This window comes from Toxorhynchites rutilus, chromosome 3, assembly GCF_029784135.1.
Source record: "Toxorhynchites rutilus septentrionalis strain SRP chromosome 3, ASM2978413v1, whole genome shotgun sequence".
In the NCBI taxonomy this organism is placed as follows: Eukaryota; Metazoa; Arthropoda; class Insecta; order Diptera; family Culicidae; genus Toxorhynchites; species Toxorhynchites rutilus.
This window is the reverse complement of record NC_073746.1, coordinates 30,439,418-30,511,506: the sequence shown is the minus strand read 5'-3', so window position 1 is coordinate 30,511,506 and position 72,089 is coordinate 30,439,418. Positions and strand designations below refer to the sequence as shown.

Genomic DNA, 72,089 nt, shown 5'->3' with positions numbered 1-72,089 from the left:
AACTGTATGTAAAATCAATGTTAGATGCAATATACATCCCTGCCAATGATTGGTACATTTTACTAAGCGGTATCGGTAATTTTGACGATTGTCATTGCTGGAAACCGTGAAAGAAATGTAAACAGAACATTATTAACCTAATTGTCTAGCTGATAATTGAGTTGAGCAGAACTACTTTTCGATATTGTTTCTCCACAGAAAAAGGTTGAATTTACCCAGACAGGTGAGTGACGTTCTTGAAAATTAATTCAATTTATGTTCTTTAATCAACATTGATACATATTGGACAGCCAAATAATGATCCATGCTCATCTGTTGCGGGAGAAAGTGAAGACATTACTTCAATAATGAGGAATCTGGGTAATTCGAGACACTAAAACGAGCCTAGTTGAGCTCTAATTCCACCGCTATATTGTCGGATTTGGTCAAGGGCAACTTCATGAACTATTTTCCGACGATTGTGATCGGTGGTTCGATCAATTGGATGTTTTCGAAATCGTCAAAACGAAGGTTCCGTTTCCACTGACGCTGCGCTTCAACTCAATTTTGAAAAGGGGCATAGAACTGGCTCTTTGATGTAGTCTATCGTAGCTGTTTGTAGTAACCATTCTGTATTTGTAGCCGAGAATCAAACTCAATCGATGCAGGATCAGATGTTGGACGCTGCAATGGCCATGCCTCGAGTTAATGTGCATTGTAATGTGGTTTATACCGCATTTAGATAGTTCAACAAATGACTAAAATTGCATACAATAGTTCAAAAATTACTGTTATACTGGCTGGTTTTACATTTGTTTACTAATGTTATCGCCTAATATGTACGAATAAAGCGCACATACAACGTCCCGTCACTGTGAAGTCAACGTGAAGGAATGAAATGTCAAATATTCTCCCATGGAAATCGTATGGTAACATTCACATACATCATCACCGGAAATTGTGACGTCGGCAGAATTAGTCCAAGAGAATATTTGACGGGACGATGACGGTGATGTTGTATGTGTAGCGCACTTAATTCATATCGCAAAAATCAACTAATCATTGGTAATATTTACCCAAAAATCGTCATATATACCAATTTTTCCTAAGAGTGTATAGTTCATTGGTCGAAAATACGGAATAATTAAAAAACCAAATGGTATCACTGGTAGTCCGCTAAACTGTCATCTCAAACAAAAACAAATGGACCATATAACTGGTGAGTAAGGAAACTGTTATCGCTTTTTCTTTCATTAATTATTTCATTTTCTTTCAGACTATGATGTGAAAACATCTGGCTTTTCTATAGCCATCAATAGAAACTAGCCGGAAGGTGATTTCCCCCATTACCAGTCGCCAAACAACAAGAACAACAGTGCAGATTTTCACCGTTGTCACAGGAGCCAACAACATCTGCAATTCCAATCAGCAGTATCCTCCAAACCCATGCCGGGGACAGCAACAAAAGCGGCAACAGCAGAATCGAATCCTCGGGCACAAATGTGTATCAAGAAAATAAAAACTATCAACGCAGGAGGTATTTATCAACGAGCTCAGCTGGACTCGAATCGTCAATCCGGAAACCTCGGATTTAAAAATTTCGCTGTATTGTGGTTATTTGTATATCACAAACACATATTGTTTTGTAATACGTATTTTTCGAGTAATAAAATGACTAAAATTGATTATGTATTTTCCTTTTAATATTTCATTTCATTTTAATAACAAACCAATACAAACAAGCAGCAAGCAGTGCTGGAAGCAGCGCTGCAAGCAGGTCGACGACTTGCACATGTTGGCGAAAAAGTGGCGTCAAGTTGTTCGATGAATGCATATGAAAGGTCGATAACTCGATTGCAAGGAGGCAGCATTTGAGGTCGATTGTTGACATTTCATCGACCCGATCTTGGCAGGCAAAACGGAATGTGGGTATATATGAGGGGCTTAGAATGCAAGGGGTGTAAGTGATTTGATCGATTACTCTTCATCAACTTTTTATTTCGTGAATAACTCAGCGCACAAAACGTTCCAATCTGATTAGCTATAAGCCGGGTTCAGACGGTGCGAGTAAGCATACGAGTCGGTCTAGTCAGTTACTGCAGTGCAGCTACTCACACCGTGTGAACACATCATGCCAGTTATTGTCATGTGTGATCCGGCGTGCGAGCTACTTCAAAGTTTTTTGAATTTACTCGCACTTGCATGCTTCACAACGTCAAAAACAGAATTTAGCGTTCGAATCAGTGATGCCAAATGTAATGAAATGTCTCTATTTTTAAGATATTTGAAAATATGTGAAGATATTTATAGACTTGAAAATTATTGGAAAAACAAATAAAACCCTCATAGTTTCTAAACGAAATAATTGTTATTTCGTTTTGCACGCTGGCGGGGCACGCTTTCTTTTTGAGATAGTTTTCTTGAGAATCTCTAATATAGAATCATTATCAGATCACAACTTACAAAAAAAAGTATTGTTCTAAGAAACAGAATACATATTCGATTTAAAAAAGTACATTTTCATTCATTATTAAAATTTTTGAAGCGTATTTATTGCACCTGCAAATCGACTATCATTTTCATTTCACAAAATAAATAAAATTAAAAAAAAAAATCTTTTAGACTACCATTTATAACATCACATCCTTTCGGAATTATCTGAGCTATGGATGTTTTCGAGATTCTAAAAAATATCGACAACAATCCCAACGATATTCCAAAACAAAGGCACATCAATGTCATTTCTAATTTAACTCTTGCAGGTACAGCATCCCTCATGACTGTATCTTGGCGTTGTATTCGTGGAGCAATTAAATCCAACAGTTTTTTCACTTGTTCAGGTGTTATTATCAACACTGCTCTGTAATCTCGGGGATCCTCATCGTAGAGTTCCTTCAATATTGTATTTGTTGCTCCTTTTCTTTGCATCTAATTCCTGGCCCGAATCCTTTTCTCTTTCTGCTTTTTCGGATAGTACCTTCAGTTCAAAGAAATTCAGCACAAAGTATGTATTTTTAAACACGATCAGCGTTTGTTTTGCTATAAAATTGTGTGATGATACATTCAACTGAAAACCTAAGATGAAAACTGCCAATAAAGAAGTCGATTTTGGACCAATCATTTGACAAATTCGGACCTGATTGCTGTTTCTGACTATTTGATGGACATTTGAAAAGTCGCCTGGCATCCCTGGTAAACCCGTGCCGTAGTATCTAGTTTCTCGCCAGCAGCTCACACTGTGTGAACGGACAAGGCGAGTCAACCAATTGTCAAGCGAGTCCACCGGGTCAGTAGCTGCTCATTGTCAAGTCAGCTACTAGCAACGTATAAATGGGCCTATAGAAACTTGGGATTCGTTCGCTCACTTGCAAGCTTATCGGACGCATTCTTCAGTCGATCCGAAAGAGGTGTTTTTTCACATCGATTCTATTGTGTTTTTTTCATCCGGCGCGCTTGCAAGCGTGGTGAATCTTAACCAAATAAGTGGTGTACGATCGAGACACTGAGGATCCATTCAACAGATCACATACGTCACACCGCAGCGGCAAGTAGAAGTTTATTTCTTTTTTTTTCTCCTTTCTATCATTTCTTCCACTTTCTGTGCATAACAAATACCATTGTTTCGCTGGGTGTTTACGTAATCATCAAGCATTGGCATTAGGGTTCATATATATATTGCACTTGAACATTTGTTGGAACTTTTTTCATTTATGAATTTAATTTAATAAAAATTAGTTTGAATAACTATAATTTTCTACTGTAACTAAAATAGAAGTTTATCTTATTATATTAATTTTTTAATTTTTTTTATTACCAATAAATTCTGTTCATATCGAACAGTTGACGAAATTTATTACTATGGCTGAAGGCGGGGAGGATCCCGCAACGACGCCAACGTATATCTCTGATACGGAACCCCCTGAAGAACCGGAAGGTGAAGTAGAAATTGGAATAGAAAACGTAATTTCTGATGATGAGGAGGATGAAGAAAAACTGGATTTTCGTCAAAAAGTATACCCTGAGGGCTCCAAAGGCCCATTCATTGTGTACTTTAGGCGAAAATCCAAACCCCTCAATGTTATTCGCATATCTAAAGAGCTGACAAAAAACTTCTCAGATGTTACCGAGATTACTCGGATGGGGCCAGACAAATTACGAGTTGTCGTCTCCAGCCGGACCCAAGCAAATGATATAACCCGTTGCGATCTCTTTGCGATTGAGTATCGCGTATACGTGCCCTGTCGTAACGTAGAAATCGACGGCGTAATCACCGAAAAGGGTTTGACCCGAAATGATATACTCAAGGATGGAGTCGGTCGCTTCAAGAACTCTTCGCTTAAAACTGTGAAGATTCTTGCATGCGACCAACTGAAATCCGTATCTATTATAAATAATAAGAGAGTTCTCAGTTCGACAAATTCTTTTCGAGTAACCTTTGAGGGCTCCGCCCTTCCAAACTTCGTTTCGATAGATGCGCTTCGTTTACCTGTTCGATTGTTTGTACCCCGGGTAATGAGTTGCTACAACTGCAAGCAACTTGGTCACACGGCCGTCTACTGTTGCAACAAAAAGCGTTGCGCAGATTGTGGAGAGAGTCATGATGGGACTTCTTGCGCAAAAGAGCGCAAGTGTCTTCATTGCGACGGGGCCCCCCATGATCTTTCTCAATGCCCGGTGTACATACAAAAAGGGGAAAAAATCAAGCGTTCCTTAAAGGAATTTTCAAAACGAACTTATGCAGAAATGCTTAAGAATTCCGTGCCAACGACGCAGGACAATCCTTACTCTTCCTGCAGAACGACGAGCCTGTCGCTGACGCTCCCAATGCGGGAAGTTCTGGTACATCGCAGGGTGCCATCAGGAAAAGGAAAATTACTACTTTTCCATCACTCCCCAGTAAGAAGTCCGAAATTTCCAAGTTGGATTGAAACTTCGAACCGAACGTGCTGAAAATAGACCGAAGCAAGTACCTCCTGGTTTACACGGTTCTTCTACTAACCAGGGGTCCTCAGCACGTTCCGGAACAACACCCAATACGTCTGTTCCTTTTTCGCGGTCAAAGCAACAATCACAACCTGGCCTGTTTGCGCTTTCTGACCTGGTGGATAACATTTTGAATGCTTTGAATATTAATGACTCTCTTAAAAGCATAGTATTATGTTTGCTTCCGGTAGTGAGAACATTCTTGAAAGAAAAATGTGCCTTTTTAGCAGCGTTCATTTCCCTCGATGCCTGATTCAGTGCAAGAGGTCAAGGAATTGACCACTGTAATACAGTGGAATTGTGCTCCCTTGGCCGAGTGGTTAGCGTCATAACTAACATGCCGGGTGTTCGGATTCGATTCCCGTTTTGGTCGGGGGAATTTTTCGTCAAAGAAATTTCCTCCGACTGGCACTGTGATCACGCGTATTCTAGAGCTTGCCACTCAGAATGCATTCAAGGCGTGTTATTTGGCATAGAAATCTCAACTAATTACTAATAAAAATGACGCAAGTAATACTACGTTGAGACGGCGAAGTTCCTCTAGGAACGTTAGTGCCATTGAAGAAGAAGAATACAGTGGAATTGCAGAAGCATCATCCCTAAACTAGATCAATTTAAATTTTTAGTTCATAACTCTAACTGTGATGTATTTTCCCTGTGTGAAACATTGCTTTCTTCAGCCGACGAGCTGAATTTCCACGATTTCAACATTATTCGCCTCGATCGAAATGACTCGTTTGGTGGCGTACTATTGGGGATTAAAAAATGTCACTCCTTCTATAGAGTCACTCTCCCATCGATGATAGGCATTAAAGTTGTTGCTTGCCAGACACAAATCAATGGCAAAGAACTCTGCATTGCTTCGATATATATCCCTCCCAGAACTACGGTAGGCCGCCATCAGTTCTTTGATACTATCGAGGCAATGCCGGAGCCGCGGTTAATCTTAGGTGATTTCAACTCCCATGGAACAGCATGGGGATCACTTTACGATGACAACCGTGCCACTTTGATTTATGATCTGTGCGACAACTTCAAATTGACAGTTTTGAATACTGGGGAAGCAACCAGAATAGCCAATCCTCCTGCACGGGCAAGCATGCTAGACATATCTTTATGCTCTTCTTCGTTATCCCTGGATTGCATGTGGAAGGTAATCCAAGATCCCCACGGTAGTGATCACCTACCAATAATTTTATCGATCGCTAATGAATCAAACTCTCGTGAGTCAGTCAATATTTCGTATGACCTCACGAAGAATATTGACTGGAGAACATTTGCGGAAATAATATCTGAAGCAATTGTTTCAATGCATGAACTTCCTCCACTCGAAGAGTATAACTTTATATCGAGTTTGATTTACGAGAGCGCACTTCAAGCTCAAAAGAAACGTGTACCGGCTACCACTTTCCGACGTCGTCCTCCATCACTTTGGTGGGACAAGGAATGTTCAAAGGTCTACCTTGAAAAATCATCCGCTTTCAAAAAATTCAGGAAAACTGGATTAGTGGAATGGTTTCTAAAGTACCAAGCTCTAGAAGCCAATCTAAAAGGTTTGATTAAAGCAAAAAAGCGTGGATATTGGCGGAAGTTCGTCAATGGTTTGTCAAGGGAGACCGCTATGAGCACTCTTTGGAATACGGTTAGGAAAATGCGTGGCTGGAACCATACAAACGAAAGTGAGGAATACTCTGGCCGTTGGATTTTTAACTTTGCAAGGAAGGTTTGCCCCGACACCGTTCCTGCACAAAACGTCGTACGCGACATCCCACTTCAAAGCAATTATGAGAATTTTTCGATGGTGGAATTCTCAATTGCCCTTCTCTCATGTAACAATTCAGCTCCGGGGTCGGACAAGATTAAATTCAACTTGTTGAAGAATCTTCCCGACTTGGCAAAACAGCGTTTGCTGAACTTGTTCAACAAGTTTCTGGAGCTGAATATTGTCCCGCATGACTGGAGACAAGTGAGAGTGATAGCCATACGAAAACCCAACAAGCCGGCTTGCGATCACAACTCGTATAGGCCGATTTCAATGTTATCCTGTATTCGTAAATTGTTAGAGAAAATGATTCTACTTCGTTTGGACAAGTGGGTCGAAACGAACAATTTGCTGTTTGGCTTCCGCCGAGGTAAAGGGACAAATGATTGTCTCGCGCTGCTATCTTCTGAAATCCAAATCGCATTTGCTCGCAAAGAACAAATGACTTCCTTTTTTCTCGATATCAAAGGGGCATTTGATTCAGTTTCCATGGAAATTCTCTCAGAGAAGCTTCATAATCGTGGACTTTCACCAATTCTCAACAATTTCCTGTACAATTTACTGTCAGAAAAGCACATGAATTTCTCTCATGGCAACTCAAAATCTTCTCGTTACAGTTTTATGGGCCTACCGCAAGGCTCCTGCCTAAGCTCCCTCTTGTACAGTTTTTACGTCAATGATATGGATGATTGTCTAACTAGAGACTGCACGCTGAGACAACTTGCAGACGATGGAGTTATTTCCATCACGGGTACTAATCCCGTCGTTCTGCAAAAGTCGTTGCAAGATACCCTGAACAATCTGTTCACGTAGGCCCTCAAGCTGGGTATCGAATTCTCTACGGAGAAAACTGAAATGGTCGTTTTTTCTAGGAAGCACGAACCCGCTCAATTCCAGCTTCACCTATCCGGCAAAACGATCCAACACTCTATGTTTTTCAAATACCTGGGTGTATATTTTGATTCTAAGTGTACCTGGGGGAGACACATTGCGTATTTGAAATAGAAATGCCAGCAAAGAATCAATTTTCTCCAAACAATAACCGGAACATGGTGGGGTGCCCATCCAGGAGACCTCATTCAGTTATACAAAACAACGATATTATCAGTGTTAGAATATGGCAGTTTTTGCTTCCGATCAGCTGCCAGGATTCATATTCTCAAGCTGGAGAGAATACAATATCGTTGCTTGCATATAGCAATGGGGTGTTTGCATTCGACACATACGATGAGTCTCGAAGTTTTGGCAGGAGTACCCCCGCTTACTCTTCGGTTCACAGAAATATCCTACATATTTCTCATCCGTTGCAAGATCAATTGGTGATTGATAACTTCGAAAATCTACTCCAACTGACTCCTCAGTCAAGTTTTATGTCTTTATACCATGAGTACCTTACCCACGACGTGCACCCTTCACCAGGCATCTCCAACCAAGTTTGCTTCCCATACTTCTGCAATTCCTCTGTCATTTTTGATCTGTCCATGCGACAAAAAATCCATGGAATCCCAGATCACTTACGCTCCGATTCTATTCCGATTCTATGGGAAAGTTGGATCTGATAAAATGTTCTTTACTGACGGTTCATTCATAAACGGGTCCACTGGCTTCGGCATCTTCAATGAAAATTCCAGTGCCTCTTTCAAACTCAAAGATCCTTGTTCCGTGTATGTCGACTCCCGGCCCCGTCAGGCCACATGTGCCTTAATAAAATATATATTTTGGGAAAAAAAAAGAAACTGATAATTGAGTTTCTGACCTATCGTCCACATTGTGAAATGAGCTGGGAATGTGTTTGCGGTTTGGTTATAATCAAAAGAGAAAGTCGATAGAGGAAAATCGATCAAGTCACTTACACCCTTTGTATTCTAAGCCACTCATATGTGATCGTCCGGGAAGAAAGGGGGCTTAGGCCGAGGACATAGTGAATGCGATGCGGGCTCGCTTGCGAGAAAGCTCTTTTGTTTACGAATGCAGAAATCAAATGCAAACCGCCAGGACCTAAGGCGGCGGTGACACTGGATGCAGAAAAGTGGTCGTACGAATTGTATGCAATAGTGAAAGGAAACAACCACATTGAGTTGTATTGGTGTGGTTACATTGCTTCCCCCTCGCTTCGTTCGAATTCGTCAGCTTCTATCGAACAAAATTGTTTGTGTCTATTCGAACAATCAAATTTTCGTGCGTACTCCTATCCAAAGTAACCTTAGCCTAACATAGTAATGCGAACGCGAAACTGTGTGTGGAGAAATATATATATATATATATATATATATATATATATATATATATATATATAGAAATATCTTCACAACCTAACTCATCGAACAAAACTTAAAATTGAGTTGTTGAGAGAGAAAGTAACCAAATGCCACTGAAAAAATGTTTCATTTGCTGTACCTTCAATTTAGATTTTCGACTGAAGCTTTTTTGAGAAAAAATCAATTTATTATCAAATTGAATATCTTACAATTCAACTGTTTACAGAATGAAGATGTGTTATCATATCTGGCATCCTTGTGCTGGGTTGTTTACATGTGGAATGAAGTGGAATGAAACAACAGAAAACGAAAATATCTGTTTTCAAATTTTCGTGTTGGATGAAATCTCTTCTGTGGTATGTTGTCACAGTAGTGAAATAGTTTGAGCACAAGAATAAGAATCTTCGAAAAACGAAATTATAAAATGTTTTGTTACTTTTTTAATAAACTCTTCGAATTGACCTTGTACAAAAAACTCTCACGAGTTGAACTTTAAACTTAGGGACCTCGGATGCGTCTCAATCGATTCTTGAGGGTTTTCTGGTCCCAAATCGCGAAAAAACTCAAAATCGAAAAATTTATCCTAGGCCCCCTTTTTTCCCGGACGATTACATATGATGCACTTCTTCGAGTTATAACGGGTATTTCAATAGGGACGCTACAAAAGTAGACCGATAGGAACAGCAAACGACGCCATATTTTTTCCCGCTCTCTTGACATTTCTCTTCAGTAAGGTTTGCGATTTCATAATGGAAAGATATACGATCCGAATTTTGCGAAAAGATCTTGGTCTGCATGCTTACAAGTTCAAATCAACGCAAGAACTGAAGTTGTTTGACCACCAGAAGCGTCGTATGTTCGTGAATTGGGCTTTGCAACAACTTGAAAATGAACCGGATTTTCATCGAAAAATCATCTTCATCAATGAGGCTCATTTCTGGCTGAATGGTTTCGTCAAGAAGCAAAATATGCGTTATTGGTCAGGAAGTAATCCACACGTACTCCATGAGTCACCATTTTATCCTGAAAAAAACACGGTTTGGTGCGGTTTATGGTCCGGTGGTGTCGTTAGGCCGTACTTCTTTCGTGATTATCAAGACCGGCACGTTACTGTGAATGGGAATCGCTACTGCTCAATGATAACCGAATATTTTTGGCCCGAATTGGATGAGATGAACTTGGACAATATGTGGTTTCAACAGGACGGCGCCACAAGCCACACAGCGTATTTTACAAACGATTTAATGAAAACCAAGTTTGGTGAGGGTGTTATCTCACGAAATGGCCCAATCACTTGGCCGCCTAGCTCGTGCGATTTGACGCCGTAATGCTATTTCCTGTGGAGCTACGTCAGGTCTATGGTTTATGCCAACAAGTCAGCGACGATTGATAAACTTCGTACGAATATCGAACGTGAAATTGCAGCATTATCGGCCGATTTATGCTAGAAAACCGTCGAAAATTGGGTTCAGCGTCTGGACTTCTGCAAGCGTGCCCGTGGTGGCCATGCAAAAGAAATCGAGTTCCATACATAATGGCATCAAATGTACTTTCACATGAATAAAGAATTCAATTGATATCCAAAACCGTTTTTGTTTTATTTAAAAAAACTTTAATAGTGATCTTATTGAAAAACCCGATATATATCTACTATGAATAGAATAAATTCAGACATATGTGAACGCTGGTGAATTTATTACTGATGAGAAATCACTAAAGTTGGAGGCAGTTCTATTTCAGGTGAACAAATTGTAGTATTATTAGCCAAATCACAGGTCACAGGCAAAACCACGCAACATTATCTATAACTCTATCATGCGACAACCGCACCACGCTCGCGAGACAAGCCACCGAGAGGACTGTCAACACCAATGGCATCGGCGGCTAGGCCACCGTGATTGGGCAGCCATAGAAAGGATAAACAAAGAACAGCTGGCAACAGGCATGAGTGTAAATGATTGCGGCTTGCGCATTGTATGCGAGTGTTGTTTGGAAGGAAAGGCGTCTCGCTTTCCTTTCCCCGAAGTCAATGAACCGAAGTCAACAAGCGTGCTTGATATTGTGCACACAGATCTCTGTGGACCGATGTTAAACGTTACACCAAGTGGAAATAAATATGTTTTGAACCTTGTTGATGATTTCAGTAGATTTACCGTTACGTATCTTTTGAAAAATAAATGGGAGGCGGCAAAGTCTATTATGGCATACGTGCGATGGGTAGACAATTATTTCGGGCGTAAACCATGCGTCATTCGTTCAGATGGCGGTGGCGAGTTTAATAAGAAGGAGTTGCGTAAGTTTTATCAAGCCAAAGGGATACAGCCACAGTTCAGTACACCATATTCCCCCCAGCAGAATGGTGTGGCTGAGCGAAAAAATAGGAGCCTTTCCGAGATGGCAACATGCTTGCTGCTCGACGCGGGACTGGAGAAACGGTATTGGGGAGAGGCAATACGAACTGCCACGTATCTACAAAACAGGTTACCATCCAGATCAGTGAAAAAGACGCCATATGAATTATGGTGGGGACGCAAACCAGACTTAAAACATTTGCGTGTGTTTGGTAGCGAGGCTTACGTGCACGTGCCGTCTGTCAAGAGGACCAAAATGGATAGCAAAGCGAAGAAGTTAACCTTCGTTGGCTACTCAATGGAACACAAAGGGTACAGATTTTTGGATCGTGAAACCGATCAAATCACGATCAGCCGTGATGCAAGGTTCATCGAATTGAATAATGGGACTTCGTCGGTGGATCTGCCGATAGCGTTACCGGGTTCATCTGAAAGGAAGAAACCCGATGATAAAGACCAGCGTGAAAATGATCAGGAAATCCAGCTGCTGCCAATAATGGAGGAAAAGGAAGAAGAAACGTCTAGTAGTAATGAAGAATTCGATGATGCGGAAGAAGATGAATCACCCGGATTGCGTTCGGGAGTTCGTTCGACCAGAGGAGTGATGCCGAAACATTATGAAGATTTTGTCGTAGATTTCGCTGCGGGGATTGCAGCCTGTGCAACGAAAGAGCCAGCGAATTACCGAGAAGCAATGAAGACGATTGAGTGGCGGAATGCCATGGAAGAAGAGTTGGCGTCACATGCTAAGAATCAGACATGGCAACTCGTACAATTACCACCAAACAAGAAAATAGTTGGTTCAAGGTGGGTTTTTAAGATCAAACGCGGTGAGAACAATAAGATCGTAAAATATAAAGCCAGTCTAGTAGCGCAAGGGTACAACCAATCGTTTGGGGAAGACTTCGACCAGGTATTTGCACCTGTTGTGAGCCATGTAACGTTACGCACTTTTTTGGTGGTGGCTTCGAATCAGAAACTTGTTGTACGACATCTAGACGTCAAAACGGCGTACCTTTACGGATCATTAGAAGAATAAGTTTTTATGCAACAGCCCCCAGGATACAGAGTAGCGGGTCAGGAGGAGCTGGTTTGTATGCTCAAGCGAAGCATATATGGGTTACGCCAGTCAGCGAGATGCTGGAATAGGAGACTAAATGAAGCCTTGATGAGGCGAGGATTCGTACAATCCAAAACGGATCCTTGTTTGTACATCCGAAACAATAACGGTGTTAAAATGTACCTATTAGTCTACGTTGATGATTACCTCCTGGGATCGTCGATTGAGGAGGAGATTCATCGGATTTGCGAGAGCCTTAGTGAAGAGTTCGAGATTACCTGTCTTGGTGGAGTTCGTCATTTCTTAGGTATGGAATTTCAGCAAGAATATGGTGTCTATCAGATCAGCCTTTCGAACTACATCGACAATCTTATCGAGAAGTATGGAGTGCGAGACGCAAAGACAGCAAGATCACCGATGGATATTGGTTATCCGAAGCAAAAAGAACAAGGCAAACTGTTCGAAGATGCTACTAAGTACCGCAGCCTAATTGGAGGACAGTTATACATCTCCGTGAATGCACGGCCGGACATTGCTGCATGTACGGCTATCTTGGGAAGAAAAGTGAGTGCTCCCAGTGAATCAGATTGGACTGCTGCGAAAAGGGTCTTGAGATACCTTAAAGGAACGAAGCATTATGAATTACAGCTGGGCGGAAACCAGGATCAACAACTAGCCGGTTATTCAGATGCCGATTGGGCTGGCGACATCGATACCAGCGTCTGGATTCGTACTTTCGTTCGGTGGAGGAGTTATTTCGTGGACAAGTCGTCGACAAGCCAGTGTCACCCTATCGAGTATGGAAGCTGAATATGTGGCCCTGAGTGAGACTTGCGTGGAAATACTATGGATGAGGAAGCTTTGTGACTTCAATGTAAAACAGGATACTTCAACGGTTATAAAAGAGGACAACCCAAGCTGTTTGGCGTTCGTAAAGACAGAAAGGTCGAGCTGCCGCTCTAAACACATTGACACCAGAGAACGGTTTATCCAGGAACTTTGTGACAAGAAAGAGATCGTTCTGGAGTACTGCCCTACAGCCGATATGCTTACGGATCTATTGACGAAGCCTTTAGGACCCTTCAAGCACCAGAAGTTTTGCGACATTATCGGTTTCCAGAAGAAATGTGAATAGGCTGTTCATTGAGGAGGAGTATCGGAATACAATGATCACCTCTTCACCATTTACACACCTTGGCTTAACCTTGGTGTTTCCATGCCTGACACATCACCCCTCGTAGATAGAGAAAAATCATTCCATAACAAACGTTTAACGAAGCAAGTTCGTTCGTGTACATTTCTCTTCAATTCAATAAAATAGTTAGTTAAATTATTTTCGCGTGTGTAATTCTCTGTACCGAATTCCGAATGCTGTATTCCGCTGTGATGTTCTCTCTGTCCACCGGTCAAAAAATACCCCCGACTTGCATGTGTATTTGAAAAGCGGATTCCCACAGGTACATTGGTGCCTATTCTGTATTCCGACGGATTTCTATTTCGTTCGAAAGTGATATTTCGATCGTTTTCGAATTTACCATTCCCTATTCCAATCGTTTTGCTCGTTTCGAACGAAAGTGTTACAAAATTTCGAATATGCATCGATCTGTCAAAAACCGATAAACAAAAAGAAACACCGTATTAAATAGCGGCGAGTGCGAGTTGAATTTCAGTTAATTTTTGATTCTAAGAGAAATTTGTGAGAAAATTTTCTCGTTCAATGGATTCCGTTTTGTTACCGATTTTGGCGGAGCAAGAAGAAATTGGAATGCCTTGCTACCATCGGCGAAACCACCGAAAATCAACCGACTTCATGAAACTTTCTGATGAAGCGTAAGTATCCGTCTCAAAAATCCCATGTTTGTTTCTCTTATTGATTAATTTTGCCCTTATTCAGATTCATCAAAAGTTTTCGTCTAAGTAAGGAAGCTTTTCGGTACGTTTTAGAGGAAATTGAGAACTGCCTTACCACAAGGAAAGGTGGTCTATCCACGGAGGTGAAACTCGCAGCATGTTTGCGATTCTTTGCTGAAGGAAATTATCAACATGGAGCAGGGCAAGATTATCACATTGCCATAGCACAGCCCACATTTTCCAAGGTGCTGACTGAAATGCTTAACATTCTGGAGCGGACACTGTGTAAGAAATGGATTTCCCTAAATATGACGGAAGACGAACAGCGGCGTGCTAAACTACACTTCTATCAGAAAACATCAATTCCGGGTGTTATTATGTGTTTGGATGGAACCCACGTAAAAATTATTCCACCTAAGCTGAATCGAAATTTGTTTTTTAATCGGAAGGGATTTTATAGTCTCAACGTTCTGATTGTAAGTACTATTAGTATTTGAATTAACAAATCAATGAACAAATACTCTTTTTTATCAACATAGGTTTGTGACGATCAGCAAAGGATTCGTTTCGTTGATCCTACCTTCCAGGGATCTAATCATGACTCTCATATATGGCGTGTAAGCCCTGCAAGAACTCACTTTGAGCAGCTTCACCAAAATGGTGAAGTTAATACTAAGATTCTAGGTAATGTTCAACTACAATATTTTAGTATACTTGTATGTACTGTGTGATAAAATATTTTCAGGTGATGCTGGTTATCCATCGGAACCTTGGTTAGTAACGCCATTCAGAGCAGCGGAGGAAGGGAGTTTGGAGCGATTTTAATCGCAGGCATGCCTTGGGTCGTGCTATCGTCGAGCGGACAATCGGTTTACTAAAAAATCGGTTTAGATGCATCCTTGGCGCGAGACAACTTCACTACAATCCTACTAAATGCGCTCAAATTATAAATGTATGCTGTGCACTTCACAATATATGCTTAGAATTTGGTCGTTCTCAGTAGTTATAATATGTTATGCAGCTGTTTACATAATAAACTTTTGTTTAAATTAATATTTATGACTGTTAAATTTCATCTAACTTGTTTGCAAATGCTCAAATAAATAACAACCACCGGAAAAGGAAGTGTCTTCCTTACTTAACTATGGTTTCGGCAGAATTATTTACTCTTATTCCTGCCAACACTTTGAGAACATGTCATTATCGATTTCTCGTAAGCAGGCCAAGTATTCAAATAACCATTATTAATACTTTTTGCGTTGTTTTAACCCCTTGCTGTACGATTTAATTTCCAACAGCACGGCCCAAAACGAGCACTTCGAGTCGTTCCGCTACTCTGCTGAGTGTGGGTATCTAACATGGGTGCCCTATGATGAGCAAATACATGTTGTGTTTAAAATAAAAACGAAGGAGTTATTACTACGTACTAACTCGTTCGTTTTTATTTTAATTATAATATTCAAATTATATTTTATATTTTTAGCTCATTCAATTTTTTTTTAAATAACGGAAATTTTATAATCTTCAGTTGTCGGTATCCTCATCATATGCCTGAAGCTATGTAATTATTTCACATCGAGAAACAACGAGTGAAGTTCAATGTTGTACGTGAAGGGGTTAAGGAAGTTCCATAAACTATAGGCGAAATTCGTGAATTTTAAAAAAGTTTATATAATTTTGATGCTATTCCAAACAAACTTCAAAGAAAAAATTAAGTAAGATTTTTCTTCCATGGAAAGATATAAAAATACGATTAGAACTTTTTTTCATTTTTTTATACTTGAGTTACAATATAAAGATAAAAAATCAGATCACTGATATTTTGAAACATTATTCTAATGTTCTGAAATATACGCAATCTGCGTTTCAAGGATTTGTCGCTATTGATTTCTCCAGCGCGATCTTCTCCATCTCGTGGTTATGTCGTTTTTGTTCACTCAGATGTTCTTTGAGTGTGGCATCCACGAAAAGAATCGCTCGAGCTGATTGGCGCTGATAATGAACCAGATCACTCAAATTCTTGTTTGTGTTTTTTAACAGGGATTTCACATTGGTGTGAAATTTGTTTTGTTGCTCGACTTGCAGCTCTAATAGCCTCGTGGTAGAAGGTCTGGATTTTTTCGGCTGAGAGGGCTGGAAGTGAATGGTATTATTGATACCGTCACACTCGTCGGAAGTACCATAATATATAAAATTTTCCTGGTCTGCAGCTTGAGGTTCACCCGAAGGCGAACCCAACTGTGTTCCATGAGATGAGGTACCCGGGATTCCTTCCACGGTCGCAAGTAACCCAGTTAGTAGAACTGCCTGCTCCTCCAGCTCGGACAAATTGATAATTTTATTGGGTCCTCCACCTGTCGCCCTCTGCTCCCGTTTGTTGTGAGCGAGTTTTCGCTTTAATCCGGACTTATAGTCCGCCCAAACCTACACAGAAAACCAGGGCAAAAATAAGACTATAAACATATGTTTCGGATTCGTTTTAGTATATACCTTTTTCCATCCACTTCCATCGCGAATAGGCGGTCCCAAACTATTGACTTCTGCCGCCAGATCATCCCAGTAGGGTCCGGAATTTCCTCGGGAGAAACCCTTTGCTATGTCCGGCTCTTGCTCCAGAAGCAGCACAATCCGCTCGAACTGATTTTTAGTGGTTGTTTTGTTTTTGTTTTTTTCCCTGTTGAACGTTAAAATTAATTTAAAGAAAAAAATGATTAAAAATTAGCTTACATTTTTGCAGTTCACCGCTCATCCGCTGCGGAAATTATTCACTCCTTCATAAACAAAGTGGGTTTGACGTTTGGTTTGATTCGAATGAAAGATGTTCGAAAACAAAACAGTCCGAACGAAAGGTATTCGAATTTGAAAACACCTCGAACGAAACAGGGAATGGAATTTACCAAGTCGTTCGAAATATTTCGAATCGATTGAAATACAGAATAGACACCATTGATTTTGAAGTCTGTGTTGGGGGAACCGTAAATCGGGCCAATTGAAAATTGGCAGTTATGGCGGGAAGATAACGCTTGACATTTCACAGTTATTCAATTATTTATATCGTAAAAGATAACATTTTATTAATTGTAACAGACGCGTGGAAATATTTCCTATCAGTTGATGCAAACATCTTTCCGATCTATTAAGAAACGTTCGAGCTATAAGCATTCGAAATCTTTAATTTTTTCCTGCAGGTTTTCATTTAATCCCCATATTCTCCGGCTAAACGTAGTCCCACGTCAAGAGGTGATTGTTCGCTTGAATAAAAAAAGACTTGTAATTTGTAGCGAAAACAATTCGGTGCTCAGAAGAAAGGAAAGGGACTTCATGGTCGTTAGTTCACCGGGAGTATTGAAACGAAAAATAGAAGTTCGTAGGTGCATTTCCAAGGCGTCAAACACCGTATTTATCTTTCTTGTTGAGGAAGCGTCAAACTGAAGCCCGAAAGGATCCCATGACAAGACCCTGTAATATCCATTTTGCTCCGATTGTCCCAACACAATTGCTTTTCTTTCATTGCGAATCAGAAGTTAGATCTTGCATAGAAATATTTTATACAAGTACCTATGCTATGTGTTTGATTTGACTCTTCCATGCTTTAATTTTTCTCAATTTTAAAGTAACATTTCAATTAAATCTACAATCTATCAAAGAGAAAAATCAATGATAGCTAACTACAAAAAGCAATTTCCGCTCAAACTTTATTCTGCAAATTTTGGACTACAAGTTTACTAGTTATTTACTATCTCCAATTTAGCCACAACCTGGTTTGTCTCAGGAAGTACTTTTGTGCGAATATCAGTCAACCGTACGCCGTTTTCTGCACGAATACCATCCAATGGAACCGTCTGAATGACTTTTGCACTCTCTCGAGTAGACTCGCTGGGAATACCAATTTCTCCTTGAAGCGGCTCGGAATCAGCATGAGTGCAAACATGGGCACTCAATTGCTCGTCTCCTTCGAACGACCGAAAGCACGTGGTACAACTGAACGCCTCTTCTTTGAACATATGCAATTTGAGATGCAACCGAAGACCCGAAGCTTGATTGAATATTTTGAAACAAACCGTGCAACGGTACGGTTTGCTGAGACCGTCCTTCAGCTGCCTCGTCGCCGTTTCCGGGTCGATAATAATTTCACGATTACGTTTTCTGAACTTTGAGTTTGTATGTTTTTGCTTGTGCAGATCCAGTTGATCTATCCGATCGAAACTTTTGGAACAAAAGTTGCATTTGTACGCTTTCTGCAGAGAATTATTCGAATCGTGACTCTTCAGATGTAGCCCCAACTTTCGTTCGCAGGAGAAGTATTTTTGGCAAATCTCACAAGTAGCAGCTTGCAGTGGATTTTTGTGATTAGCCTCGTGTGATTTCAACCCGGCAGCGGTTGAAAACTCCTTCAAACAGATCGAACATTTGTGCTTTTTGGTTTTTGTGTGCGTTGCGATATGTCTTTCCAAATGATGGTTGTCGTAGAAACTCTTGGAGCAAATTTCACAGGTGAAATTCCGTTCACCGCGATGACGCTTTTCGTGGGCCTTCATGTTGGACAGATTCATAAATGCTTTCTCGCATACGCCACATTTGTATGGCTTCTCGCCGGTGTGAAGCCGCCGGTGTTTCGTCAGATTACATGCCTGGTTGAAACGCTTCGAACAGAATTCGCACTGGAAAGGTTGGTCGTTCACGTGGGAACGCTGTAAAAGGGAATCGAGTGTTAATGAGCAATCCTACTGATTCAACTGTAATAAAATATCAGACACCTACGGCATGCGAGAGAAGATGAGATTTACAAATAAATCTTTTATCACATTTGTCACAAGCAAATGGTTTCTCCCCGGTATGCTTCCTCATGTGATAAACTAAGTTATTGCTTTGTGAAAACGATCTATCACAATCCGGACATTTATATTTCTTTTGCTCACTGTGCATTCTCATGTGATCTTTCATGTAAGCAACACTTTTACCACAAATTTCACACTTGGAAGGCTTCTTGATTACACCAAAAGGAACTTCCACCTTGCGTCGACCTGGTCTATTTTCCGTTGCAGGCATATCGTCACTTTCTCCAAACTCGGAGTGGTTATCATCTTGACTATCGTCAATATTATCATCACCATCCGCTTTTGTATCAGCCAACCTCTGATCAGGATCTTCATGTGTGACTGCAGGAGGACACTCTGCGTCTTCCTTTCTAGTGGAATCAATCCCATTCGACTTATCTTTTTCCACCTGTTCCTTCCCAAGAATGTTTGGTATGTGAACTTCTCGGATATGGGCGTTTTTATCCTCGATTTCGCACACGTTATCAACATAGATTTCTTTGGCATCATTGTCGTTTTTGGAAACACTCATGGGATCAATACAATTGAATGGATCATCTTCGGGACCCGTGCAGCTGGTCACTCTCTCAACGACGTATTCCTTGCAGCGGGGTTGAAAAGTATCATCGAACTGGTCTATCCTGCTGCGACAAAATTCGCAAATAGGAGATATTATCCCACACACAGGTTTGACCTACGGTAATACAAGCACCAGATTCAATCTAACCTACTAGTTATACATACGTTTTTTAATGACTATACCGTTACGTTTGTGCATTTGAATATCTTGCTCAATAATCGTTCGTCATCTTCGTTACAGAACATAGATTCCATCGCACCGTTCGTCCCTTCGCATATTTTGCATGCCAGTTTCTGTTTCTCGAAGGGGCTGCAATGGAATCATTCGATAACATAAACAAGTTATAGCAATTCTTTGTATTTCAAGTACATACCAAACCGAACATTTGATTAAACTCATTTTACGCGATGAATTAATAATCAACTCATACAGAAACGATAGGAATCAACGAATTGTGCAGTGTTTGTTTTTGTTTTGTTTGTTTTGATCTCTCCAGTCACAGCTTGGCAGAATTCGAATGCTGTCAATCCACGAATTAAAATACGATACAGGGTGAGGTGTCCGTACGCTTCAGAATCCATCTCCAGCTTTCAACTTATTGTATTCATTTTAGCATGGAAAATTAAGGCCGTTTACACATTAAGCCAAAACGCAAATGCAACGTAACAAATGACGAAAATCAGGAATTTCTGAGATCTCGTACAACATGTAAAAGAGACAGTGTGCTTTGCGCTGTCCAGTCTAGTATCGCGCATAGAGATGGGCAAATCAACTCATCATGGTTAGCGACTCAGAGCCGATTCAAGTTAGCTGATCATTTGGAACAGCCCTTCATCTTAGTTGTATTTTGTAGTTGTACACACAATTGCATCTGAAACGTGAAAATCATGAAAGCAAAAAATAAACGAATTGAATTTGTAATCATACACAAACTTAGACTGATATGAATTCTTATAAATAATATACAACAAATATTGCGTGCTGAAATGAAACATAGAATGGAGGTGATCTGGCGTAGTGGTACCATCTGTACCTCTCATGCTAAAGGTCACGAGTTGATTTTCACACCCGACATTCTTTAAACATGGAAGTAAAGTGACGAACCAGCCAAATGTGTTGAAAGTCACTATAACACAAAAAAATGAAAAAAAATCAAACTTAGAAGATGTTTAGGAGTTGCTGAGTTCAAACATCAGAAGAGCAAGGAGTACCACAATGAAATTCATTCAGAAATATAAGCCAAAACAACGTTTTGAGATAAAAATACCGAGAGAATTTTTCCTGTCTTCGACGATACGAGTGTTTCCATATTGATAGCGACCGGCGATAGCGTTTGCTTGAAAAACTATGTAAGATTACCAATACGACGAGTCTTTCTTAATCTGTGATAAATGGATTGTTCCGAAAAATGATTCGTTGATTGATAAATATTGTAGGTAAGAAGCATCTGTTACTCATCAGATATATTCGCCTTCTATCCATATTCTCAGCGATAACATGAGATATTCCATTATTTGCTCTTCTCACATTGAAAACAAATTTCTCCCAAATTAAAAAATAGTCACTAAAGGTTATCTGAGAGTTTTGAAGGTACAATATTGCATCTGCTAATGGTTTGAAAGCCTGAATAAAACTCTCCAGGAAGTTCCACATATTATCGTCAATGAACTGGTCCGCTTCGACAGTTAAATTCAAAACCGCATTCGACCGCATTGTCTTCGTAGCCACATTGGTTGCGCGTTCGCTTACTCAGCGATCGATCGTGAGTTCAAAACTCAGGGCCCTCAATAGATCATCTTGATGAACAGAAGGAATACTGTAACGCCTAAAATGGTTACTGTGTAATGTAAAATTTATAGATACGATAAAACGTGTACACGATTAAAATCCATCTCTGTTACAGCTGAAATGCTGATGAGCCTAAATATATAAACAAATGGGATAAAAAAAAGAATTATTCAAGAATATCAAGTACAAATATTTGGTAGCACTGACAAGGTCCGATGAATGGATTCATGCACTGAGTAAGGGGCACGATCGTCAAATTAGCTCTTAGCATTTCTTCTGTAGGAGCCTTGAACCACTGCGACCATTAGTTTGATTTATTGCAGTGACTATTTGTGTTTCCATTTACTTTATGTCATTTTTGTCATGTCTTTGTCTCGAGTAGAAATTTTCCAAGAAAAAACTTTTTCCTAATTTTTTTTTCAAGTCTATAGGAAAAAGCTTCTTTTGGAAAACTTCTACTATCGGCTTCGAGAAAGGTGGGAGCTTCGCCGCCGATGCCGTCCGGTCGCTAGCTGGATGATCGGTCAATCGTGAATGAAGCGAATATATATTGTTCCACCAGACTCACAGATCTTCGGTGGAAATGTGCATCTGGACTAGGATCGGACGATCTTTATAAAAAGAACTATCTTGATCGATTCGATTTTGAAAACAACGTAGGGATAGATTCATTGATTGAATCGCTGCCAGAGAATCGATTTTTGCCGAATCGACCTTTCGGCTGGATTTGATATCACCGTTTAGTTTGGTGATACTGGTTGCAGTGCATCGCGTCCCTCAGTAGCGGCCGCCAGTTTAGATCCTGTCGGAACTTGCACGGAAGTCAATAATAGGACACTTTTTCAACGAGCTCAATTAAGCGATCCAAATAACAAAATTATGTTCATAGAAATTGTTGGGCGATCTTGGGTGGTCTTACACTAAAAAAACAAATATTCAAAAAGTTTTTCTAAAGGTTGTTTTTCTATCCTTCACAATGAAGACAAATTCATGCGAATTTTTGCGAACTTTTTTCGCCAACCAATCAGAACGAAGCGCGAGATCACTTGCGAAAGAGCGAAAAAAGATAGAACTTCCCAAGCTTTTGCTGCGAATAATTACGAATTCACGGTACACTGACAGTTGCCTCTGCCCACATCAGAAAGTTGGAACAAGTCAATCAAGATGGGTGCAACAAGATATGAAAAATTTTGCTCAGCTTCACATCGATAGAACGATGTAAGCAATATTCAAGCTTGCGGCAAGATAGTAAATAATTTTCCGAATTTCTATTTATACTTTACTGAATTTTCTAACATTGAATTGTATGAAGTTCAAGATATACTTGAACTCACATTTGTGAGTAGTATGAATTTGATTCACCAATCTCGTATAACTTGTTTTCGTTGTAAGGACGATAGTCTGATAGATTCGCATGATTTCGTAATTCAATGTGAATGACTTTAGCGAAAACTATTCGCAAGGACGAATTTCTCAAGTGAAAAATTCGCTCATTCTGAAGCAAGCTTAAGATCGAAGAAAATCGAAATAAGAGATCAATTGTTTGGAGTACAAAGAATCGATCCCAAAAACTAGCAGGGGGTTATATTTTTGATATAACCGCAAGGTGGACGTAGGACTAACGTTGGCTTAACAATAAATAAGTAACAAGCATATAAATCTTAGACATTTCATCTTTCAAATAAAGTGGTTATCATACCACTTCGTTTAGCCTGAAATAAATTATTAACGCTCAGAGGGGAATCGAATCCTCCCAGCTCCCACAAATACCCAGCGCAAATAGTACCCACTTCCCAAGCCCCGACAGTTGGAATCATCGTTGATCCGGAGTAGGATTATTAACACTTGAGAAGAAACGGATTGCTCCTCGGAATTACACAGCAAAAATAAGACCCCCTCCCCAACAATTCCAACTTTCCAATAACGACGATCGATTACAGCATTCGTAAACAAATAATTTTATAACGCTGCTTTCATAAATGCAATTTCTTCAATATGTAATATAATATAAACTTCGATAATATCCACTACACCATATCATATCGTATTTTTCACTATCAAATCCATAGTCAATAGCACCCTTCGGTATCGAATTATCATGGATAACTCGGTTTTCGCTAAATGCTCCGTTCGGTCCAACTGCAGAAGAGAAATGGAATTGAAAAACGACAAACGGGAGAAAGAGATGTTGGAGGTTGAAAGGGGATTGGCAGAAAACTTCTGCATTTTATCTTTCGAATAATGTGATTATCATACGACTTCGTTTTTCCAGAAAGAAATCATCAATGCTCAAAAGAAGAAACGAGTCCTCTGATGAAATACCCAGCGCAAAATAAAATCGACTATCGATTGCGGCATTCGTATACAAATAATTTTATAACGCAGCTTTCATCAAAGTGATTTCTTCGATATGGTGAAATATCCACTACCATGTATTTCGTATTCGTCATTATCAAATCCATAGTCAATGGCGCCCATCGGTCTCGAATTATCATAGACACCACGATTTTCACTAAATGTTTCTTTCAGTTCGGCCTGCAAAAACTTTTCTGAACTCTAATTAAAAATGTGGTGTCCCTGAAGAGAGCCGTTGATTACATGCTGAAGTAATAGCACGCTCTCCTTGGATACGACGGGCCAGTTGGATGCCTTTGAGCATGATGTGACGCGTTTTGCGTGGCTTAGCACACAAATTGGCATCTTCGAACAGGCCGACTAAATATGCCTCGCTTGTCTCCTGCAGTGCCATAACGGCGGAAAACTTTGGAAGCGCAAGTCGGTTATGAAGTCATTGGCAATTTCACGAACCAAACGCTGCAAAAGTAGCTTGCGGATCAGAAATTCGGCCGACTTCTGATAGTGATGAATTTCGCGCAAAGCGACGGTTCCTGGTCGGTACCGATGTGGCTTCTTCACACTTCCTGCGGCTGGTGCGCTTATCCGAGTTGCTTTCGTGGCGCATTACCACCGGTAGATTTACGAGCTGTCTACTTGGTCCCAATGAAACGAGTCCTCACAGTACGAGAGTAGAAGTAGAAATGAACGAAAGCAAAGGAAGCGTCATGTTTTATACCCACCCGTTCGGTTCAACTACAGAAGAGAAATGGAAGGGGAAAAGAAGAGCATAATGCATAGGCGTCTGAGTGCGACCGTCCTCATCTCGTATCGCCACATCAACTGAATGGATTTCCAGAGCGTATGCGAGTTTATATACGGTTTCAATAACCTGTTTTCAAAGCAATTTTAAAGCTATTGAAACAAGTTTTCAGCTCAATAATTTACAATCATATAACTCATGGACATTTTGTCTTTCGAGTGAAATGATTATTATGCCACTCCGGTCAGCCGGAAAAGAGGTATTAACGTTCAAATCCTTGCAGTCCAGCGTCACTCTCTCATTTTCTAAACTTTGTACTTACACCCCGGTGCAGAAATGAAAGACGTAGTCCTACGTCAAAATTGTAAATCGGAATGGAAAAAATGATCTTCTAAATATCTATCCAAGATTGCCCAATCCTACTCTGAACGCTTGAACTCAAGCGTCTACAGCTCAAGTCCACAACCGAAGCTTTTTGACGTGGGACTACGTCTAACAGGAATATATGGAGGGTAAAATGAAAACCTAAACACAGAACATGCAGGAAAAAATGAAAAATTTCGAATGCTTATAGCTCGAACATTTCGTACTGGATAGGAGAGATGTTTGCATCACTTGATAGGGAATATTTCTACGCATCTATCGCAACTAACAAAATGTTGTTTTTCATTAGATAAACAATTGAATAACTGTAAAATATTAGGCGTTATCTAAACGCCCTAACTGCATCGTTTTGATTGGCCCGATTTACGGTTTCCCTAACACAGCCATCAAAACCAAGCAGCCTTGGGGAAATCGGCATTGCAAATACATGAAAGTAGGGGGACTTTTGTTCTCATCGAAAAATGTTCCCTAACACAGACTTTAAAACCAAGCAGCGAAATCGGCATTGCAAACACACGGAAGAGCCTAGAGGCGAGTGAACTGAAAAGTTTAAACCCTCTTAAAGCCAAAAAGAAGAAGAAGAACACACGAAAGTAGGGGGAGCTTTTGTTCCCACCGAAATGTGTTCCCTAATAGAGATTTCAAGGTGCCAGGAGAAACCGGTATTTCAAATTCATGCAAGTCGGGGGTATTTTTGTTCCGACTGGAATGTGAGCTTGAGCTTGGGCTTGGGTAGACTGTACAATTCGTAGTTGCTCTCCGTGATTGACCTGAACCAACCAAATTGCACAAAGAACACACAGAATGACGTTTTTGTTCCGACTGGAATGTGTTTCCCTAACACAGACTTCAAATCCATGGAGCGTGGGGAAATCGGCATTGCGAATTCATACAAATCGGGGGTATTTTTGTTCCGATTGAAATGTGTTTCCCTAACACAGACTTCAAAACCGAGGTTTCTGGGGAAATCGGCTCTGCAAATAAATGCAAACTGCGAGTACTTTTGTCCTCGCTTGCCTTTGTGCAGAATGGAATATGTCTGTCCTAACATGATCTTCTAAACTTAGGAACCTGGGAAAATCGTGCAGACACTAGTAGCGAATGAACTTCCCAGTTTCAAGCAAATTCGAGATTCGAGCAGTATGTACACTTTTGGAATGTAAACTTCAGAGGGAAATGTAAAATAAAATAATCGTTTGATAATTTTTTTTTGTCTTTATTGGAAAGATTTTCAGCCTTAGGCTGGCTCATCAAATGTTTGATAATTCTTCCGTACATATATTTTGTTCTAGTCATCATACCAAACGTAAAAGGTCCGTCATTAAATTTACTTGTAACGAAGAACAATCAATCACAATAAATGAATTGACTTTACATGGCATTTGTTAATTTTTTTCACTCACAGAGCAAATATATTGAACTCAATTGAATTTGGAAACTGTTTCATTCAATCAAGAATTTAATCAATACAAACGAATGATTGCTAAGCTAAGGTAGTTCCACGTCAACCTTGCGGTTATATCATAGATATAACCCACTCATTTTTTTTTGTAAAAATAGTTCTAGATTAACTCCTTCTGCTTGGTAAACTGTGAAATAAAACACTGCGAAAGGAGCGAAGTTAAACACACGCATTGTTTTTTCGAGCACGAATTGAACCAACCTATTTTGCGTGTTCAGATAATGCTTGACATTTCATATTTGTTCGATTTTTTATTTCATAAACACATAAATTTCTTGAATGGAATAGATTGGTAGAAATGTTTCCAATCGATTGATGCAAATAATTTTGCAATTTATCAAGAAATGGTCAGGTTATAAGCATTCTGAATCTTTCATTAACTTTTATATATAAAAGAAGATTTTTCTTACGTACATATAACTCATCATCACAGGAGAACGGCAGATCAGATTGTGGTTGAGTTTCTCTTCACCCAAAATTAGCATGATAGAATACTTTGGAGGATATTTGAGATGAATAGAAAAATAGACGGGTGGGTAATGTCTAGGACATAACCGGAGAGACTTGGGACCTTCTCACTTCCTTCCTCCACTTTTCATTCGGCGGAAATATCTCTATGTTGATGAGAATGGACACCATTGCCGCCACCGGCAAATGGTTGCTTGATGGCTGACTGTCGAATTGTAATTGCTACTAAAAATATAAAACACAGAACGGACCATGTATACATCTATTACTCTAGGTGCAACTTATACTATTTTATCAATACATCCTTCATTGTACAGAACGCTGAGCGGGGCGAGCAATGGACACAGCAACAACATTCCCAAATAAACTCTCAACGTTAACACATCGAGCTGGTCGAGGTGTGACTGTTGTATCTATGTTGTATTTCCGTCCATTTTCGCGCCGTTCAAACTCTCAACACTCATCATGCTGGTCGGGGTTTGACTGAATGTTGTATTCAGCTCAGTTCTTTGTTTTTAAGAGGCTTTAAACTTTTCAGTTCATTTGCCTCTAAACATGTTGTATCTTCCGCCCTTCTATTCGCTTCGTTGATGGTAACACTGCATTCTCCACTTCGGGACGATAATACGATACGGGACGATCTGATCGGATGGTTTTTAGTGTCAAGATGTACAATTTACAAGAACGTGTATTTTTAGTGAAATCGTATTACTTTAGCAACCGAAGCATTAATGAAACTTTTTCCTCTTATGATAAGAATTTCAACATTTCTCGTTGTCGATTACTTCCTCTAGGGGTACGTGAAGGACCGTTGCTATGTTAATAAGCCACAAGATTTGGAGGAACTTAAAGAAGAAATAACTCGGATTTTTAGGAGCATCGAAGTCGTAATGTTAGAGTTGAGCATGAAGAATTTTATTCGCCGTTTAAAACGCGTTATCGAAGAAAGAGGTGATCACATCGAAAATGTCCTGAAATAAGCTTTATTTTGTTTTTTTTTTTCAAATAAAAGTCGGTTCATTTTTGTCGAAGTTATAATTTTTTTTTGCGTGAGCGTTTAATCTGAAGGACCCTGTATGTCGCAAGTACGTATTTTCCACCAAATAGACAGCAGTTGAACGAAATGGATATTATTTTTGTTTACTTCATTTTTCTACTTCATCACCAAAATATATTACTTTTTTCTCTTTACATTTATGTTTGAAGAGATCAAACATGTAAGTTACGTAAATGAAATACATTGAATTATGAAACATTAACAGACTTTCGATCAAATAATTGTATTTGTTATTTTCATCGATCACATTCGATTATTTTTATATATCGTTAAAACATTCAAACATACATGAGTTACGTTTTATTTAACACCCAAATATTCACTAGAAATAATTGATATAGCAGAACAACCGGGTCAGCTAGTTACTTATATGTTCAATTTTTGATTTTCATTTTACTCCTCATACCTTCCTGTTAAATGTATATAGTTCCACGCTTGGATTTCAAACAAACACATTTTGACAATTCCTTCAAGCGGGCTTTAAAAAAAAGGAGATGGGTCTGGGGCTAGGGACATGGACGGGAACTTCACGTAGGACCGTGATTGTTTGTAGTTGTAGTAATTGTATTCAATTTGAGTTTTTTCACTGTATCTGTTATATCTATTAAACGGGTAGTATGAGGTAGAATTCAGAACCATAACTTGTCCACGAGGAACTCGACATTATTTTATTTTTAATATCGATGTTCAAAAATGTGCACAAAATACATTAAAGTTATTACCACCCTCTCCTTCTATTTATTTAATTATGCAGAAGAGTACAAGGAGTCATCATTTATTAGTGCATTTTTGAACACAAGTCTAAATAGTTTAGATCTACATAGATATAAACCTAAGGGTGGGTTTAGACTAGTGATATATTCATGTGAAGAAATATTTAGAGATTTATAGAAATCGCATCAACCGTTTACACTAGCGTGAACTTCTATAATGAATATATTCATATTTTCGGTGAATTTATTCACTTGAAGTGGAACTGTATCCAACTTTAGTGATTTCTCACCAGTAGGAAATTCACAAGCGTTTACATATGCTGAATTAATTCATGTTATAGATACCTCGAATAAGTGTATCATATTTATTCTTATCCGTTTACACCTATTTTCACGTAAATAAACCCATCTATAGCTATAGATCTCCCTAATGTAAACCCGCCATAAGTCTAATAAATTGATATTCACTGTTCATGTTTTAAGCAAAAATAAAATACTAGATAAATATACAACAGAACATATATCGCAATAACGATTTTGCGTAATATACGTTCGGAATCTCTTAATAAAACGTTACATGCCCCATTTTCAATTTCGTAGAGTGACCCCTCTATATAGAAATGAAAGACGTAGTCCTACGTCAGAATGTCGATACACAAAGTATCGGGTCGACATAATGTATGTCATGGAAAGCACTGAATATGAATGCATGGAGTGCAAGCCTAAATGCTACCAGGTGCGGTATTTGAATCTACACAATTGTTCCGAAAAGGTATGAGAACAATACTTTCGCTTTCATTGTAAATTCTACGGTGTGATACAACTAAATTCAACTCGTTTCATTCACTCTGGTGGGCTCATGATTTTCCCACGTGAGATAATTGGTATAAAGTTCAGTTTTGGCATTTAGATGGGAAAATGCATCGACGCACGCTTGTTTTGCGTGGCTCATTCGTCAGGTTGTTCAAAGTTGAGTTCACGCATTGTCGTAGGTCAAGGGAGTTTAAGACACAAAAAAAACACGCTAAACATAATTCAACGCAGGGTAATCGATCGGATGCGATCGTGGTCTCTCGTGTGTGGCTCCAAAGAGAGTATAGAGGCTCGTTTGAGAGAGTTTATCTCGTGAATTTTCTGTAAGCGCCATGGGTTGTGCCACCGATTGCAATCCAACATGAAAAGAGAGAGTTTTTTTGTGAATAAACAGACGGGGTCATGAGGGGATCGCAGCTCAGTGTGTGGGGGTCTGTTTGTACGTGTGCCCCGAATTGCCGACACCCAAGTGGAGACCCACCAGTGTGCGATCATAAGCGATCAGTCGTAGCTCCGTGCTCAACGAATAAACATTATAATCGCTGGTATCGAATCTCGTTTACAGTGAAACGGAAAGGTGCGATCGCGTGATTTTTTATGTACATAAATCTGCCAGACATATACGCATACGTGTGATTCGTTCAAGGCTGAATCTTGAGCAGCATTGAGGGTGCGAAACCTGCATCAAAATATTCAACAACGATTCGACTGTGCGAAAATTGTTCGTTCCACTGTGAGAAGGCATGTTTGCTAAATTGTGAAATAAAGGAAAGTGATTTTCTCTCAAGTGAAGGAATGTGGTAGATTGGATTAAAACACTACTGGTGCAGAGAGTTTTTCGTTAAAAGCAGCTTGAATTGCAAAATTTACCCACAGCAAGGAAGTAATGAAGGCAACATGAATATTCTGGGACAACCAATGGCATTATTGCTACTGCTGCTGGCGTTTGATGCGGCATCATGTAAGTGTCAACCTTCGCATTTTTTAACGTCCAAACCATGGTAAACAACTGGATCGAACAAAAAAAGCAGGGCGACTGGTTAGCTACCACGATATTATACAATACACACCGATATATCACGACATTTAAATGTCGTGACTTGGTTTCGCTTTCTTGAATGAGAGTGAGATTGAATACGGAGGCAACAACATACGCCTCGAGCGCGTTCACGCATACCTGAAACCCACGGAAGAGAGCACGTGCATTTCGGGGTCCAGCGTACGTAGAACAAGCAAAACAATGACCGCCGGTTTCGGAATTCCGTGCTGGCATAGGTTGTGTTGGTTATAATTATCCAAACACCGGGCAAATGTTGAAATTATCTCCGGTGCCTCAATCACACCAGCCCGAAACTACGCTCGATAGCTGAGAAAGTCATCACTTACGAATTTATTATTGTTTTCATTCCGTTTTCTCCCCCGTTGTTTAGTGCTCATCCCCATCGAGCTGGACTTGAAGCGGTTGGTGAACGAATATTGAAGAGCGATTGAGACTTGAAGGTGTTTTTCACCCGGCAACCATCGTACCATGACGAGCACCGCCTCTTGGGATGGATTTGAGCTGCTGAAGATTTGATTACTGAATTCCGCTTCAATTTGTTTTCCTCTTTTGGGGCGCTAAATTTTACACACCAACTTTAGAATATTTTTGGAATGTTTGTCACAAAATAGTGCACATCCAAACCAAGGAAAAGATTGACAGATCAAATCGATCTCGTTCCAATCCCGATAATTGGCACATTGAACGACCAAAATTGGCATAGATAATTAGTAGGAAGCTGAAATCCTGTGATACGATTGAATGATGACTGTTCTTTTCGAAGATTCATTGATCTAACAATTAAATGAACTGCTGAAATGTTAATGATATACAATGATAAAAATTAATCAACTCCTGAAGGAATTTTTCAAATCATCTTCCAACCAATTGAAATCATTCATAGTTTGAATTGCTGTACAAATTGTTGGTTTAATTATCGTATAAGCAGTAGCTAACAATCGAATATACATCGTTTCATTATTTTTTGAAGACGTGCTACAAAGCTATATAATTTGACGTTATGCCCCTTTTTCACATGAACTGAATGTGAACATATATATTTCGAAACCGAACATAAAATTTGCCAAATCGCCCAAACAGAATGCGATATTTAAATGATGAATTTTGATTCACTGTCATTCTATTCAAGGACTCTACGATCGAAGTTCTGCCTTCCATTCATCGGTTTGCGAATGTTTACTAATGGGCTAACCACCTCATTGGCATTTTGACCATGAAACAGTTTTACGATCACATACTAGCAGCAAACTAGAGCTAGTAGCAAAATTGAGCGTACACACCTGGTTGGTTCGTTATTTTTTAGTTTATTGGGGTTAAAAATTAAATAATTAAAAGCCACTTTTGTCCATCAGAAAATCGAACCTTTTTACACTCTCATGTACTGAACAAACAAAAAATTAAAATGGACATATTTTTACTTTGGGTTTTCTAAAAACCAAACAAAAAACCTTCAATACAGATGTGGCAAAATTAAGCGCTCAGGCTTTTCTTCAGAAGAAAATTAAAATAAGTTCAGAATTACTAACAGGTAATAAAAATCAATCATTTTGTGGTACGGCCCTTTTTGATGTGCAGTACTGCCTGCAAACGCCGTGGAATTGATTCGGCGAGATTTTTGGTCACTGTAGACGGAGTACTCTAGGATTGGGTGGTCTTGGATCGATATTTGTAAGATCGATTTCTTCCTTTCCGATTTACGACATTTTGGATCGATTCTTTGTACTCAAAAAAAAAAATCGCTAAAATCGATTTTTTCTTTTCGAACCTTCCGATCTTTTTGATCGTAGAAATATTATTGTAAATGTGTTTTTCAGTAAACATCGTTTTTAATCTCACCAAAAATCACCTGACAAATTTCATAAACATTGGATCCCTTTCAAGGTTATCAAAATAGTAGTCGTAAATCTAGGAGAAGTAGTTTTGTAAGTTTGGTCATTACAAAACAAGTGGCCACAAGTTATATTTATTCTATCATATTCACTAGGCTGACAGTGAAAATTGTGAGAAATTGGATGGTGAGAGTGCGGAGGCGGAAGCGTTTTTTCTTCTAGAACTGGGACTACTACCAATATTTCGATTGAATCCCAGACTTAATTTTATAGAATTACTATCAGCGGAGCTCTGAATGAATAGTAGTTGTTGAATTTCTTATAATAATTTTCAATAAATTGATTTATATAAATAATTCCATGACGGTACAAAATGAATGCCCTGGATAATACAATTTTTCTGATCTTTAACATTTTTTTTGTAACCTTCATGATGAGAATCAAAGTAAAATGCCTTTGATGTTTAAATAGAAATGTGAAATATTTATTCCCGTTTCATACACTTATATAGAACAAATAAATGAATTGGAAAAAAGCATTCAAATTCGAAAATCGATTCACCAAAGATCGATTCTTTGGTACCGATTTAATCAGTGAATCGATCCCCACGTCGTTTAGAACATCGGTCCGTCAAGATCGATCTTTTTCTAAAGATCACTCCCGTACGACAATCATTCATTCTCGTGTTGAAAGTACAGTGGAACATCGATTATCCGCGAGCGGATGATCCGCGGTGCGGATTATCCGTGAAAGCGTGTTCCATAGTAATTGCATAAAGCTTCCCGAAATTTGTCAGTGAGAGGTGGCCATTTGCTATTTTGTTTTGGTCATGACCACTGATGTTTTGGTCTGACCACTGATGTACACGACCTTACAGATGGAGAGTTGAATGACTTCTGTATTGATAAAACATTGTTTTTCATGCTGAAATATCTTTATTTTGTATTTACATCTCATTTTTAGTCCTTTATCGCGTTATGCGCGATTTTCGTTATGCGCGGTGGTCTAGCCACACTATTTCGCGGATAATCGGGGTTCTACTGTAGTAATCACGAGGAAGACCCAATTTCTGAACTGAAGATTGCAGGTTACGTTTCAGGATGTCCAATTAAGCAATTTTGTCCATCGTCGAAAAGTCCATGGTTCCATTTCCAGAAGCCGCCTTTTTATCAGACATCAGTAGACCCTCCTTAGAGAGGGATATATATATATATATATATATATATATATATATATATATATATATATATATATATATATATATATATATATATATATATATATATATATATACGTAGAAATCTACACCTAGGCGGCGCTGCGGTGAAAGTGATGATGGTTTTAAATTTTGCAATGTGAGTATAACAATGTATATAATCATAAAAGATTATTTGATTGCGATGAGTTTGGAAGAAATTTTATTCTGTGCAATTTCATATATAGCATGTTATTTTCTTGCTTCTTTCAGTAGTGAAAACTATAAAAATGTTGACAATGGTTGAATTAAAGAAGGAAATTCGAGAGCACAATCAAACACAAGTAGAAAAAGAACGATTCCTGCATGTGAGAACTACCTTGGAAAGCCCGGAAGTAAAATATACGTGATTTGTTTTTTGAGTTTTAGGTTACATTAGCATCATTTTCTTAGTCCAGATGTCTCACCGATCGTTTACGTTTTGCGTTAGATCGCCAATACTGTTTGAAAGATAGGTTAATCTATTGCATAGTACAGTCTCAGAACAATAGAAATTAAATGTCACCATCATTCGAATTTTCGAGCGCAAATGAACTAATCTCTTCTAGGGACAATATGTATTCAGACCGCTTCGTTCGCTGTGACTAAAGCCCTACTTTTTTTTGATGATTTTTTCACAGAAATAATATCTTTAAACTTAAATGTCTTCACATAATTCATAATGTCTTCAAAATGTATTCGAAAAATCAAATGTCTTCAAAATGAAGACATGTTTTCAAATCTGGCATCTCTGGTGCGCCGCGAAGTGGAAGAGAGACGAAATGGCTGGAAATGATTGCCGGACTAATTTCCAACAACGATGAAAATTTGAAATTTTTATTTATTTATTTATTTTTACTTGACTACATGGTATTAGTCAATTGTTTTTGTTTTGATTTAATTAATTTTTTTATAACTTCTAATGGAAAAACGCTTATTATTTGCTCGAAAAGAACATGCCTATTATTGACCAACTTACCCCGTGTGTGGGGTTAGTTGGTCAATTTATTCTGAAATATAAAGACGTTAAATAACAGAAAAATAAATGATTCTCTCGTTATTTTTCATTGAAAACGTAAAAGGTAAGCGTCATTGTGGTACATAACATTCTAACGCAAAACTTCGTACTACAATGTTATAGCCAAATTTATTCAAAAACAACCAACTAGCCTCGCCGTACCCTATTCCATGTAAGGGAGGAACGTGTTATTTGCAAGTGATTGTAAATCTTGAACGAGAATTGGATCTGAAAATAATTATAATATTATAATGACGAGTACTAGTAGAAGTACTAAGAAATTTATGGTAAGAGGAATTTGTAAAGGTTCAAAATTAATCAATTAACCGTTTACCCTATATATGCCCGAAAAAGTTAGTTCAAAGGGGGCTCAGTATATTCCGTTGCCAAACCTACTCGATATTCCCACGTCTTCTTAGTTCATTTGGCCGTTACGCAAAAATTTGCCACAACATTATAAGTTGCGCCAGACTTTGTACCAATGAGTAGTAGCGATGAATCAGGTTATGGGATCTTCCTACTTATCGAAGTATCTTTAAAAATGAGGACAATCTGAAAAAAAACATGTTGGCCAAATAGTCAACAGTTAACACTGGCTTCAAAGAAAAAAATTAAATTTATCTTCAATCTACCTCTGAAGAAATCGTAAAACCCCAACACTCATAGTATGAACCATTGTAATTTATGAAACCATACAAGCCCGGTATATTGGCAAACCATTAATCTCCTCCAACGACACCTCATATCTCTTTCTATTGATGCTATATGCCGCAATTATGTGAAACCTGACAATTTGCCTATGACTTAGGGAGAAAAAACAGTATTCGCATGAGCCACTTTTCCAGAGTGCTTGAAAGCTATTATGTTTCAAAACTCAAGTGTTATGTTGTTAAACTACTCGTTTTTACCATGCACAAAGCGTAATGATTGGAAACAAATAACCTTTGCAAACACGTGTATCGCTTTCACAGGCGATAATAAGATTGAATACCGCCGATTGGTGGAGCATTCGATTAACTGGAATTATATTAAGTAATAGGCTGTATTTAGTGAATGAATCGATTTTCAGTCGAGGCGGCTGACAAAGGTGATTGATTATTCATAATTTAAGCACATTGCACACGCGTTGATTCGAACGGAATATCACACTCGTTCACTTGGTTCCCATAATAGGTGTAAAACAGCAATAATTTGAACCTGTCGAAGCCATGACCATTCACCATGAAACTACGTAATTGGATGTCCGGTGTTTTTATTGCTCACGCTCTCGATGAGAGCATCGGGACCGGTGGATTCGACGCGGATCATCGATTAAAAATGTGTCGGCTTTCGGACGCATAATCGAATGCTTTTCGACTGATCCATACTAAGGTTACGGTGTTGTTGGTGTTAAGTGTTTATAGAAAATATATTCGAGTCGTCATGCGATCGATTGTTCGGTGTGATGTGAATTAAACCTACGTTCGAATTGTCATTTTCCCGTTCCAAAAAAGGAATGCATTCAAGCGCGAAACGTGGAAATTACGCTATTTATCGTATGCGAAATGTCAAAAGTTCGTGGCATTAATACGTGACATCAGCCGACAATAATGTTCTCTCCATTCAAATTTTATCAACGTGTTAGGATGTATGCGAAAACATCAATCTGACTGTAATCTTCGCTACGCGAAGACGAAGTTGTGACACAATATCTCTGCTTCGTCATTATTTGCCACTGATCAGTTCGCTCGAGCCGAAGCCGGAACAATACCGAATCGATTGAATTAATATACCTGTCAAAAGACCGCACCGATCGAGCGTAACGTTTGACTAAACGTGTGCCGAAGCGCCTCGTTTTACGAATTTCGTACAAACTGCGGCGGATGTTTTGGCTAGTTTTCACTTTTTACAATTTTATCGATACTTTATTCAATGAGGCCGCATGGGGGGGGGGGACGTAGGCAGCCGAAAAAGTACACCGAATGTGAAGTCGATAGAGAATAGTAATATACGGAAGTTATGCTGCCTGTCGGTACTGAAGGTGGTGTCCCGTATGACAACCCTGTTTTTTGATATATTTTTCTGATATTTTGTTCCCTGATTTCGTTGTGTTTCCAAAAAACATCAACATCAACAACCGAGGGCAACCAAGGTCAGCAGAGATCAACACGTCTAACACACTATCACTGACATTGTTTTCAATTGTTGACGGTCTCTCTGGTCATTCTAGCTTATCATACTCATTTACTCAAAATATATTTTTTTTATAATTATAACTGGTAGGGTAGGTGTACCAATTATGAAGAGTATGTGTCACCAACTTACAGAAATTTACGAACAAATACTCTATTTGAGTTCAAAACTATACAAAAGTATAATTTTTATAGCAGTTTGAAATTATTTTGATATTTCGATATTTTGTTATGATTTATCTTTTGTTAATGAGAAAGTATTGTTCTTTTTCTAATATCCGATATCTGGCCGGATAGGCAGGATACCGGATAGTTGTCGGAACTGAACAATGCATATTGTTCCATTCAACCTTCAGAAGGCCGTGGAAACCAGGCAACGACTTGACTCCAACTTCAGAGAACACAATCCTTACATCAGGAAGAATACATATTTAATTTTGATAAATAATAAACTATTGAAACAGTTGAAAAAAATGCCCCAAAATGATGAATTATAAAGGTTTTAAACTTTTCAGTTCATTCGCCTCTACTTTGATTATACAAAAATCAAAACAATATTTCTAGTGCAGCGATACCGATTATTTCAGTGATTTACAATATTTCCAGTGCAGCGAAAAAACTAATATGCAATTGCATAGTGTGAAAACATGAGGTTTTTGTATTACGATAATAGGAACATTGCAGAACTACGATTTCGTAAAACCATAATAGTCAGAGATGCCAACCTTCCTTATTATTCGAAATTCCCCAGATTCTTTTACACGTTCCCTTATATCCTGAAAATTGCTGAGAATTGATCAAGCTAATGAAACCAAATTTGGCATGTGGAGGTTTTAGGGTGCAATAAATGTTTCTATGATGGTTAGACTCTCCACCCCCCTCTCTAAGGGGGGGGGCTGCCATACAAATGAAACACAAATTTCTGCATTACTCGAGAATTAATCAAGCAAATGAAACCAAATTAGGCAATGGAGGTTTTAGGGTGCTATAAATGTTGCTATGGTGGTTATTCTCTCTATTAAACGTTCACTGTCCGCACTCCGATCCGATCTCTCCCACTTCTATTGACCAGACATGGCGGGAACCGGATCCTTGGCTGTGGTGAATATGGCATGGTAGCTTGGGTGACTGGTGGTTGGCTAGGGTGGCGGTTGGTTGAAGTTTTACATGTTGGAGAAAAATAGTGAAACAAAACTGAGCATATATGTTTGAATAAATGTAAGTCTGCCTATAAAAATGATGTTTTTTGTTTTACCAGAAAACGACACGAAGTATCTGGACAACCTGCATCCGGCTATCCTGATTTTCTACTGATATTTATTTTCATTCATCTTGATATTTAAAAAATTAAAGTTGGCAACCCTGATAATAGGAACAGGGCAGCTTTTGCTATAGCGATAATTGATTCATAGATGTGGTATTGTACCAATTATGGTAATACAAAAATACAAATTTATTCCGATAAAATCGTGTAAATTTGTCGAATCACAAAATCAAGAAAGTTGTAATTCATGCGTCTACACTGTATTTGCACCAAAATAGCCTCTTTATAGTATGAAAATTTCATTATTTTGATCACAAAATCCTTAGCAAAGTGCTAAGAATGGGACACACTATAATAAAACCAGATTTTTCAACAAAAAGAAAAATGTTTCGCATGGAATCGAGTACCAAAGTCGACAAAAAAGAGATTTCTGATGTTCAAAAATCATATAGGTTTGGGGAAAAACAAATGGCGTATTTCTGATCGAAATTTGACGCTTTATTTAATATACTTAAAATTATTCAATTCAGATCAAATATGCGCCGTTTTGTTCGCAAACTTGTTGCCATTTAGAAGGAAACTTCATTATCCCCCCTTATAATCTTACTTACAATCCTTACAATCCTATTTTGTTAAACCTTCTAGATCAGTTCCACTTTAGCCAACAAATACACGAGCTCTTAATTTGTGGTTTGTTTAATTCTTTGCGATGTCCGGTACAGACAATAACATTCTCAAGGTTCCCTCTCACTTTTAATCCACCACTATGGTTGAACTCCAGCATCCAATCTAGATTGAACGAAAGAGAACTACGGTTTTAATCCAGTTCTGAATCTGTCCATATACACAACAGGATTGAATAATAGCTTCCTCGTTTCCACACGTTGCGGTCCGGCATGAGAAGCTAATTAAACGTTACGTAAAAAGAAGAGCAAAAAAACAGGTTTATATACATGTTTTGTATGTGAATGGGTAGGAGCATTTACTTGACAGTTTACGATTATTGTGGCACTATTAAATAGATCAGATCAGTAGAGTCGGAAATACGTCACCTAGCGTCCTTTGAACAAATAAGGTAGTCTCGGCTCTTCTTAAATAATTTTTTTTCATAATTACATCTGTCATACCCACTTCCCACATCATCGGTCTCCACTCGCATATTATCTCACCGCTTCATTATACATGTGTGAACTAATTCTCCCTCACGCTTTTCTCCAATGCTCATTTCAGATGCAAATGCGTTCATCGTACCAGAGGAGTTACCTTCCATTCTCTCCTTAGTCTACTCCAATATTCCACCGATCAAGAAAGGTAAGCAAAGAAACACATAAAAAAAACGGTTTTGATAAATGCCGAATCAAAACCGGCACATCTCGGCGCAGCAGGTGTTACGTGAGTCCTCTGTTTGTTTTGGGGCTACCTCCCAAGCCGGCAAACATCATAATCACTTTATCTGATTGCTCTGGATGCTTAGTGCCATCGTGACATCAAAACGAATAATGCCAAGACGCTTCAAATTAAATATCATTTTGTCAATCATAGTTTTGTTTTGTACAATCCTATTACATGTTTGAAGGTAATTGTTTAATTGTGAATTGAGAAACAAAAACATAATTGCTGATGGCGCACATTTCATCTCTTTTTTTTTTCATTACATCAATAATGGAAACAGCATCTGAGCCGCCTAGAGACTACTGCGTCTACTTATGTGACGGTGCACATAATTATTTTTGAATAGCAATAGTAATTTCTAGGAGTGAGCAATCTGATATGAGATATGTCGTGATAATTTTTTGTACCAGCTTCACTCCGGGAAATTAGTATAATGTCTACTACTCTAAGTATTGTTCATCGTCAGCTTCAATTCCCCCATCTTTCAGGAAACATACGGTGAAGAAGATAGCTTTTCGTTGATGTGATCTAAAGATAGATCAAATTTTTGCCTTGTTCGTAATTGCGGTTATATCCTTTGGCATATTGGAGGATTTATGAGTTACGTTCATTGGTGAAATTTTCCTTAGACCTGGGTAGCTCGAAGTAAAACATAATTCAATTGAATTCTGGACATACTGTTGATTTTACAGCAGCGCTCCTTGTGATCACCTCTTAAATCTTTCGACTCCAGCTTGTTTAGAAAGCAATCTTTTCAGGGATGAAAGTTTTGTAGCGATTCGTTCAGTTTACAAAAATGTTGACAGATGGACGTCGGAACAAATATTTTATTTGGACACCCACGTCGGAAATCCAACCCGACTAAATTTACTATCTGCAGTATTATTCATTAAAAGAAAACTATCATTCAGATGGATAACAGTTAAGTTACCGAGCGAAAGGAAAATTACTAAAAAGTTATCATTCTGTTCTAGCATTAATAGAAAAATTACATGTTAGTAATTTTTCACGAACTTTTCATCAACTTAACCATATGTTGAAGAAGTACTGAGTGGCCACAGCAATCGTACAGCAATTGTACAGTTAGAATCTGGCGAGGTAGCAAAGTTCCTCGCTTATGAACGACGAACCATATGTATAGATGAAATTTGGGCCCGGGTCATAAAACGTCGCTACGACTCGAACAATGAGTCCTAGCAAGTTTTATTTGGAAGACTTATCTTACTTCTTAACTAGGCGAACCTAGCCAGAATTTTCACCTGCCCCCGGGCTTCTGAATACCAAAGGGGGACTAGGCATGCTCGTGCTGTTTCAGTCCTGACCGAGAAATTGTCGGACAATCGCGCAGGTGCTAAGGATGACCGACTTTTGGATGCCGGCCAATTCCTTCTCCATATTCAACACCTTTAGCGCTTCCAGAAGTGTCTTCGGGACAATTCCAGTTCCAGAGAGAACGACTGGAACAATTCTTGGGACCCCCCTTAGCCCCCACAGTTCCTTGAGCTCCACGGCCAATGGTCGGTACTTGCAGATTTTGCGACCGTGGGTCTCCTCCAGATTCTGGTTCAGTGGAATAGCGACATCGATGATGGTGACTTTGCGGTCGCTCTTTCGTAAACCATTATATCTGGGCGGTTGTGGTGGATCGAGAGGTCGGTCAGAACAGTGCGATCCCAGTACAGCTTGAAACGGTCATTTTCCAGGACAGGTGCAGGCAGGTACCGGTAGTTTGGTACGTTGTCTTCCAGTAGAGCACATTGGAGCGCCAGTTGTCGATGAACAATACGGGCCACGTTGTTGTGGCGCTCGGTGTAGGCTGCGTTGGCCAAAACGAGACAGCCTCCCATAATGTGCTCTATGTTTTCACCTGGTTGATGGCACATCCGGCAAATGTCATCAACGTCTTGATGCCAGACGTACCGCCTGCAGTTTCTCGTCGGCATTATCCTGTCCTGGGTGGCTATCATGTCGGCTTCTACTACTGAAGAGAGTTCACCACGCGTTAGCCACAGATTAGATGCGGCCTTGTCGACGTGTGGCCGGTCCAGTTGATGGGGGTGGGCACCATGCACTGCCTTCTGCTTCCAAGCTGCAATCTTCTCCTCCACTGTCTGCAGATTGCAGTTTAGTTGGTACTCCGCTTGCGCCAAGTGCAGAGCGTTGTATCCTCTGTCGGCGGCGCAGACAGCCCGGTATAGCGCGTTTTGGTTGGCGCGTTCTGCGCGGTACTCGCGCAGTTGTCGTACCTGGGCAACACACAGTGCAGATATGTCGACTATTCCAAGTCCCCCTTCTTTGCGTGGCAGTGAAACTCTCTCCAGTGCCGATTGAGGATAGTGCATTCCGGCCTCTTTAAATGCTTTCCTCATCCTCCTCTCAAGGTCCTCTAGGTCAGTTTTGCTCCATTTGACTACACCAAAACTGAAGGTCAGCAGGGGAACCGCGAATGTGTTGATCGCGCGTACCTTGTTCCCCGCGTTGAGAAAAGTCCTCAGGACACAGTTCACTCGACTCAAGAACTTGTCTCGCAGCTCCGTCTTGATGTCGGAGTGGCGAATCCCGGTGAGCTGTCGGAATCCAAGATATTTATAGGATTCGCCACGAACCATGTCTCTTATAAACTCGCCGTCATAGACCTCGTAACCTCCGGACTCGGTAAGCTGCCCTTTCAGCAGATGGACACAGCGGCACTTGTCGAGGCCGAACTCCATGCAGATGTCCCTGCTTATGTCTTCGACAACCCGGATAGCTACACCTAGACGCTGACGGGAATCAGCGTAGACCTTGAGATCATCCATGTAAAAGGTATGGGTCACTTCTTCGTGGGCGCCGTCGCCATACCTTATTTTATAGCCATGACCGTTTCTATTGAGCGTCCTACTGAGGGGATTCAGTGCCAGATTATTATTTTTTTTTTTTCAATTTTTTTAAATTTAATTTTTTTTAATTTTTTAAAAAAAATTGCAATATACAAAATTCAGATCTCTACTGTCAACAAATGGACCGTTCGATGCTAGCGATTGACCAGAAACGTCCATAATTGGCCAACAGAAGAGACGTTGTGTTCCATCAGGACAATGCAGGGCCACACAATTCCGAGATCTTGATTGATATGTTTTAATGTCCACCATATAGTCCGGACCTGGCACTAAGCAATTACCACCTTTTTCTCGCTTTGCAAAAATTTTCAGAGTGATAACAAACTGGCATCAAGCGAGGATTGTAAAAATCTATTGCTAGAGTTTTTCGCCAATAAGGACCAAGGCTTCTATGACAGAGACTTTATGAAGCTACCTTTACAATGGCAACAAATTTTACAACAAAACGGTAGTCAAATACAGTTTTGAATCACCCATAAATAATGGATTACTTTTTCCCCAACCTAATATTTTCTTTTTTTTATTAATACATTTAATTATTTAATAAATTTCATTAGAAATATTAGGACATTTGATTATAGTTGAGGGTGGGTAAGCACTACGTGTTTGCGTAGTCCAAATGATTATTTTCGTACAATTTTTCACTAAAAAATCCTACAGAAGTGCTAACGGGTGTCACGATCAAACAAGAAGGCGTGTAAACTGATAAAATTCATTTATTGAAAAGTCAATAGGAGAAATGCGGTTAAAATTAACAGGGATGGTAAAATGAACCGTTGCCTAAATTTAAATAATTTAACTAAGAACCAATTGATACATCCTCATAATCCTATTCTTAGAACATATGAAGTTACATTTTGTTATACATTCTTCTTGAATTGCGTTAACGTTCCCTGTGGAACTTTTGCCGTCTCAACGTATGTGTTAACTAGCGTTCTTTATTAATACTTAGTTGAGATTTCTTAAGCCAAATAACACGCCTTGAATGTATTCCGAGGGGCAAGCTCTAGAATACGCGTGACCACAGTGCAAGTCGGAGGAAATTTCTCTGACGATAAATCCCCCGGCCAGAACGGGAATCGAACCCGAACACCCGGCATGATAATGTGAGACGCTAACCTCTCGGCCACGGATGACACTGTCTAATGTTGAAAAAAATAAATAAAACAGAAATTTCTCTAACGGTAGCCTTTCGCAATTTTCCTAGAAATTTATTTCATCCGACCTGATATCTTCGACAGATAGCTTGAACGACTGTTCGCATGTTCTAAAAGAGGTAAACATATATTTTGTTAGATCTCAACGATTAGTTCGCATTCGAAATTACTTTGTTGTTTGGGGGCAAAATGAGCCACCACTGGATAACCACTTACAATATTATGTTTTCTAAATCTGATATACTTTATCACATGTTGCTCTTCGAGGGGTTATTTTTGTAGCTTTTACCCTAGAATAATATACCACCCACACCAAAATCCAGCATTTGTGTGTGTTTCTTACTACGTTTCTGTGCAGTATTCAAAAAAAGTTTATCCAACCCCAGTGAAAAATTAGATTTCTTCCAAAAAACCCACCAGAAAATCAAATCACGGTTAATTGCTGTTCAGTTCATTATTATTTATGTAAAAACAAAGCCAAGTCATGCGAGTTCAAAATAAAAAACAAATTCTCTTGCATTTGATACATGATATTGAAAAAAAAAATTAAAAATAATGCAAAACAATTATATCCAGCCCTCGGGCACTCACAGTTTTAGTACTTCGTGTTATCATCTTTGGTTTTAAAAACTGCTCGGCATCGTCGTGGCATCGACTCAACAAGTTGTTTCCGGAGTGATTCTGTCCCATTCAGTTGAGATTACCTGTCGCAATTGCTTGTTGGTTTTTGCTCCTGGAGCATAATTTTCAAAATTGACCAGAGATACTCGATCTGATTAAGATCCATAACCACGATACGATTTACCTTGAACCACTGCGAAACCAGCTTTGAGGTATGCTTCGGATCTCCGTTTTGTTGGAACGTATATATGCGCCCCAACTTTAGCTTTTGTGCAGACGCTTGTAGTAGTTTCAAAATGTCCAAATAAACCTCCTTGGTCATGATTCCATCGATGAACTCGCAACGCAGGATGTAGCTATAGATCCCCACACCACGACTCTACCTGCAGAAAAAATCATTTTTTTCGAGATGACACCAGATCTCGACGTTTTATGCATTTGGCATCGAAGAAAAATTTTCGATTTCCCAAATTTGGAACAAGTTGGAAGCGAGAAGCAGTTTAATGAAAGCTGTCGTTCTGTGGTCAACAAAGTGGACGAAGCAGTTGTACAAAATCTAAAGGCAAGAATTGAACCAAAAGTCCAGAAATTCGAATTTAATCAACCGGAGCTTAGTTGGATGATAAAATAAAATAAAAAAACTAATTTCTTCTTCTTCTTCAATGGCACTAACGTTCCTAGAGGAACTTCGCCGTCTCAACGTAGTATTACTTGCGTCATTTTTATTAGTACTTAGTTGAGATTTCTATGCCAAATAACACGCCTTGAATGCATTCTGAGTGGCAAGTTCTAGAATACGCGTGATCACAGTGCAAGTCGGAGGAAATTTCTTTGACGAAAAATTCCCCCGACCAGACACCCGGCATGTTAGTTATGACGCTAACCACTCGGCCACGGGAGCACGAAAATAACTTAGCTGCAAACTCATTCCCAGCTGTATTTCACTATGTGGAAGATAGGTCAGAACCTCATCTATCGGATTCTGTGGCAAACTCAAATCGGAACGTTTTTTAACTAAAGAAAAAGTTGGTGAAGAGAAATCGATCAAATCACTTACACCCCTATCATTCTAAGCCCCTCAATTGTTTTTATTTTCAAAAACTGTGTACCCTTTATTATGGTGAAAATTTGGCCAAACAAAAATTCGTGTAAAATGCATAAATTTTCATTATTCAAAATTTTTAAATTGAAAAAACTAATTTAATAAAATAGTATATGTAATACCACGTGTAAAAATGGGGTAATAGTGTTTGTGAGAGAAGAGCAAAGCACATGTAAATTGATCAATTCACTTATCAGACTGTGTGGCGCTTCATTGACACGAGTCTTTGAATACATTTGAAAAAAAAAACAATTCAATACTGAAGTTAAATGTATGAACGATATGTTCCGATGAACCATGCCAATTGCAAACATAAATATATAGAAGGGGTATTTTTGCATATGAAGTAAAATTCTGATTATACGCGAGCGTAACATGTGCAAATTTATAACACATGCGAATTGGGGCTCTTTTGATATTAACAAGTTCTACCGCATAGTAACTCGATGCTGATAATTCCTCAATATTTTCCCTCGTTGGTCGTATTGTTTTCACATATTCACGTTGGAGAACCTTAACCCTTCTCTTCGTTGGCTGAGACATTTTGATTGAATGTAATACTTTTCCATTTATTGTTATTGAAAGCATAGGCAACCGTGGCAGTGTTCCGAGCTCTGCAATACAATTTTCTTACCCAATATTAAAGTTGCTAAAACTTACATTATAGACCCATTAAACGTAAAAATAATGATTGTATTGATATCAACACTATTTTATTCTATTGATTTTCATGTCATGAAAGGCTATGACTCAGGAATAACATTTTATTGAGTGGTTTTGATAGCTGTTTCGATGATGTTGTCTGGCATCAGTGTCGAAAAAATAACGATGCTTTCACCAATACAAACAAAACCATTGCCGAAGATTGAAAAATGAAAATTTAACTTTCAGAGCACTTGCTCGAGTTTTCCGACGTTTTTCACTATACAGTGCGACAGCAGATGAAAATTTAATATCTTGTAAGTAATCGATTAGATTTTGGTTGATATTACTTCATGGGAAGTTTGCGAAAACGATCATTTTCTTCACATAGTTTCGCGCAATTATTGATTTTCGGGCGAGGGGTGAGGGACGGAGATGAAAGAAATGAGCGCCATTGTGGCAGCCATTTGTGGCTAGCTTCCACCTTCACCTTAAGGTGACTTCATACTTTTGGCTGTAACTTTCCAACGAAATCAAACATCGAAAAATCCTTTTGAGACAACATTTCTAAGGGCATGCTTCCGAAAAATGCAAAAAACAAAAAGAAGAAGTATTCCCATCAAAATTTCGCCAGTATTTCCCTGACGTTTTTTTTCCTGTGTGTGACCGAGTTTTCTCGTGAAAATGAGAAGAACTTTAGAACTTTACTCGCCTGATATTTGTGGCTGTTGTTGGTATTCCCCATTACAGCTCAAAAGCAACAGCTTTAGAATATCCTGTTGTATGTGATGTAGCTTTATCACACAGGCATTAAGTAATTGATGAACTTTTGTTAGACTTGACTGTGAAATAACTATCTTCGTTTGGAAAAATAGCTTTATGTCCTTCATTGCTTGATTATCGCGCGAAACATTAAAAACCAAAAAAACGTTTCATAACAATTCAACTCGAAACTTTGAGAGTGGAATTGTTTGGGAAGGATCCTCTCAAAGTGGACTGTTTCGGATGGCGATCATGGCATGGCTGATTAAACGGAATGTTCAGATTCTGGATTGGTCAAACCAAAAGGAAAAATGTAAGGACTGATCGGAATAAAAGTTTTTGCAAATAACAAGCAGTTTGAAAATGTTCAAGAGCCTCTACGAACATTTTTTTTAAATATTCGAATCATGAACCTGTAGCTCATGTAGCTTCATTTAAAGCTCGAGTCATTTAATATTTGTACTAGAGATGGGCAAACCGTTCACGAACGGTGCGAAAGAACTAGTTCACCGAGAAGAGTGAACGAACGGTCGTTCTTTTTCAATGAACGGTAGGTCTCCCCACGAACTGATTGCGAGTGAACGGTTTGTGAACGAACTGATTCCGAAAGAACGGTTTGCTAGTGAACTGTTGGAGAGCGAACTGTTTGCGAGTGAACTGTATGGGAAAGAACTGATTGAGAGTGAACTGTTTGAGAACGAACAAGTGCAGCTGAACTGATTTGCGCTGGACTGAATGGATAAATATAACGAAAACGCTTCTAGGAAACATAAAGCGATATTGTCATTTATGAGCAAAATGCGTGTAACGCAGGGTTTACTTATTATCAGGTATACTCTATTTCAGGTTAAAAACTAAATTAGATTTTCGTAGTTTTAAAGGGAAAACTATATAGTTTTCCCTTTAAAACTACGAAGAAAAAAAATTCAATTTCATGTATTCTTTCAATTCCGCGTAACATGCATATACTTCCTAATTATCAAAAAAAAACCTGGGGGAAGCTGGGGCGATTCTTGAATTGGGTAAACATAGAATCTAATAGTGAGGGCAAGTTGAAAAAACAGTTTTTTCGTTGCTTTCAATCCATTGTTTGGCCTATTGCGTGTACGTGTTATCGTGATTGTTTGTATGATTGATTGTTAGTAAAAATCGCCGCTCATTTTTTTCTCTGAATTCTCTCTGAATTCTCTGAAAATGGAACCTGTGTGTTGTCCAAACAGAAAATATGAAAAATTGCGCATACTTTGTGCGCATCAAATTATTACATATACTTTTGTCGGCCGATTAATATATTTTCACATACAGTTTGCTACTTTTAAAGAAGAAGCAGCTTATCTTTCCCTACTAAATTTCAAAAATATAAATCCCATACGTACACTATCCAATCCAACGATATCAATTAGTAGCTGTCTATTGGTGGTGGGTTCCAGCTAACATTTTGTTGTTCTTAATACCGCTGAACGAAAGAGCTAAAGAACGGTTCAAAAGAACTGATTCACTTAGATGAACGGTTAGTGACTGAACCGTTCATCAAAGTGAACTGTTTTGCCCATCTCTAATTTGTACGCAATGTTTATTTTACTGCAGCGCTCCTAGTGGTCGGATCTATATTGTTTTGACACTATAAGCATAAACATAAACTGCGGAAGCTTCCCGGACAAAGCTTCTATAAAGCTACTGGTCGAGGCGATGTCCCTTGCAAGTTCAAATTCGTTTTTGTCGAATAAATTGCAATGTTCTGGAAAAATGGGCCTGTAAAATTTTGGCCTGATTTGATTTGATAAGCTGTCACTATAGTGCGAAAGTACTATAGTGGTATCGAGACAATGGGGTGGATTTTTTTGAAAAGGACATCAATCCACCCAACTGCCTTCAATTCTGCCCACCCTTAGAAAAATCCTCGGTCGAAAACTACTAAATACATTTGGTAATGCAAAATTAGTAGAATGTACAATTTTTTTGTACATATTGTCAACAAACCCGCATCCCTACCAGAGATTAGTATATTTTACTCGATAACATTAGTAAGCTTGGATATTGTCATATCTGAAAATTGGTGAGAAAAGCGCGTATTAACCATTTTCATTGTTCCTATAAGGCAATACGGAGGTATAATAAGTATATAATTCTGATACGTGCATTTTCGGCGAGAAAATGTAGCCGATATTGGGCTTCCGAATCATTGTTCTGCTTGACATATGTGTTTATTAGTACGGTCGAAAATGACTATAGATTGGTAGTATTTACCAAAAAATTCGTTATATTTACTAATTATTTCTCTCAGTGCAATTGAAAAATATTGGGCAATTATCAAACAGAAGTTGAAGAAAAGTGGAAAGGAACTCTGGATGCGACAGAGGTGAAAAGCTGGTGGAACAGAACGGCCACTCAGTTTAGCCAACAGAATGCCCAGAAAATGATGAGTGGTATTCGAAGTAAAGTTCGAGATTTCATCAAAACCAAATCGGAATATTTTATTCATTATTTTTCCTTCAAATGCAATAAATGACCTTCATTTTGAGTACTAAACTTTTTTATTTCATTTACGTGGTTCCGAAGTAGATCATTTTTTTTGCAACCAGAAATTAAATGACTCAAGCTTTAGCCCCAAAAATAATCCCAGCCAGAACATACGCTACTATAATGTCGAACGGAAAATGGATGAAGGCTGTGATAAGCGTCTCGAACTGAACCATCGTTTTCGTAAAAAATCTGCACAATTCGCAGTCGTTATTCAGGTATCATTGCACAGGGTCCTTCAGATTAAACGCTCACACAAAAGAATCGAATAGCTCCTTATAAGATTTGTTTTTGCTCCGTCAATGATAACACTGCATTCCCCACTTCGGGACGATAATATTCGGCTACTCGTTAGTTTTTAGTGTCTAGATGTACAATTTAAAGGAACCGAAGAAGAAATAACTCGGATTTTCAACAGCATCGTAGTCGTATTGTTAGAGTTGTACATGAAAAATTTTGTTCACCGTTTAAACGCGTTATCGAGAAAAGGGGTGGTTACATCGAAAATGTCTTTAAATAAGCTTTATTTTCGTTTTTTTTAAATAAAAATCGGTTCACTTTTGTAGAAGTTATTAAAATTTGTTGCGTGAGCGTTAAATCTGAAAGACAGCAGCGGACATATAGAAAAGTATTACCATCTTAAGATTCTACACCGCCATAAAACACTCATTACAAGGAAGGTCTGAAAATGTTTGAAAATCGCCTAAATGTATAGGTCTAAAAGGATATTATGTTGCAGAATCAATAAATAAATGCCAAAGAAATTGCGTTTTATTGTCAATTTTCAGCCGAATCTTATTCTGCAACTGCATGTCCTAAGATTATTAATTAAATATTGAAAAGACCATCTCAAAATTATTTTGAAACAGATTATTTTGAAACGGATGTGTCTATGTCCATTCTGCACTGCCTTGAATGCCGATTGATTCCATTTTGTACACTGTAGACTAGTTCCAACCTGAGAGTTCCAACAATCGAATATCATAATCTGTTCCGGTCGTTATCCTATGATTTGCCACATACCAATTTCTTCCGCGAATTGGCAAACTGGAGCCAGACAATAGCATGCATACCGATTATAGTACTCGTATCAACCACAATTTCCATGCGTGAATAGTTCCGATTATGCTCGAGGAATTCTGCATCATAGGATCGAACCGGTTTGGCATCATGCACCTAAATAGTATATAATTTCCGCGTTTCTCTCGAATATGATGTCACACACAAGTAGAGTATGGGTAACCGGCAATTATCTCATCATCAATTACTTCCCTCCTGCTGACAACCGGTAACCATAATTCCTGACTCGCGAAATAAAATCGAAAGTAACCTTCGTAAAGCTATGTGACGCTGGTGTGCGTCTGCGCAAGAAGCCACCCAGCAGCGCTTGGAGAAAACGTTTCGATCACGATTCATTGGCGTGGATGCGGCATACGTTCAATGATATATGTAGTATATTGGCTGTTTTTCCAATTGCAGGAACGGACTCTCGGCTTGGATTTGGCTTCCGATTGGGTGATCATGCCGACTTCCAGGTGCAGTTCGAAATCGGACCACAGCAGAGAACCAGAGCGATAGGTGAGAGGATAGATTTCGTTCGCAAATTATGTTCTCATATCACGCATAATCGGTTACAGGTACCACATCCGGCAACAGCAAACGTAATGTGGACAGCGACGATTATCAACAGTTCACGAGGGTAACTATCGTAAGAGTTAGCACGCATCTGGCCAATCTGGTTAACCTATTACTTCTCTTCTCCAGAAACAACAGCAGAACAACAATGACGGCAGGACGTGGATTCACACATGGTCCAAGGAAACCAAGAAGAAGCAACAGTTCAACAAAGAGAAACATCGCGATGCGCTTGCAACGTCTTCCGAGATGCCGGCATCACCAATGATTGACAAAGCGGCGTACAATCAGCTGCAGCAGCTTTTCGATATGAACAAACCGAAAGAAGATACGCAGGGAACGATTCTCGCCGTCGATTTAGACTCTACCCAAAGTGGTTCTGAGGTTCCATTCAAACCGATGCCACCCGAAACAGATGCCAATGAGGTGGAGACCGTGGTCAGTTTTAAACCACTTCCGAAAGAAACGATGGCTGATAAACCGGCAGACGAAAGTAGCACCAGAAAACCATCAAGAAGCAGAAATAACCCGAGTGCTGTCAGAAAACGGGAGAAAGACAAGATATCGGTGGATTTGGCTGATGTGTCCCTGGATTAGGTTGGATGAAAATGTGAATGAGTGAGTCGTGCTAACAAATGTAAATACTGGTGTTCAGGATGTGATAATTATTATTTATTTTATTACTGAAAAACAAACACGAAAGCAGGTTGGTTATATTGGGAGAAAATTGTGAATAATCTGCAATTAGGAAAGAGGACAATCAATCTGGGACTAATGGCTTTAATAAATACAACGATAAATCTCGAAAGATTTGAATTTCGTTTCAATTGTAATTCTTAACGCTGCACTGTTTTGCACTTGTATTCTTTATAAAATGTCGCTCAACATTGTTAGACTATTCGGCGAAATATGTTTTTGCTGGAGAAACCTCTTCCCCTGAGCACCTTACAGCGCCAGGTTACTCACTGCGATTCTTGAATAAGTTCAGTCAGCTTTCCGATATTTTTCATCGTTATTCTAGAAGCGCTTCCGAAACCCAAATCTTGCCCGTCGTCGACTAAAACGATGTCACATTAGGCGGATTCACCGCCGCGGATATCGCGACGGTTTTTCTTCTCGATTTAAAATCGCTTCCAAAACCGCTCCGCTCTGTGTGACATGGCTCATTCACAATACACTCCTCCGCTGCGGTTTTACTCGCGGAATCCGCGGCAGCGAATCCGCCTAATGTGACATCAGCCTAATAATCTCCCCAATATTAAATCTCACGAATCTATTGGTTAATGGCGATAAACGATGAAAAAGGCGCAATCAAAGATCTATATTTATGGTTATCATCTGTCCTGATTTAGCATTGAGATCTATTTGGGGCGTTCTGATTTATTTTCCACAATCTAGCCTTTGTCCTGATTTTCAAGAGTTAATTAAGTTAATTTTGTTGCAGAATTAGAATTATTTTCAGTGTATTATGTTTTTGAGTAAATCCTTTCTATTGAAGACTTAAGTTTTGTGAGCATATGAAGAGTAGCAGTTAGATCTCCCACGAGTTCTTTCAACTATTTTCAATTAGTTTCACTGGTCACAGTGATGTTTTTGTGTTTTGTCTCGATATTTTAAGTTAATTTTTTAACCAGTGGTTTTCAACCTATTTTTCTCAATTCCCCCATTTACGGAAATTAATTTCAGTGCTTTACCCCTATCAATATATTATATGAAAGTCTGTAGCATATCAGTAGAGCAATGTAAAGAATACAAACGGTTTTCAAGTTATTTTCGCAACAAATTTGATTTTATACTTGTATCTGATTACAAAAAAGGAAAATATGTTTCAAGTTTAACTTGTTGTAAAAAGTCTTGACAAGTATACAATTTCCTTTTTTATGGCCTTCTGTACTGTTTTGTCGTCTGTTCCATCATCTTTCACTGACGAAAGTCTTTCAAACATTGCGAAGTTGTTCATTTCAAATTTGGAAATGTTTCCCGATGTTTGTGACAATTTTTGCTAGTCATTGTCTTCTTCAAAGCGAAGTAAATGTGCAATACTCCCTCCCTTTCAATGACCAAAATCCCCACTATGGGGGTGTAACGGCCCAAGCCGAACGCAAAATAAAAAAAGAAAACACAAAATTTGATTACTTAACACTTTATTGACACAACAAATAAAATACAAACACTTAACACTAAATACACTACACGAAACCACAGCAACAGGCCTGGTTCCGCACCTGGAAAAGGAGAATTGTTAGTTTAAATACAGATCAATATATTTATTCTTACCTCGATTACCAGGAACAATCACCTGAAAAGAATGTTGATTGATAGTATCACACATACTTACCACAGCACAAAACAAGAATCACAACAAAACAACGCAGAAACAATCACAACCAAGGATGGAAAACAAGGGAGCATGATGTGATTTACGATTAATCGCAAACTGCACAGATCGTAATCTGTGCAAACTGCGACTAACTATTAATCCTCACCCATCATAACCAAATGATTTTCTCTTGGTAACTCTGAGTTGACCAAAGCATTGCTAGACTGAAACTAGTTCGAATAATTGAGTTACTCTCCTTCCTCGTTTTGCTTTCAACTCCTAACAAGAATTTGCTCCATGGGAATGAGTGTCTCTATGACGTACGATTCTCGCTCTCTCATCCGGGCGTTCAATTTTCCTTTGCGCGTTTACTTCGATGAAACTGGGTAAAATAAAAAAAAATGCGCTACAGCAGATAGGACGACTTTAATGTTTCATGTTTCACGGAGGATTTCTCAGATGGTGTTTAAATTAATCAAGAGACTACAAACAATAATCCCTCTCAAAGCACTAATTTTATGAGTTAATGTAAATGCGTTATTGGCCAAGGCTTTTACGACATCGAACACGTGGTCTTGCGAGATATATTTTACCGCCTGCCCAAATACAGACCACTTTTTTCGGGGCCGAGTAAACTGGTGTCTAGAAAAGACCTTGATTACCTTGAATTAATAATAATAAATTAGCGCAAATATGTCAACATGTGTTCTTTTGTTTAAGCACGTAAATATTTGCTCATAATTTTTTTGGATTGTGGCACTCTACATAATTTGTATGCAGATAGACTATCCACAGTTTGTGGGGGAATGGAATACTCATACAACTCAAATGGATAATGATTATCTGCTATCACAAAGCTGAACATTTTTTGACGTTTTGTTTTACTATTGATTCATTCAAAAAAAAAGCTTTATTTTTAAATGTTTTCTTATCCTGAGACTGGCTCACCATATTGCACTGCTACTAAAACCGTAGGCTAACTTCAAGGATATTTTTTATTCATTTTCGGCGAATAATCAATAGAGTGCCGTGTTATGAAACATCAGAATAATAGCAAAAACAATATTACGATCATAAGGTGTTGGACAGGTTATTCCAGACGACATTGGAATATATTCCATCTGATCATCTTTAGAAAGGTTAATGACCTTCAAAGGATAAATTTATCTTGGGCACATTGAATTGATGTTCATGACTTCCAGTCGGACGTTTATTCGCTCTGATAATAATTGTGTGGTCCTCACTAAGCATATATTCCAATGCCGTCAGTTCACTGAAATTATTCGCATACCGTTTGATGATAAGGTAAGATGTTGATAATCATTTGCTGCGATACCTATTGTTCCAACAGTATTCATTCGACAATATGAAGACTGAATACCTGAAATTAACCAGATTCTACCATGCAAATCTGCGGTCAAAGCGGTATGTACACTTGAGAGATGCAACAAGTTTGAAGGGATATAAAAAAAGACGGGTGGGTAATGTCGGGGACATAACCGGAGTGACGTAGGACTATACAAAGGGGACAGCTTTTGTTAAATATATATTTTAAATATATTGTTTTATTTCCTTCTCCTACGTGAATACCTACCTATCTACCTGAAAAATGGATTAGTTTACTGTTTACTCTTTATGAATATGTTGATGGTTCTCAAAAGAACCTTTGGTGTTGTGTTTTTGTTATCACTCGATATTCCCATCTTGTTCGGTTAAACCTTCCTGTTTAGCTATTGCGTTTGCCACTCGCCACAGCTTTCACAGTTGGAAAATTTCTTCCCATCCAGCTTGTGACATATTGTTCAGTAAATTACATTTAATGCGACTTTGCCACTCACTGAAACTAATTGTTGCCTTGCCGAACCGAAGCTGCTCTGTTCTTGATGCGTGTTTTCTGATTGTCATGAGCAGCTTTGCAAGCCAACTCGAGCACTCCGACGGCCGAAACTCTATAATCGCTGTTAGGTATACTGGTGCTCCGGCACCAATCCGTTCGGCCTAGTTACCCTACAATTGCCGTACAATCACACGGGTTTACGGTTTGAAAGAAAATAAGATATTTTTTTGGGGTCCGCGTGTTTTATACTCTAGCGCAATTTAAGAATTGGTGAAAATCAATAAGCTCAGAACAACTGCCAAATTCACATACTCATCATATCCTGGCAAACAAATTATGAAAAAATCAATTTGTGTTTTATTATTATTTTGGATAATGTTTTAGAAAGCATTGAACTGTATTTCCTAAACTCTTTTTTGGAAGGTTTAATGGCCCTGAAAAGCGCCTTGTTTTATGGAATGATTCCAATTTAGAAAACTTAGTACTCGTGGTACTTAGTACCATCTCGAACGCCCTCGATGCCGCCTTGTTCTGGATTTGCCACCAAAGCAGTTTGTATAAAGAACAAACTTTTTTCTTCTGCTACCTGATGCCGTTTTGCGATTGCGTTTGCCACTCGCCACTCGCTGCAACTGCCTGTTGTCTTGATGTCCACCGAACCGAATGTGTTCTGTTCCGAATGCGGGTTTTCTTATCGTCTCGAGCAGCTTTGCCAGCTAACTCGATCACTTCGGCGGCCGAAACTATATAACGCCGGCTAGGTGGACTGGTGCACTGGTACTAACGCGCTCGGCCTAGCTACCCTTGCGGGGAACTCCAGATCAACACGGTTCGAGCGGGATTTTGCCTTTCCTCCTTTACCATGTCCAGACATGGCTGCTTGGGTTGGTTTGTTGATGTGTTGTGATGCGAACCGATGTGGTGTACGGTTTGAATGAGAATGATCGTTACGGAAGGAAGGAAGGTATTGTATTATAGAGACTTTAAACTTTTGCAGTTCATTCGTCTCTAGCCTTGAGAAAGGCCCTTTGAAAACTCTACTCTACTCTACTCCAGCGCTACCACCTCCGCCCTCTTGCCTTGAGAAAGGCACTCGATCCCTCGCCGTCCAGCTCGTCCAGCAACGATGTTGTCCAGTCGGTGTCCACACAAAGAATGATCGTTACGGCAGCGGAGCGGGGATTTTTAAGCTTACTGGCTGGCTCGAAATTACGCATGTGTGAGACTGCGACCAATGTTTCGTTCATTTTTTCTTTTTCCTTTCCAATCGTGCTTCATTCTATTTCGCTGCTGCTCTGGTTGCCCGTTTTGGTCGGTACGATATGAGGAGCACAAAATGGACCAATCAAAAATGGGCACATAGTGCATTTTGACAATGCTTGATATTTGACAATTATTCAATTATTTATCTAAAGAAAAATGAAATGTTATTCGTTATGATAGATGCGTAGATATATTTTCTATCAATTGATGTAAAAACCTTTGCGATCTATTGAGAAATGCTCGAGTTATAAGCGTTCCAAATCTTGCATTTTTTCCTATTTGTTCAGTGCCTAGATTTCCATTTCACCCCCTATATCTTCCGGTTAGACGTAGTCCTACGTCAAAAACATTAGTCGTTCGACAAATCTACTGCCACATATGTCGGAAGTCCACGATACATGAATATCATACGTCCATACTATTTCATTACATTTATTCGCAACGAAGAACGTAACCACACAGAATTGAATTAATCAAATATGTGATCCGTTTTATCTACAAAATAAAAAAGGGTCTGAAATTCAATCGAATTCGAAAGGTGTTTCGTGAAGTCACTAATTGAATTACTGTTGGAAAAATTATTTGGAGAGAAATGTGAATGTTCAGAATTATTGGAATCTAAAAACGATTTTGGGCGGGATGAGATTCGCCCAAATCTGCTGGTAATAAAATTAATCAATTGCATCCATTACCCGTCTGCTGTTCATCGGGCGGGAGACGACAGCAAAATAAAATCGACACGAGACTGAGTCAGCCACTCACTGCGGACAGTGCAATAGAGAATTAAAAATCCCTCGATGAGTGTCGTAAGATTTCAGTTGATCGTCTCTTGTTACACTTTCCGATCAAGAACTCATCATCCGCTCTATGGAATGGGATTAATCGTTTGTGGCTTGCACTCACGATAAAACCTGAGTAGTAGAAGTAATGCTTCGAGAGTGCAAGCAGTTGGGATTCCGCTCTCATATTTCTTTTTTGAGATCTTGGTAGCTCACCGTTCCAAGTATTCTCTCTGTGTACATATGAAGAATAAAAGAGCCTCGCCTGCTGGGGGTGATTTAAAAACATCCGACTAGAGGGATATACTTATTCATTGATCGTTGAATGTGATTTTTTACCATCCCTGATCACAACACAGAAACAATAACACAAAAGACTGGAACGCATGGGAACGGGTCCGCTATACAATGAGTAATTTTGTTATAGCAAATATTCCAGACACAATCCAAACAATGAATGACTATGGGACCGATCGTATAAAAGGGCACGAAATATTCAGAACAGAAGTCAAGGTGCTACTGACACTCGACCGCAACGGTTATGTTTTTAGCGCCATTCTAAAAGAGAACAATAGAAATACAAGTTTTCTCCTACTACCGGATGCAAAGCTTTTTTCAAGGCTAATTTCGGTCCTAAATAAAGCGTTTTTTACAGCAACAGTTGCCCGGATACCAGGAAAGGAGGAAGCAGCCGAGAAGCCCCCAACGGCCATTCAGGAAGTTGGTTCGGTCGGATTGGCCACTTTGACCGGCAGTTTTCACTGCCCCTTGCGTGTCCCGCTGTTTGCGCCCGTCTCATCAGCAACTTTTTCCTGCCAGTGACGCGCGATTTTGGCGCAATTTCAGCTTCAACCTCCAGCAACTCAGGAGGTGTGAAAGGAGGTCTTCTTCGCTTCGTTGCTTCGAACCGCTGCGGCGATTGCCCTGCCGTCGGCGGTATCCGGTCCCTTCCCCGCTACCCCACTACCATTAGGTGGTGATCTTCGAGGAGGTCCTCCAACACGATCGGTGAGTGACCAAACTTTTCATAATACCAGGAGTTAGTGAGAAATAGGACGCCCAAAGGGTACAGGTTAAAAAATTTTTACTACATATCCCAAATTGATTTTAATTTAACAGACATTTAAAAGTGATTTTTCCAAGTGTTTTTAAAACAGTGCTTTTCTGCCAGTGAACTTTTCCTCAAGTGTTTTTCCGCCAAGTGATATTGGTGTGAGTTTTTGTAACTGCGTTGGCATTGTCCCCCGCCGTTGCTGTCCTCCGCCGTTTTCGTCACCCGTCGCACGTCGTCTAGTCTACCTTGGTTTGTGAATATTTTTCCGCGCCTGGCTGTATTTCGATATAGCCAGGCCCCGATCATGGCTTCCAGCAGCTCCGGCGCCGGAAGGCCAACCAACATTTATAACGGTGTTACCACCACTCGTACCTTGCCCAGATGGGCTGACCCTTTTGGTTGCAACTTACAAATATTACTTTTGAGAGCCACTGAAGGTAATCTTCTCCCATCGAATCCTTTTACCGTTTCCAAATCGATCCAAGGAGTGATCGGTAAGAAATTTAAAGATGCTAAACCTCAACGCGACGATAAAAATCGCCTTCAATATGCGCTACATCTACGAGATGAAAAACTTGTTCAACTGCTTCTGGGTACAAAGTCGCTGATCGACGAAACACCCATTGAAATTATATACCATCCCACCTTGAACCAACGCAATTGCGTTGTGTCCTGTCGTTACGTTATGTTTCTAAATGAAGATGTCCTCCTATCTGAACTAGCCGACCAAAATGTAATCGGTGTTAAGAAAATTTTAAGATTTGACCCAGTCTTGAAGGAAAGAGTTCCTACTTCAACCATGATCCTCACCATTAACGGAACAGTTATCCCTGAAGCAATTAACTTCGGATTCCTCCGTGCTTCAACCAGAAACTTCTACCCAAACCCGATGCAATGCTTCGGATGCTTCGCTTTCGGCCACACTTCCAAAAAGTGCGCCAAAAAAATCCAACTTTGTCGTAACTGCGGTGTAGCCCACCCTGAACTTAACACAAATAGTAATGATAAAGACAAAATCAAAAATTTTATTTGCAATGTACCTGCCTCTTGTGTGAACTGCAAGGGAAATCACGCCTCAACCAGTAGGAAGTGCCCAGCTTGGATCGCAGAGGATAACATCACCAGAGTCCGAATTGACCAAGGTGTGTCTTATAAGGAAGCTAAATCCATTTTTGAGAACAAAAATGGTCCTTCCTTTGCAAGTAAGCTGCAAGAAAGACTAGAGAAAATCCAAAATACTGGTTGTTCTCAATGCAAGTGCAACTGCACTCAGGCTAAGCCCAGTTCTTCCGTAAAAGCAGTTCCAATCCCGTCCAGTAATCCACAGGAATCGGAACTCAGCACCTCCTCGTCAGATTCAGAATCCGACCCAGACATTTCAATGGAAATTGAAACAACCCCCTCCAACAAGAGGAAAAATGCCAACAAAAGGTCAACCTCAGATGAATTCAAATCATCAGAAGAGGAAATTTTTAGAGAAAAAGAATCCAATAGGAAGAAATCCAAAAACCAAAAATACAACTCAACCCAACCAGCCAACGAATCCAAACCATCCACTTCCCTCCAACCATCCACTTCCCCCCAACCATCCACTTCATTCCAACCAACCACCGCACCCAAAACTAAAACCTCCAACCAATCCAACCATTCAAACAAACCCACCCCACTTGGCAACAAACCAATTGCCAACGTTTCCAAAAATGATCCTAGACTGAAGAACAAATCCGGCAAATCTACCCATTCCTAATCTCATACCCTTCTCCCATCTTCGAACCCCTATTTACTTACCTCAGCCCACTTACCTTTTTCTCTTTTTTAAAATTCACTCCTATAGCTATTAACAGCAACCCTTCGTCCTGTAACCAAACACCCAACCGAAAACTTGCTATTCAATGGAACTTGCGTGGGCTATCCACTTCCATGAATGAAATTAAGCTAATGTTAGCTGAGGAACAACATCTCCCACTAGCACTGGCTTTTCAAGAAGCTAAAAAAATCAATGTATCGCTCTTAGAGCGGGCATTTAGCGGCAAATTTTCATGGTATTTTAAGGAAGGGCCATCCTCGGGGCTTTTTGGAGCCTGCCTCGCTGTCCTGAGTGACCTTCCTCATACCGTCATCCCCATAACATCATCATTACAAATATGTGCGATACAACTGAAGGGACCTCTACAGGCAACCCTTGCTTCCATTTATATTCCCCCATTGCACAGTAATGACATTGAAACTCAACTTACGGATGCCATCAAACAGTTACCGCACCCATTCGTCCTGATGGGTGACTTTAACGCCTCCCACTCTTCATGGGGAGGAAACAAATGTGACAAAAGAGGTAAAACAATTTTGGGAATCGTCCAAAAACTAAACCTCATCATACTTAATGATCACCGTCATACCAGGATAGATATCCATCGCGGATCATCATCGGCCATTGACATCACGATTGCTTCCTGGGACCTCGCCCCCAGGTTGAGCTGGACCGTTGATAGTGACCTCAGAGGTAGTGATCATTTCCCCATCCACATCCGAACCCTGTCTAGGAACCCAAACATTCGTTTGCGCAGGAAATGGATATACCAGTCGGCCGACTGGGAAGGCTTCGAATCCACAATCAACAGCTTACTTTCTGAACACGAAAGCTGCTCTGTGGAAGAATTTACCCACTCCATTATTTTAGCGGCTGAACAAAATATCCACCGTACCAGTGGGAAACCCGGCCGAAAGGCTGTACCATGGTGGAACGATGCAGTTGCACAGGCCATCAAAAGGAGAAGAAAATCCCTCCGTATTCTACGACGCCTTCCTGATGGAAGTGCTTGCAAAATGATTGCCCTAACAAACTTCCAAACGGCTAGAGCTCTAGCCAGGAAGGTAATAACCGAAGCCAAGAAAAACAGTTGGATGGAATAACTTGACGGCATCAACCCTAATACTTCGACATCTGAACTTTGGAACAAGGTCAACTCTCTTAGTGGCAAGAAAGCTTCAAACTGCTACTCCCTCGAAATTAATGGCACCTTCTCCGAAGATCCAGGCATCATAGCCGACCATCTAGCCGACCACTTTGCCACTATTTCAGCCACCTCCAACTACACCAACGAATTCAAGGCTATCAAGGCGGAGGCGGAACTTAAAGTTTTTCCTCCTGCTTCGGAACAGGTCCACAAATACAACGATAAGTTCTCTTTGGACGAGTTGTTATGGGCAATAAAAATATCCAAAAGCAAATCAGCTGGCCCAGACGGAATCGAATATCCGATGATCAAGCATCTACCTCTCCATGCAAAAATTCTACTCCTTCAGATATACAACGAATGTTGGGCTAACAGCTATTTCCCAGATACATGGAAAACGGGCTTGGTAATACCTATCCCAAAGGTGAAGGAGAGTAAACGGACCGCGAACAACTTTCGTCCCATAACCCTCCTCAACTGCTTAGGGAAAGTCTTCGAAAGAATGATCAATCGAAGACTTAGGACGGCCCTTGAAGAATACCAACTATTGGACCCCAGACAGCATGGCTTCCGCCGAGGTAAAGGTACGGGCACCTACTTCAGTCAACTCGATCATTTCCTTCAAGAGACTATCGAAAAGGACCACCACAGCGAAATTGCTTCACTCGATCTAGCCAAAGCCTACGATACCACATGGCGCCATAACATTATCGATCAACTCCACCGATGGGGTTTTGAAGGCTCCCTCTTCAACATTCTTCGCTGTTTCCTCACCAATCGAGGTTTTCAAGTTTACTTCGGAGGAGTACTTTCGGATCACCGTTGCCTAGAAAACGGAGTACCACAAGGTTCGGTTCTATCAGTTTCCCTCTTCCTCGTTGCTATGCAGTCGGTTCTAGAGGTTATCCCTAAAAACACCGAGGTACTGGCCTATGCAGACGATCTACTGCTGATGGCAAGAAATGCTTTCCCAGAAATGGCCCGCAGAAGACTGCAGGAAGGAATCTCGGCTGTTAGTAACTGGGCAAATTCCATTGGGTTTAAGTTTTCTGCAGAGAAGTCCAATATAATGCACTGCTGCAAATGTAAAGGTCATAGGAAAAGGTTTAGAACATGTCTAATCAATGGCAGGCCTATTAAGAGAGTCAGCTCTGTCCGAATTCTCGGAGTGCTAGTTGACAGTAAACTATCTTTCGGACAACACCTCAGAAATGCTGAAGCTAGTATGAAGTGCCGCCTGATGATGAAAGCTTTAGGTGGCAGATGCCGCTTGAGTTCTCGTAAAACCATCTGCAACATAGGCAAAAGCATTATCTTCTATAGAATTCGTTACGGTATCGAACTTTTCAGCCGTGCCTCTTGGGCTCACTTGAATCACCTAAAGCCTATCTACCATAGTGTGATTAGACATGCATCAGGAGCCTTTCAGACCAGTCCAATAAACGCTCTGTTTGTGGAGGCTGGCGTAGTTCCTTTCGAACACTTCCTCACAAATATGCTAGCCACTAAAGCCATCCGGACGTCCGAGAAATACCCGGATCTTCTATCCATTTACTCCAGAGCCAACATTTGGCTGCAAAATATTAGCCAAGTCACCCTCCCGACTATTGCCCCATTAAGCAGAGTGGGTCAACGCCCATGGCACGCACATCCGCCAATGATAGACTGGTCAATCAAAAATGCTGTTAGGGCTGGGGAAGCCAGCAGCATTGTCACGGCCTGTTTTAATAACCACCTACATAACAAGTATCACACCCACCACAAAATCTTCACAGATGGGTCTTTTGATGGAAACCTAACAGGGTTTGGAGTTTTTGCCAATAACACGGAGCTAAAATTCCAACTGCCTTCCATATGTTCGGTATACTCCGCCGAAATTGCCGCTCTCCTTGTCGCGACATCACTCTGTGATAGCGACAGTAAAGTCTTGATCTTCTCTGATTCCTATAGTGCATTACGGTCACTACAAAGTGGCAATAGTAAACACCCTTGGATTCAGAGCATTGAGGAAAAAATTACAGGGAAGGACATCACTTTCTGCTGGGTCCCAGGGCACTGCGGAATCCAGGGTAACGAACAGGCTGATCGTCTCGCCAAGGAAGGTAGGCTCTCCGAACTATGGACCACCTCCTCCCCAGCAACAGACACCATCAGATGGGTCAGTCAATCCCTCAGATTGAGCTGGGAGAACAGTTGGTATTTTTCCCGTGACCTCTTCTTAAGAAGGATCAAGAATACTACCCTTCCCTGGAAGGATAGTATTCTCCGATCTAATCAAGTATGTCTGACTCGTTTACGTATCGGGCATACATATTTAACACACAAATTCATCATGTGTGGATCGGAACCAACACTATGTGAGTCGTGCAATGTAAGACTCGCGGTGGAACACATATTAATCACATGCTCTAGATTTAATGCTTCTAGAATAAAGTTTCAGACACCATAAGGACAGCACTATCGGACGACGCCGTCGAGGAAAAAAGGACCATCGATTTCCTAAAGGATACAGGTTTATTTGAACAGATCTAATGTTTAATTACTACATTTACCTATACTGATTAAACTTTGTTTGTCTTCTCTTCCAATTTCAGCAAAAGATGAGCAGGTTTTTTACGCCCTTTTTAGAAGCGAGCTCCTCAAGCACACTAAAAGGGGCTTTTTCCCTGCTCCATTTGTTTGGTTGTGTTTTTGACCCCAGAGCCGTGTAGGGTGCGGCAACACGACATACATCCATAGCGGTTACTAGTACTGGGTCGAGCGAGAATAATGAATTTTGCAGTAATTTTTTCTTAGTTTTCCTTTCTATTAAATTTCCCGCCCTCAAGGGCAAGAGACGAATGAACTCTCAGAGTTTAAAGTCTCTCTAATTCATTACCGATCAGAACAGAAGTCAGTTGCGAATAAACTACCGATCAGTATAGATAAAACCTGCTTTGTCCATATTCGATCTCTTCGTTACTCTACTACTAGAACTCTGCTCAGAAACCTCTCTGGGCGAAGACATATTTGGCGCTGTAGACAGGATCTCTACTCTTCATCACTACGGAACTCTGCTCAGAAACTATCTGGGCGGAGACAGGGGGAAATTCCCACTGGTTGAAAATCACTGGTCTGAACGATAGTGTCATTTTATCGACGAATTGCGCCAGAAGTACCCGTTGCATATGTGATTCATGAGTGTCGATGGCTCATACCAGTATCTAATTTTGTTGAAACAGAAGTTTGGAATCAACCATGAAACATTACAGGTACCGTTTTGTCTCAAATTCCGAACACTTAAGCTTTTTTGGCCATTAAACAGTGTCTCATTACAGTCACTTTTTTACAAATGCTATTTTAGGTATTTTAGGTTATATACAGTATCGATACCTGTGAATGATGTTAAAATGAAGCCTACACCACATAGAATGTCAGGGTATTTATTATTCAATTATTGAAAATATTAAAGTTCAGTAAATTTACATTATAAAATTCGGAACTGTGTTCGGAACTTGAAACAAAACGGTAGATCTGATTAGGAAAAGCATATCCAAACACCGAAACATTGCCAGAATATTCGATTGTCATTCACTTCCAAATCCATGTTGAACTATGTGGTACAGAGATCCAGTCACTCAGAAAATTTGGGTTGCAGAAGGAGTTCTTGCATTTCATACCTGTGGCTTGTACTTCGGTACTATTGCACTTGATGTTTGATGATCCTGAAACCGCCAAAAAATCTCCTGTGTTCGTAAAAAGGCAGAAGTCATCATCTCCGAAGTATATTCACTGTATGGATCGTCCAAGAAATATGTTATATAAATAAATCTCACGTGTTTTTCTTATTTATATCTCAAAGAATCACAATGGTTTAGTCATAATCGTAACTGTGACAGGTGTTCTGATTTTTAACTCCGACCCGGTATCCCTATCTATATGTCATGTTGGCACCATTTTTGTAGATGGAAGAAATCACATTCGTCTAACCACTCCTTTGCTAACAGGATTTTTTTTGTTGCCAAATGTCTTAAAATCGCATGAAACGTCGAGATTTACTGTTATCTCAAAAAATAAAATTTTCATCAAAATCTACTTACCAGACGAAAAAAGCAACCAAGTGCTAAAAAGTCAATTTTTGTCAAAAAAAACTTTTCGAGATAACAATAAATCTCGACATTTCATGCAATTCTAAGACATTCGGCATCAATTTTTTTTGGAAAACCCGATTTTCTCTACTCTCCTGGGACGATTTTTGGATTTTCAGAAAACTTAAATTTTGACATCTACGACAATAGTGAATGAAGTCCGAATGAGCTGATATTTTGCATAGGGTATTTTATCGTTCAAATTTCGACATGACAGTGGATCTCGACGTTTCATGCAGTTTGAAGACATTTGGCATAAAAAAAATGTGAAAACCCCGATTTCCGTTACTCCCTCCTTGGGTGTTTTCTCGGTTTTAAAAAAAACTCAAACTTTGGCGGCTGTGCGACACTAGTGAATGAAGCCCGATTGAGCTGATATTTTGCATATGGTAGTTTTTCGTGTGAATCAACATTCTTAATCAAGTTCCCTTTGAAAATTCGAAGGTCACTTTTTCCCATACATCCGTTGACCCTCTATGGAATATAGACAAGTTTGTAATATGCGAAGCGTAGAATTTTCTCGCTCGCAAAATGCCTGAACACCCATCTCGCCTTATTCAAAGAAATTATGAATGAAAATTAACTTTTCCGTATTAAATTAGTGCTACTGCGCTTCAAACTTATCTACTGCTTATTAATGAAGAAATAGACTGAAAGCTCTAGTGAGATATGTGCCAATCAGGGATAACTTGTCTGATGAAATTTATAATTATTATCGGGGACGCAATCCAAACCTACTTGGCTCCAGAATAGCCTTACCAATATGTTGAAGTGTTCGTCTTGTTAGAGCTCCGCAATTGCAGAGTAAATGTTCCGAAGTTTCGCTTTCGGCATAACAAAAGCAACATATATTTTGTACGAAATCTATGTTTCGAAGAAGGTATTTACTTGGACAGTGTCCAAATACAGTAAATATGTGAGGTATTTCTTATTAAGATTCAGCAAATGTAAAGTAACTTTAACACTCGACGTGATAAATTTTTTTGACTGGTTAAGTTGGCCATCACTTCCCGATCTTTCCATTTCTTCAACTCACTTATCAAGACACAGTCAGAAATTCCATAAATTATTCTCGAACTTGAGCAAACTGGCAAGTTCATCTGCTTGTTCATTTTCTTCTATACCGCAGTGGCCAAGAATCCAGTACAGTTGTACTGAACTTATCCGACTTAGTTGCCGTAAAAGGTAAATGCATTCTCAGACAATTTTCGTTGAGCGTTGAGTGTCGCTTGACTGTCTGGAAAAATGCAGATTTTAATAACATATATGAACAGATGTAGATCCCAGGGAGTGAGTCTTCATCAGTAAGTCTAATACTTCTGAGGGAGTCGTGAACCCGTCGTTCTTTATAAGGGGCCCGTTCAAGCCCGTTCAAGTAGGCTTTTACTCCGGCAAACTCGAACTTATGGGTCTTGCAATGATTGAGGTATTTCCAGTGCATTCACAGATATGTACCTAGGATTTTCGTTCAGATCGCCTTAGTTCTCTTCTGTATTCGATTAGAACTTTCTTATATTGAGACCAGTCCGAGATAATTTTTGTTCTTATCAACTGTTTCCACGCTTTTTTGCCAAGTTGGTCGAGCTTTTGCGCAGTCTGGGCTTCAGATATTGCATACTCCAGTTGATCGTTCCAATTTAGTTTTTGGTCAAGCATGACACCTAAATATTTGGTTCGTTTTGAAAGCTCCAATTGTACACCTCCCAGTCTAAGGGCTGTTTGCATTCTTTTGGAAATATAGGGTTGGGGAAAAAGAAATGTCGTATTTCTGATCGAAATTTAACGCTTTATTTAACATACTTAAAATTATCCAATTTAAGTCAAATATGCGCCGTTTTGTTCGCAAACTTGTTGCCATTCAGAAGGCAACTTCATTATTCCCCCCCTTATTAAACCCCCCCACCTTATTTGCAAAAAACTCAGACAGCCAGTTTTCACAAGCCTCTTTTGAGGCCAACTTAGTATCATCAAAGCTTTTTGCATGGACCGGAAGAGATGATAATCACTTGGAGCCAGGTCCGGACTGTACGGTGGGTGCAATAGGACATCCCATCCGAGCTCCCGTAGCTTCTGACTGGTCATCAAAAATGTGTGAGGCCGAGCGTTGTCCTAGTGGAAAACAACACCATTCCTATTGATCATTTCTGGCCGCTTCTGGTCAATCACCTGCTTCAAACGGTCAAGCTTCTCACAGTAGGGAACCGAGTTGAGGGTCTGGTCATAGTTGAGCAGCTCATAGTGGACGATTCCCTTCCAATCCCACCAAACACACAGCAAAGCCTTCCTGGGCGTCAATCCGGGCTTGGCGATGGTTTGGGCCGGCTCACCGCGCTTCGACCACGACTTTTTTCGCTTTAGGTTGTCGTACGTGATCCACTTTTCATCACCAGTCACCATCTTCTTCAAAAATGTGTCGAGTTCGTTCCGTTTCAGCAGTGCATCGCAGGCGTTGATTCGGTATGAAAGATTTTTTTGCGTTAACTCGTGTGGCACCCATACATTTTTTTGGAATCCAATCTTCTGCAAATGGTTCCAAACGGTTCTATGGTCTATACCCAGTTCCTGGCCAATCGAGCGAGTGCTCACATGCCGGTCTACTTGGATGATTTCAAGGATTTTATCGGTTTCCACGACGATTGGTCTACCAGTACGGGGTGTATCTTCGACAGCCACCAGTGAGTGTTGCCATATATTGACAATATACGACTTTTTTTTTTCCCCAAGCCAATAGTATATTCACATTTACCCCTCACTAAGATGGTTATGTCATCAGCAAAACTAATGACTTCGTATCCTAAATTAGCTAGGTTATTTAGAAGATCTTCGGCAACTAGTGACCACAACAGAGGAGACAGAACTCCTCCTTGAGGGCAACCTCTAGTTGGTTTCGTTGTTAGAGTAGATCCTCCTAATTTAGCTGTTATTAGCCGGTTGGTTAGCATGGCATTCATCCAACTGTAGATATCAAGCAAAGCTGTAAGTGAGATTTCTTTAGCACCAAAAGACTTCTCTATTTTTGAAATTAGCGTGTGAAGCGCTGTTTGATTTATTTGCTTGGTAGACAAAGTGAAATTTGTTCAGTGGTCTCCTGTTCATATATGATGATATGATATGGAGATCACTGACCTTTTCCTTTCTTTTCAAGATGATAGATGTTAGACTAGTTGGTCTATACGCTTTGGGAGTCGTCCTGTCACGTTTACCAGCCTTGGGTTATAATATAATCCGGACTTCTCGCCATTTACTAGGAATGTAGCTTAGTACCATAGTAGCTCTAAACATCTCCGTCAGAAGAGGGATAAATCCCGTTTGGTCCTGGAGATTTAAAGGGCTTCAAGGAATCCACTGTCCCACTCAACCCTTGACTTCGTGAAGACCGCCCTAGTTAATTCATTAGCTACATTCTCGTCTCTGATTGGACAAGATTGAGCTGTATTGGAGACCTGTGCGTGTCCGGAAGTCAATTGGATTGAGCCTGAGAAGTGTGTTTCCATCTTGATACTACGGCGATGGTGACACTGGATGCAGAAAAGTGATCGTACGAATTGTATGCAATAGTAAAAGTAAACAACCACATTTAGTTGTATTGGTGTGGTTACATTGCTTCCTCCTTGCTTCGTTCGAATTCGTCAGCTTCTATCGAACAAAATTGTTTGTTTACATTCGTACAATCAAATTTTCATGCATACTCCGATCCAAAGTAACATTAACCTAAGTATTTCCTGGGAGTCGGTTGTATATTGACCATTTCCTTATTTCAGACTACCAAGTCCGTTGGTGTGAACCTTAGAAAGGGCTTCATGAAGTCTTATAGCGGGGTTACATTAGGAAGATCTATAGCTATAGATGGATTTATTCACGTGAAAATAGGTGTAAACGGGTGAGAATAAATATGATACACTTATTCGAGGTATATATAAGGGGCTGTCCACATACCCCGTGGACAGAAAAAGCACAATTCTAGACACCCCCCTCCCCCTCCGTGGACAAGCGTGGACATTCTCTATACCCCTCCCCCTGTTGTCCACGTGGACATTTCTCCATTTTTTTTAAATCAAATCGAGATAGTAATAGAATTGCGTGTAAATTCCATTTCTAGTTTATTAGTTTATTAATAGTTTATCAATAGTAGCAGTTTGCACTCATTTTTTATTTGTTTCCCAAAATTGCCCGTGAAGTTATTTGTATAACTTCTTAATTTCGTTCAAATTATATTTACGTTGTTATTACGTTATATTACGTTATATTTACGTTATATCAAAGCATCATTTGTGAATCTTATCTCGGACATTTTGTAGCGTAAACTAATGTAAACTAGCTGAGCTGTTTAGGTTTTGGAGAAAATCAAACAATGAAATCAAGGGCTTCGTTAGTGGATTTATTCGAAATCATCGAAGAAAAGCTGAGACGAAATCAGACCTCAGTGGTATAAAAAAAATCAGTATGGATATCATTACTGTTGCGACACCCCTAGTGTAGCAACGCACCTTCTAACCAGCTACTTGATTTAAATGACATTTTCAAACCTTAGTTAGATTGTCTTGATTGAGTTGACAGATTACAAAAAAAGACAAAAGAGAGTTAGGAAAACGTGGATCCATACTTATTGAATAAGATTTCTATTACTATTCTATTATTGTTAATTCTATTAAAACTATTGTTATTAAAATTACTTCGAAGCTTATCGTAAGTAGGGTATGCTAAAATAGAGTGAATTAAAAAAATTAACGAACATTGCTTAGGTACAGGTTCATTGATCGAACACTCAGATCTACCAGGCATCAATTATCGAGAGGCCGAAGAATTTGAGGTAGTTTCTCATTTACACATTTGCTCAAAAAAAACTGTTATTAACTGAAATGCATATAGGTACACTGTGAATATATCCTCAGCTCCGGGAACGAATCCCTAAAGTCCCACGGAACATACAAACGTGAGCATGAAAAATCATAAACATAACCTGTAATCTCAAACAGAATTATATATTTTAGGAAAATTTTAACTCTTTAATAAAAGATCGAGCTACGATTTCGGAAACCGTTTCGTTTGTTGCACTCTGCAACATTATTAAAATTTTCGTTTCCCGGACAACGTTGAAAGATGCCTATCGATCGAACTCCACCACAGGAATATAGTTGCCCTATCTGCAAAAAGTTCGATAACAGTCGGATGGTCCAATGCGACGATTGCAACGATTGGTTCCATTTCGACTGTGTGGGTGTGACTGAAGATGTTGAGAACCACGACTGGAGCTGCTCACAATGCACGGAAGCCAAAAAAGCAGCCAAATCCAAAGAACAAGTCTCACATCATGGTAATCAACCTGCGCAGTCCAATGAAGGTGCCGTCGAATTGCAACAAGCAACAGGAGCCCAAAAGGGAGCGACGAAGACAACAATGGTGAATTTAGATCCCAATAGTTTGTTTGCCCCTGGACCGTCACACAGAACGATAAAGCAGAATGATAGGAGAGGTGAAGGAAGTTTGTCAATGGTGCAAGCGGAGATACGAATGAAAATGCTTGAGGAGGAAAAAGCTCTCGAGCGAAAATATCTGCAGAGGAAATACGAGATTATGATCGAAGCCGCTGGTGGTTCTCCGCTCTGTTAGAGCACAACGTCGTGAATGCTGATCCACCTCATTCATTTGTACCTGGTGAAACATTTCACGCACGTCTCCTCCTATGGCCACCGGGTATTGGCGAAATTTGTAGAGTACCGCTGGGAGTTCCGTCAGCTGATCTGGACCCGTCATGAGTACGGAATTCAACGAAATACTGTTTACAGCAGCAGCAGCATCCCAGACGATCCTGAGTTTTCCCGGCTTATTTGGGTTGAACACCGGGAATATTGGCAAATACCAAATGCGTTCATATGGTTGCCTCAATTCTTCGGTAGTCAACTTCCGTGCATATCCTTTACGCAAATAATCTTCCATTTTTGCTCTGAGTGCAGCACCCAGCTCTGGTTCTCTGGTCATCCTGCGTTCCAGACACTGCCATCTTCTAAGTGCCATTGTCTTGCTATCAGGCAGTCTTACGTCGTCGAATTTCCAGAGGAGTCCAGTTTTATAGTGTCCATTCTCTAGAGTGGTAATGGAGCGCATCATGGACCAGGCGCGTTCATCCTCATCCGTTTCCGGCGTCGCTTTCCAACCGCTGTGGACGTAATCATAAAGTCACATTACGTTGACGATATGTATACGAGTGTCCCCACCAAAGAGGAAGCAATCGCTCTAGCCAAGCAAGTCAAGGAAATTCACTCTCGCGCTGGGTTTGAGATGACCAATTGGGTTTCTAATTCTCCAGACGTACTTGTAGCTCTGGACGCATTAGAGGTTCCCGAAAAGAATTTGAACACGACAATCGAAGTGGCCAATGAAAAGGTGCTTGGGATGTGGTGGTCGACGGAATCAGATGTTTTTACCTACAAACTATTCCTGCAACGCAACAAGGACATCCTTTCTGGAACGCGACGCCCCACTAAAAGGGAGCTTTTGAGAACCATGATGAGTGTTTTTGACCCTCTCGGTCTCATCGCACACTATTTGATGTTTTTGAAGATGATTTTGCAGGAGGTCTGGCGGTCTGGAGTGAACTGGGATGATTGTATTGCTGAGCGTGAGTGGGAGAAATGGAAGATTTGGTTGCAGTTTCTTCCCTCGCTTGAAAGTTTACGGATTCCCCGCTGCTACCGTCTGAAAACATCAGTTAACTCTTCCGTCCAACTCCACACATTCGTGGATGCTAGCGAAAATGGATATGCCGCTGTATGCTATTTCCGGTTTGAAGAGGATGGTCAAGTTGAATGTACGCTGATTGGAGCTAAAAGTCGTGTCGCACCACTCAAGTTTGTATCTATACCGCGCTTGGAATTACAAGCCGGTATCATCGGGGCTCGATTAGCAAAAGCTGTAGAACAAGGCCATACGTACAAAATATCGAAGCGGTTCTTTTGGACTGATGCTCGCAACGTTTTGTGCTGGTTGAACTCCGATCATCGAAGGTACAGCCAATTCGTTGCCTTCCGTGTGAGTGAGTTGTTGGA

The 72,089-nt window shown here is 39.7% G+C and overlaps 6 protein-coding genes and 1 long non-coding RNA gene across 7 annotated transcripts in view; 5 read left to right on the top strand and 2 right to left on the bottom strand.

Moving 5' to 3' along the window:
• The first annotated feature begins 1,005 nt into the window (after nt 1-1,005).
• LOC129773133 (uncharacterized) lies at nt 1,006-1,664 on the top strand. Its single transcript, XR_008742664.1, has 2 exons — nt 1,006-1,198; nt 1,256-1,664. It is a non-coding gene; the product is annotated as an uncharacterized LOC129773133 (long non-coding RNA).
• Nucleotides 1,665-12,501: 10,837 nt separating this feature from the next.
• LOC129772989 (uncharacterized) lies at nt 12,502-13,203 on the top strand. The gene has a single exon (XM_055776539.1). It carries the CDS (start codon nt 12,502-12,504, stop codon nt 13,201-13,203), a length of 702 nt encoding a protein of 233 aa, XP_055632514.1.
• A 680-nt stretch (nt 13,204-13,883) lies between these two features.
• On the top strand, nt 13,884-15,218 carry LOC129778248 (putative nuclease HARBI1). Its single transcript, XM_055785026.1, has 4 exons — nt 13,884-14,223; nt 14,288-14,720; nt 14,784-14,928; nt 14,990-15,218. Exons 1-4 carry the CDS (start codon nt 14,111-14,113, stop codon nt 15,067-15,069), a joined length of 771 nt encoding a protein of 256 aa, XP_055641001.1. The 5' UTR covers nt 13,884-14,110; the 3' UTR covers nt 15,070-15,218.
• An 892-nt stretch (nt 15,219-16,110) lies between these two features.
• Nucleotides 16,111-17,094, bottom strand: LOC129772988 (uncharacterized). The gene is made up of 3 exons (XM_055776538.1): nt 16,972-17,094; nt 16,735-16,918; nt 16,111-16,668 (listed from the first exon to the last, which is right to left on the bottom strand). Coding segments are annotated over exons 1-3 (744 nt in total). The 5' UTR covers nt 16,974-17,094.
• A 734-nt stretch (nt 17,095-17,828) lies between these two features.
• LOC129777089 (zinc finger protein 678-like) lies at nt 17,829-20,135 on the bottom strand. The gene is made up of 4 exons (XM_055783152.1): nt 20,015-20,135; nt 19,824-19,950; nt 19,006-19,755; nt 17,829-18,935 (listed from the first exon to the last, which is right to left on the bottom strand). The coding sequence occupies exons 1-4, from the start codon at nt 20,038-20,040 to the stop codon at nt 17,970-17,972; spliced, it is 1,869 nt and encodes a 622-aa protein (XP_055639127.1). The 5' UTR covers nt 20,041-20,135; the 3' UTR covers nt 17,829-17,969.
• Nucleotides 20,136-29,918: 9,783 nt separating this feature from the next.
• On the top strand, nt 29,919-51,493 carry LOC129777797 (uncharacterized). The gene is made up of 5 exons (XM_055784279.1): nt 29,919-30,384; nt 39,230-39,310; nt 50,554-50,652; nt 50,712-50,773; nt 50,839-51,493. The coding sequence occupies exons 1-5, from the start codon at nt 30,321-30,323 to the stop codon at nt 51,304-51,306; spliced, it is 774 nt and encodes a 257-aa protein (XP_055640254.1). The 5' UTR covers nt 29,919-30,320; the 3' UTR covers nt 51,307-51,493.
• A 19,745-nt stretch (nt 51,494-71,238) lies between these two features.
• The window catches only part of LOC129772987 (uncharacterized), a 1,464-nt gene continuing 613 nt past the window's right edge, over nt 71,239-72,089 (top strand). Inside the window, exon 1 of the mRNA XM_055776536.1 lies at nt 71,239-72,089. This exon is cut by the window's right edge and continues 613 nt beyond it. Coding sequence (XP_055632511.1) covers nt 71,239-72,089 — 851 coding nt within the window.

Coding starts and splice junctions, on each gene's coding strand:
- LOC129772989 (XM_055776539.1), top strand. CDS start 12,502: ATGAGGCGAGGATTCGTACAATCCAAAACGGATCCTTGTTTGTACATC.
- LOC129777797 (XM_055784279.1), top strand. CDS start 30,321: ATGAATATTCTGGGACAACCAATGGCATTATTGCTACTGCTGCTGGCG. Junction 39,311..50,553: donor TATTCCACCGATCAAGAAAG/GTAAGCAAAGAA, acceptor TTCCAATTGCAG/GAACGGACTCTCGGCTTGGA. Junction 50,653..50,711: donor GCAGAGAACCAGAGCGATAG/GTGAGAGGATAG, acceptor AATCGGTTACAG/GTACCACATCCGGCAACAGC.
- LOC129777089 (XM_055783152.1), bottom strand. CDS start 20,040: ATGAGTTTAATCAAATGTTCGGTTTG. Junction 19,756..19,823: donor TCAAATGCACAAACGTAACG/GTATAGTCATTA, acceptor GTATTACCGTAG/GTCAAACCTGTGTGTGGGAT. Junction 18,936..19,005: donor CTCATCTTCTCTCGCATGCC/GTAGGTGTCTGA, acceptor TCCCTTTTACAG/CGTTCCCACGTGAACGACCA.
- LOC129778248 (XM_055785026.1), top strand. CDS start 14,111: ATGGATTCCGTTTTGTTACCGATTTTGGCGGAGCAAGAAGAAATTGGA. Junction 14,224..14,287: donor ATGAAACTTTCTGATGAAGC/GTAAGTATCCGT, acceptor GCCCTTATTCAG/ATTCATCAAAAGTTTTCGTC. Junction 14,929..14,989: donor AGTTAATACTAAGATTCTAG/GTAATGTTCAAC, acceptor AAATATTTTCAG/GTGATGCTGGTTATCCATCG.
- LOC129772988 (XM_055776538.1), bottom strand. Junction 16,669..16,734: donor ATGGAAGTGGATGGAAAAAG/GTATATACTAAA, acceptor TTTTCTGTGTAG/GTTTGGGCGGACTATAAGTC.